This window comes from Amblyraja radiata, chromosome 2 (genome assembly GCF_010909765.2).
Source record: "Amblyraja radiata isolate CabotCenter1 chromosome 2, sAmbRad1.1.pri, whole genome shotgun sequence".
In the NCBI taxonomy this organism is placed as follows: Eukaryota; Metazoa; Chordata; class Chondrichthyes; order Rajiformes; family Rajidae; genus Amblyraja; species Amblyraja radiata.
This window is the reverse complement of record NC_045957.1, coordinates 67,499,650-67,571,738: the sequence shown is the minus strand read 5'-3', so window position 1 is coordinate 67,571,738 and position 72,089 is coordinate 67,499,650. Positions and strand designations below refer to the sequence as shown.

Below are 72,089 nucleotides of genomic sequence, written 5' to 3'. Positions count from 1 at the left end.
TTCCGACCCCAGTTTGTATCTTAAAGAGTGTAATGTAAAAATGAACAACTTTGGTGGGGGTTATAGATTTCTCAGTGTGGTTATAGATTACATAGTTGGCTGTTAAGTGGCATATTCATTTATCCGTGTTTTTGTCAACATAGTTACTCTTTCAGAGACATGACTTAAAACTTTTTGTTTAACCCGAGATTGCACGTAAAGTTCCCCAGATGCTATCTGCCGAATTCCATTTCCTTGTTTTTTTTGTTAAGAGATTCATTTCACTCGGCGGGTCTCATATATCCATATTACATTCGGCCGGACATGCGATTTCAATTACCACGTTAGTTGCAGCATTCACCACAAATTGCGTCGAGTTTTGATCATCAGTGATTCGATTATAGAGAGAAGAAAAAAAAGACACAAAGTGCTGGAGTAACTTCAGGCCGCATCGGGTTAAGCAGCATATCAGATTTGATTATCATTGCTTTGAGATTATGACTGCTTCAATTTGCAGTTATTTGGGGCGTGAAACTTTACTCCTACACAACTGTTTGCTGGCACGTTGAATCCCACTATTTGAAAACGGCCCAATTCAGCCGTGATTTACTCAACTAAAGAGGGCATATCGGATTAATACGATTGAATCCTGTATTAAAAAAATAATGCTGGATTATGAAACAATAGTTAAATGTTGACATTTTTGCCTTGCTCATAATCTCGAGTATAATTTCTGTTCCATTTGAGTAAACCTAAAAGCATTTAATTGTATAATAATATGATTAGTATGCGGTGATGCTGTCCTGAAAGTTTGTTAAGTAATATATCAAAGTGGGTTGTGTGATTGATTGTTGCACTAAGTGGCAAGGTTGCCCTGCGGGCGGGCAACAAATAGTTTACAGGTAAGTTGCAGCTAATCAACTTCGTACCGATGTCAAAGGCTATGGGTTACACGCGGACTTCAGAGCAGGACCGAAGTGAGATCCGGAAAGTCTGCACACCTCTTTACAATATCAACCTAAAGTCACAAGAGGCAAAATAAACGTTCAATTAACCCACGCCAGGGCTTTCCTTGTCATTTCTTGCGTATAACTCGATGGTATGGGCTATAAGATGTTAACAATAACATATTGCATTTCAATAAACGTCATAAACAATCTCTAGTTCAATATTGGGTTTTGATTAATCGCGTATTTAAATACATTGCGAGTTGGGCGTAGGTTTAGGTATGTAATGACGCATGGCTTCCTCTTTTTTAACAGCAGCTTGTTTTCATTCGTGAGCAGAATAATCCCTCCTCAGGAACAATACTCCGTTTTTTTCTGGGAGTCGTGCAGCAGAGTCAGGGCCCTCTGGAAGGCATCCAACATTTAACACGTCCAAACTGTGTCAAGTTACTGTGATCTTCAGGATTAAACTATTGTGAACTCTACAAAACTAGGCAATGTCTTGGCGCAAAGTACGCCGAGGAGTACGCCAGAAGTGCCAGCAGAAGCGGTTTACTTAGCTTTAATAATCGCAATTTAGTTAAATGCCACATAGCTGGTCAAAATGCAGGTGTAGTTTAGTGTCCTTTAAACAAGATGCACGTCCCTTGCCAACGTCCCAACGAGGTTACTGAAACACCTGACAACAGATAAATACGCGGAAAGAAGCTATTGCGCAAAAGTATTGCAATTCGTGCTTTCTAAAATCACTTTGCCAAAGTCTAATGTCTTCAAGAAACAATATTAATGGTAATCAGTGTTTATGGATGCATGCCAACAATGTTGTCCCTGCTGAGTGTGGAAACACAAATAACAGAAGACAATCGTGAGAAATGTTGCATTAAACCAAATACAGATTACACGACGAGAAAAGAAAAGGCTCGGCCCTGTTCCTGCTGGTAAACGGGGCCCGCTGCTGGTCTGCTCTGTTTAAAACTATATGAATAATTAATTTTCTGGTATTTGTTATTCCACTGGCTCTTTTCTCCGAGTAATTAATGCGACGTCGTTGTATTTACATTATTTTAAATGCTTAAATTTCGTGTCATTTGGGGTAATTGATGATTCTCTTTTTTGACTTTTTGTCGGTGTTTTATTCTGGGAAATCTGTGCAGTTCTAGATTTGTCTGTTGGTCTTGTTTATACAGCTACCTTAGGCATGTGTATAACATATTGCGCTTCGGAGCGAGTTGTTGGCACTTGTTTCATCGAGGGGAGGGGACGGAGAGAGAGAGAGAGAGAGAGAGAGAGAGAGAGAGAGAGAGAGAGAGAGAGAGAGAGAGAGAGCGGTGGGGAGAAATAACCCGAGAAGTTGTGCAAGAAAAAGGAACTCGGGAAGGTTTAAGAAGGGAACAAACAGTGTTGGACAACTGCAAAAACATGTAGACAGGTTGTCATACACCACTGGGTGCTTCACTGAATAGATCCGAATGCAAAACATTTAACACAACACAACACAACGTGGCCCAACCGTGCGAAACCACATGTTCTAAACTAGGAGGGGCTTGCCGCTAAAGTAACCCGTCAGTCAAAGCATCAACTTCAAATGATATCTACGGATCTGCCAGGACCTATGGGCAGACACATCAGTTGGAGTTGAATTGGCGATCAGATCGCTTACAGGAAGATTCTGCAGGCCAGGACAAAAAGAAACGGGATTTGGAGGCGATCGGAAGCGAGTTTTTATTGCTTGTCATTGTGTCATTTTCTGAGTTCGCGAAGATCTCTTCTCAGGAGATGGCCTTCCCTCAGCTCGGATACCCTCAGTATCTAAGTGCGAGCCAGGCTGTTTATGCTGCCGATCGGCAGGGAGTGCTGGCTTCTTCCCGAGGAGGAGCCGAGCTTGGGGCTAATCCCGCCGCTGCTGTAACCTCGGTGTTGGGAATGTATGCAAACCCTTACACAGCTCAGAACTACAGCGCCTTCCTTCCCTACACCACCGATCTCACCATGTTCTCCCAAATGGTAAGTGCAAGCAGTCTTTTGCAACACTTTGAACCGACCATTCTGAGCGAAACGCTAAAAAAAATATTTGAAAAAAAACCGTGTTGCTCAACTAGACGGAATCAAATCTTTGTCGGCGGATATTCACATATATGTAAAAAATGTACATGATCAGAAACAGTTGTTTATTGTTTTAATGAAAGCACTAAGCTTCTAAAGCACGGAGACACTTTTGACGTCTATCTGTGGCACCGGCGAACGTAGCTTCAGTATACGGCGAGCATTACGCTTTCCCTTATTAGTGGCACTAGACATTAAAAGTTTAATCACTACTGCCGACAACAGTCCAAATCTGAATAAAAGTCCCGTGGGTACAGAAGATTAGAATCCGGTTTTGGAAAGTTTAACACTCTTTTATCCGCCCATATTTTCAGTTCATTTTTTTTCATCAACACCGCGCACGGACACGTTTAAAACTCTTGTCATTGTATTCACCGACTTAAACGTGGTTCGGTTCATTCCGAAATGGTGACAGCCTTTGTGATTTTAATGTCGGCTCGGACAAAGTAGGCCAAAGTTGTGAGAGGTCCGCTTTAGCCTGTAGTTAATATATGCAATCCGCAATTAGAAATGGAGTGTTGCTTTATCCTAGTATCCATATGATATATTGAGTGAATGCATTCCACTCTTCCCTTTGCGCTGCTCATAATATTAGATAATTATTATCATATGCTTTGTTTAATCTCTCATAATTGCAATAATTGAACTGATATCATGAATGCTTAAAAGTTCTGAATTCAGGAAATCTACTGTTTTCGTATAAACTTGAAAATATATTACCAATCGTTGCAAACTTGGCTGTCAGATTTTAGATGTGTAAGGGCAAATAATACACGCGATCACAATAGCCTCTTTCCTTTAACCTTTCTTTCCTTTCTTCAAACAAATAAAATATTCAGTCAAAAATTCAGTGACCTGAGTAATAGACTCCCGCCTCTGGGAATAAAGATTCACTGCGGTGGAAATACAATAATCTCATTTTGAGACAGAATTAGATGCAAGGGGAAGTTTGAGATCAACCCTTAACAATTATTCGAAAAATATTTAGCGATGGCCACTATTTCTATAGTTATAAAAATTTCACGTAGTCTTGCCGCGAATCTGAACGCTGTGTGCAATCTTCTCTTGGAACACGGCGCACTGGCTGCTGTCGAATTTAAATTCACGCTGGTTTCCCAAAACAGTTGAGATCAGTTGTAATTATTTATGACCGAGTGGCTTGGACTGTAACATATAATATGGAAATATCAAAGTCCATTTAAAACAAGAGTATCCAATTCAGAATTTAAACAGGCCCATGGACGATTTACTACATTGTGTTAGTCAGGAGAAAAAGGAGGAATGAATATCGAGACTTACACGTTTAAAAAGAATGGGTGTTTATAAGAAACCTAATATGAATGTTTCTTGTTGTGTCTGCAGTGTGTTTCTTAAAAGCGCTGCACTTCAGAATAATAGAGATACATAAAATGACCTCAATCTTTTGCAATGTTTACATTGCGGCCATCTCAGTGGGAACTGAATGATGTCATATTTCCAATTTATTTTAATCCAGCATTACAAATCTTTCCAAAAAGAAAAGATGATGTTGGGGTGTATAACCAAACGCGCATTTGAGCAAAAAAAAACATATTATTTTCGAACGTGTTTATGTAACTTAAAACAAAAAAGAAACCGCTGGAGCACCTTCAAGTAAAAACGTACTATTTCTCATTTATTTCTCCGTACATCTTTACCAAAGATACGGAGATGAGATAAATGACGTGAATTAACGCCGTGGCCGAAACTTTCTCCATTGAAAATCGAGGGGTTTATAGAGGATCAGCTCAACTTTTCCAATATTTCAGCACGACGATGTGAATAAACTGTTTCATAGCAGAAGGGATGGTTGAGGGTCATTTCTAAACTCCACTGATATCTAAATTAGGATTAAAGTTTCTTAATTTGGAGTGATTATATAAGATTTACATGGAGTCCCTACGTTTTCTGACGACTTATTCTAATTTATTCACATTTGTATAATTTGGAACTTTTATTAAAGCTGCATAGATGCGACTTACGCGGCCGGTAGTTTTTTTGTGGAGTTAGTGAGCACCAGCTTTAAGATTCTAATTTAACTTCTATGGTATAAGACTCATATTTGGGTGAAGTACACTGTTTTGGCAAACCTATTTCTTTCCTGTTCGTAAATAACTCATTTAAAAATTACTTTAAAGCCTATCACGCATTCCCATAAAGACGAGTTTGAAAAAAATGACAATAGCTCGGTACCCTGATAACTTTGTATGATTTGTATATGTTCTCTTCCGGTGGAGATATCTGCGTTAAGTGACAATGAATGATAATGCTCGTTATCATTACCTCAGTCCTGATTTCTCTCTCTTTCTCTCTCTCCCTCACCCACACCCGTTATTTTATCTGCTTGTGTTGCAGGGATCGCAATACGAATTAAAGGATAATCCTGGGGTGCATCCGGCCACGTTCGCAGCCCATGCGGCTCCTGCTTATTATCCCTATGGACAGTTCCAGTACGGGGATCCAGCCAGACCCAAGAATGCAACCCGGGAGAGCACCAGCACGCTCAAGGCCTGGCTCAACGAGCACAGAAAGAACCCCTACCCCACCAAAGGGGAAAAAATCATGCTGGCCATCATCACCAAGATGACCCTGACCCAGGTTTCCACTTGGTTCGCCAACGCCAGGAGGAGACTCAAGAAGGAGAATAAAATGACCTGGGGCGCCCGGAATAAGGAAGACGACGGTACACTTTACGGCAGTGACACAGAAGGGGAGAACGAGAAAAAAGAAGAGGATGAAGAGATTGACCTAGAGAGTATCGACATCGACAAAATCGACGAAAACGACGAGGAGCAAAGTAATGGAGAGGAGGAGGAAAAACTTAACCCCAGTGACGAGAGGGAGAAAGTGGATTTGGAGAGTGGGCACAACCGGACTTTGCAAGGGTCTGTTGTTGACAGCAAAGCGAGGGAGACGGACAGAGATGATGGAAATGTTGCCGATAGTAATGGCACCAGGGGGATTTCATTAGGGCAGGGGAATTTACTAATCCCAAATCACAGCAAACCTAAAATCTGGTCGTTGGCAGAAACTGCGACCAGTCCAGACAGTGCCCAGAAATCCTCACCAACTAACCACACTCAGTCAACCATTCAGCACCCGGCTTTCCTCTCAAACCACGGACTCTACACATGTCAGATCAGCAAGTTTCATAATTGGACAAACGGTGCTTTCCTGGGCCAGAACTCTTTGCTAAATGTCAGGTCTTTTCTGGGTGCAAATCATCACCACCACCACCACCATCAGCAGCAACAGTCGGCTGTGCTAACGGCAGCACTGGGAGCAATGAGCAATGAAAAATCAACAGATATACACAGTCCAAAACACACAGGTATTTTACACTCATCACTCTCCAGTGAGCGTTATTTGTTTATTATATAGTCAACGCCCAGTTCATACCAGGTCTGGCAGCGTTCAGCAGTCATGAACCTTAAATTTGAAGTACTGCTGATGTTTTTCTCTCTCTCTTAATCTACTTTTTTTTTTATTAAACTTCAAAGCCAAACTCTTGCCGGATGACTGATCTGAAATGTGTTTTATCTTTGTTTTCCAGAAAGAGATTGTATTCCAGGTGAATCTCCATCACAGCAATTAAAAATATCATATCAACCCTTAAACGAAAGGTAAGTTTTAAGAGCTAACACAGCACAAACGGCGGATTCCCCGCCACTGCTTTGAAACGCAACACGGAGATTATTTAATTGTTATAAAGAAAACATGGCACGGGAGCATTTGTGAACAGTTATGCATTTTGCAATACCAAGCTTTCTTTACTGAGCCTGAAGTTTATACTGTGACTCGTTTGGAAGCACAAAGTGTTTACACTATATCTTATACGGCCGGCCATTCAGATGCTTGTGTGCTTTTGTTCTTTCAGCTCACGGCCTCAGCAGGAAGGGACGAGAGTTTTAGCAGGCATCTCTTCCGTCTGAGAAAGTTTTCCGGAAAACAATTCAAAGAAAGAAGAACACGGACAAGATTTTTTTTAAGAAAAAAAAAGCAAATTTACTTCATCTTTTTGTATCGCCAGTGTCAGGCAATGCAAAAACCCTTTCAGAATCTTGACCAATATATAACGATTTATTTGACATTGTAACATATCAGCACGTGTTATTCTAATTGTTTTGTTTTCTTGACGCGATAATTATTGGGTTGGTAATTATTTTTCCCCACGTCCAATATTTTATGTATATAGAGTGATTATAATTGTAAATATGCGTGTGAGCAGAACTTGTCAAAATCATATATTTTTGTCTAATAAACTAAAAGATATTAGAACGAGCTCCCAGTGACACTACATGGCAATGACATTACTTTTCAAAAAAGGTCTCATTTCAGTGTTTTGGAAGGATGTCACTGCACGTGTGTGTGCGTGTGTGTGTGTGTGTGCGTGTGCGTGTGCGTGTGCGTGTGTGCGTGTGCATGTGCGTGTGTGTGTGTGTTTGTGTGAGGGAGGTAGGATGAGGTGTCCGTAGTGGCAGTTTTGTTTTGTTAGTGTTATCAGGATAATTTTACTGAACACATACTGATGGCTAACAAAAAAAGGCTGGGAGGCAGAAAATGGTTCCAAACCAGGCTGAGAACTCAGCAAAGTAAATGTCTCAGTGTTTATTCTCCCGGTCCCCTATGAAACCAATCAGTGACCTTTAAGGTGCTACTAACTCGACAGATGGCTGCTCCTGGTGGAAAAGGGGGAGCTCTATGAAGCAAACAGCTGCTAAAGCAATTAAAAAATAATATGGGAAGGCTGTGTCCAAACAGGGAGGTGGGGGAGTTAAAAAGACAAGCTCATCACGTATCGGAAATAATAGCAACTGTGAAATAAAATATTAACAAAGCACCAGGGCTCCATGTATCGATTGTTTGGCTGATCTTACTTCAGTGGGAATAATGCTCTCTTCTGCGGTGCGACATGCACGCTCAAAACCAGTTCTTCCTTCTGAGCTACGTTATCATTGCTACTGAAGCACAGGCAACGCTGTATGTCATTCGGATTAGGTTGTGGAAACACATATTAAATCTGATTAGTCTTTTTGCCATCCATGCGTTTCCCTAAAATATTGTTTACCGGGATTGTATCTGAAAGGTTGTGATAGATTATAGAGAGGTTATTGCAAAAGTTTGCCGCTGTATCTTGAAAGCAGAATAATGAACCGGCATACTACAATTGTTATTATTTAAAATGTCGTTTAATTGATAATGCTTGGATCGCCAATTGCGATATCAGATCTGGGTAAAATAAACTTGGCAGCTCGTGAAGAATTGAGTCATTGGAGACGTTTTCAAACTAACCATAAAATAATAACTTATTTCAGTTATCAAACCTTAATTCGCTTCATTTCTCCAACAGTATATTATCAAATGTATTGTGCTTTATTAAGCGCCCCTCGCATTGTCTTTAAAGCTAACACGCATTCATTGTGGAGCCAGGACAGTGTGCGATTGTCTCAACTCCACGTTGTCACGGGTTGCCTGAGTTAGATAGAGTTTCACTTCAAACTGGAAGCAAATCCATCTCTTTCGGAGAAGACGTTACTGAATTTGACGTGGCGTGTTGGGTATGAGCGCAGGCTGCCGCGTTGAAGCAGCCGAGAATGGGATGCGATGGGAAATGTGAGGCTGCAGCTCCCTCTATGGACACCGGCATAAGCGGCGGCAATGGCTGCGCTGTCTGTCTAGTTACGTACGACAGCCAAAGGGATACATTGTGAAATACTCGGCGCATAGATGCGCCTGATGTGAGGCAGACTCACAATGCCTATCCAAAATAAAAACCGTACACAAAGGCTCGCAATGTGTGTACAGATTGGCAGAAAATGTCTTGCAGTTACTCCTGTGAGCTATTGTCAATCCTATATAACTTTGTGGTTAACCTGCCGTTTAATTCTCCATTGTCGCTGCCCGATCTAACGAGCTTTTTCAGTGTCATCTTTGTTTATTTCAGATTCGCAGTGTCCACAATTCTTTTTAACACGAAAGTAGCCCTTCAGAGAGGACAATCTATACCTCAGCAAGTTTACACAGAAGATAAAAAACGGGGCTCACTCAATTGTGTAGTCCCTCCGCAACTCCCTGGTTCAGTCATCCCTTCCCACACAAGCCACCCCTCCCCAGGAACTTTCCCCTGCAACCGCAGGACATGCAACACCTGTCCGTATACCTCCTCCCTCGACTCCATCCAGGGACCTCGAACGTCCGCTCAGGCAAGGCAGAGGTTCACTTGCACCTCCTCGAACCTCGTATAATGTATCCGTTGTTCTCTGTGTGGGCTCCTAAATATCGGCGAGACCAAGCGCAGATCCTTTCACTGAACACTCAGTCCGCCTTGGCCTACACGATCGATCTCCCATTTGCCGAACATTTAAACCCCCTTCCCATTCCCATACTAACCTTTCTGTCCCGGACCTCCTCCACTGTCAGAGCGAGGTCACACGCAAATTAGAGGAACAGCATCTCATATTTCGTTTGGGCAGCATACAACCCAGCGGTATGAACGTTGATTTCTAATTTCAAGTAACCACTGCATTCCTCTCCCCTCCCTTTCCCCCACCCTGGTCGTTCTACTAGTTCCACAGTTCGCAACCCTTCGTCATCACCTCTTCCCCGACCAACAATAGGCCAATTAGGCCGTGGTCTTCCGTTGCCGTCCCTGATATGTTCCCCCCCCCCCACCCCCACCCCCACCCCTCTCTCCCGTATGAAGGAAGTTTCCGACCCGAAACGTCACCAACTGAGTGACTGTGGCAATTTGTGTCCAACTCGACTTTGTAAATATAGACACTCACACACTTTGCAGTTTTACAGGGTTACACACTTCCCTAATAATTTGAGCTCAAGGTTTGGGAGTTGCAGCCATATCTCAAACTTGTCTGTAAACAGGAAAATTCGCAAGCAAGAGTACACAAACACGCACAGGACAATTGCATATATTACAAATTGACCGAGCATCCATCCTCAGTGGGATTCTGCAGGGACTTTTTTTGCACACTCGAGGTGACATCCAGAAGTCGATTGCATGCACACTGCGGGGTCTCATTATAGCCCACCGCTATATTACAGCACTCCCGCAATTCTGCCCCACCACGCTAGGGATCTTTTAATTCTCTCGTGTCTTTTGAACGGGGGTTTCTTACACTTAAACTGTTGGGATTTTGCACACTTCATTTGCAGTTTTAGAATGTTCACTCCAATGTTCAACCATTCGCCCGTACATTTAATTATTTTTTTGTCACTGAGATTTTAGAATTTCCAAAAAAATCCGCAATTTAAAAAAATTACCAGAATGACAAAGAATGAACAGAGAGGGTATCATCAACATCCGAATGTTCATTTTCAACAGGGACAGAATGGTCCCTACGGGTAGTTTTATTTTGTTCCTGCTGTTGTCTCCCGTCTAAGACGGTCATTAAAATACCAACAATAGACATATTTTTTGGCATGCGAAAGGAGACAAAACACTCTCTCTACCCAGGCTCACATAAAAATAGCGGGTCCATGGAGGATTTTATACATCTCACTTGCACTGTAGTCGATAGATACTTCTTGCACTTTTGAAAGGCGGATTTCTGTTTGATTTACTTTAAATCAGTCGAAGAAAAGACCCATTTGAAATCGGTCTCTTATCGAATCCAATCGTAAACTTTGTGGATATAATCACTTCCTCCACATTTTCCTAACTTTATAGCTGATTTGAAAACTTCGAATTCACGAAACACATCGAACTTAAACACAACTAATCATCACTATTTTCAAATAATTGCCTTGTTCAAAACAGGCTCGCTCCCGACCCATCCATGCGCGCTTCCCTCGGCCTTCCCCTATTATCTACCAACACACCCTGTTTCAGCCATTCAGACAGCGGGGAGAATACAAGACTGACAGATAGTCGCAACTGGCTGCTGTAAATGCTGCTCACCCAGCAATTTATCTGATGCATTGATAGATATACAGACAGAAATAGACAGAAATAGACCGACAGACAGACAGACAGACACATACACAGACAGACAGACAGATATAGAGATAGATAGATGATAGATAGATAGATAGATAGATAGATAGATAGATAGATAGATAGATAGATAGATAGATAGATAGATAGATAGATAGATAGATAGATAGATAGATAGATAGATAGATCCTTAACTTTGTAAAAAGAAACACCTCACCAACTGTAGCGCACATTTATACAATAAAAAAATATTTGTGCAAAATAAGTTACAGCTGTAAATTGACCGGAGATAAGTTTGAAGTCTTCATCAAAGTTGACTGCTCATAACAAGAACCACAGCTATATTTTTGTTTGTTTCGCTGATGAAAACGAACGCTTCTGGAGACTTCCGAAGTTTCGTACCACTTGTCCGTCTTTTACATATGATACGTTTTAATAGCTTTTATATTCATAAATACTCAATAAAATTACCATATTCTAAACAAACAACACGAGGAGACTTCGAAGTCATCGTGAAAGATTATAGGGAAAATTAAACATCAGCCTTAATTAGCGCTGCTTTAAATAAGATTCAAACTTTCCAATCATTCGTCAGATCAAGAAACTTAAAATAAAAAGCGATCACCGATATAAGAATCAAAGGTCTCCCAAGTGATACGAATGAATTTCTGAACGAGTTGGAGAGGAAAAACGGAGCGAAGAGTCCAGAGTCTCCGCGTGTATTTGTGGATGGGTTAACTTGTAAGTCAGTGATTCAAGGTGAAACTTGACAAAAATAATACTTGCTAAGAATGCCCCATCGCTTCCCTCCCCCGCAGAATCAGTTTTAATCCCACTATTTTAATGCGGATATCATTTGCCGGCATTACGAAGCTACTGTGGCCACGGCCGTTCTCATTTGGAATGTGGTAAGAGAATCGGACGAGTTTGGGGAACCAGGCAGTCAATGTATTTCTCACAATGTTCTAGCGCACAGATACGTCCAAGGCAGCTGCTTGAAAACGTGTGTGAGGTAAGTTGATTGGCCGTATTGATGGTTCATTCACAGCTCGCTCCGCAGTCTTTATTATCATTACATTATTTTGTTTTACCAATCGTGAACAATAATGCGCTAAGATCTTGCTGTGTGGTGGGATGCAATTGCCCCACAGAGTAAACAGGCCGATATACACATGGAAATTGCTACCAAGAGACGCGTTCTTTATCAGAAAAATAATCTGATTGATAATTGGAAGCAATTGCGATTGGCGACTAATGCAAAATAATCGTTCTCATCCTCAGAACTACCTAATAGATCAATGCGAAGTATATAGAAGTATTTTAGTGCTTCCATAGCAACACCATTGGACGTTGTACAGCCCCCGCTCACCACCCCATGCGCGCACTCACACATCCCGCCCACACACACCCCCTCCCACGACCTCTGCACACCGAGCGGAGTTATGCTTGGAGTTCAATCCTTGGAGGAGGAGAGTGCGCGAAGAGCACTCCAAGCGCGGCGGATCCATTGTGAAGCCCCAGCAAATTTCATCCACGCCTTTTTCTTTCGGGGGGTGGGAGGTTGGTTCTCTTCTTCTTTTGCCCTCTTTTTAAGCATTAATCAATTATTCACCAGCACATTTATCTCCTGTAGAAAGTGGTGAATTCATATTCATTTCTGTGTTTTACTACCCTGACACTGATTAATGTAACATGCGCCACAGCTCCGGTGTACTATAAGACTCTATGAATCATACGCTATAAAGTTCCAACCGTCCTTGTAAATGACTCGAGAGTCCCTGCAGTCATGCCCAACACTGAAATGTCAAACAGACTCTTACTTAAACAACTGATGAATGATTATTAATAAAACGAGGCCGATTAGTTCAATATTACAGCCCCAGCCATTAAGAATCTCCCACCGTAACACACATGCGCTTCAACAAATCAAATTTGCTATTTTTTCACATTTTATACACATAAGAGAACGTTTGCTAGACAGTGTCGTATAAAATAACCTCCTGGTGTCACATTTATTTGCATTGTTACAAGCCAGCTTGAGATTAGTGACTTATTTTGGCCCTGAGCTATACCACTATGGTTTTATATGGATATAATTATTCATTTAGTAATAAATGTACAGTGAAGTGTCTAATGAGCAATAATCACGGTTGAATCCCTCATTATTCTATTCCTTGCAGCAATATTTTATTGCATCCCACCAGGATGTGTCGAATGGCGAATGCTAGATAACAACCATTAATGGAATACTGTATTAGTCATTCCACGACTCCACAATAAACACATATAGACACATCATTATTAATAATCATAATAAATGGCCAATGAATGAATATCAATAGCATTATCCAAATAGTGGAACCAAGGATAATATACACACACAATAACTGCAGGTTGCCTCAGGGCGGGTGACTGTCTAATGTTTTAAATTATTAATCCTAACAATAATTAGAACTACAGTAACTGTTTTATGCATAAACGATATTGCCTTCAGAAACCAAATGGTGCCAATAAGAGGTTTGTGCCGGTGTTGGAAAACTACAGTATTGAGTAGTAATTCATTTTGTCAAGTAGTAGGCGAGAAAGGAGCTTTGCAAGTGGATATTCCAAGTGGGATTTGAAAACAAATATTTAAAAAGGACAGTGCCACACAGAAGAAAGCCACATGGTTAGAAGATGTGTGGTTTGATATTGATAACAGGATAGTGGTAGAAAGTGAAAAATCAAATCTCCAAGATGAAAGGAGGAATCGGTAAGCAAACGGAATCTACTGCCCCGCCTGCGAATATGGCCTTGCAATGGCGCCAAACATTTTTACGGAGCCTAAAGTTTAGTCAGTCCTCAGAAAAGGTGATAAAATAGTCAATGTACTTGAGGATAACAGGCGCCTGGTATAATCCTGGTCATTGAATTTTAGCGGCCAAGATCTTGATTTAATTAATAGCAACGGTGGCTGTTTCTCTGCAAGAAAACACGCTTTGATTGGGCACGAAGGGGGAGAGGCAAATCTGGCGAACCCCTCTCAGAACACGGATGCACATTTGCTTTGCCGTTGACTCGTCAACAAGTAGCGGGGTGGTACATAAAGTTAATTAAATCATAATTTGTTTACATGCCAAACTCCAGAAGACTTTACAAATATCTATTGTTTGTTCGTCGGCATAATTATAGACATTTTCAGGAAGGATATTCCTGACCACTTATATAGGTCATTGGTCAATTGCTCCATTAGATTCGATCTGCAGTTTTGTCCCGTCTTCAAGTGAAATAATTGGAACCGTTAAACAATATGCCTGAAAATTATTTGAATATATTTAAATTGATGTTCGGTAGAGCAAGTTGAGACTATCCATAAATCCTCGTTCAATACGGACATAACATTCCACGCTACTTTCTTTAGAAGGCGTTGAATTGTGAACTGATTTTTGTGTCCATTTATAAGCAGCTTATAGATCTTTAGCATTGAAGGTATTGTATTTGTTCTCATCTGAAAGAATGCATTAGATGACTGACATAACCCATATTTTACAATCCAAAGAGAAATCAAACAATAATTAAAAGATAAGTTATTTCCATATATGTGTGATTATACAAAATTGAACACTGAACATTGCCATTCATGGTGCATTTCATAGCAATGTGTGTAATTCCACCTTTAAAAGCTTATTATCTTGTAAAATTGAATACTGTGCTATTTTAAACCAGAATGCTACTTATGAACAATAAGTTACAGCAGGATTTCACATTTCAAAGCAAGTCCTGGCCCATGGAGACAAAGCATTATCTACAATTTATGAGCTCTTTAAATTTATTATTATTTACTACTGATGACTCCGTACAGATTTCAAATAATTCCTCAATGAGAAATCTTTCAAAAGCCTGGAGAAATAAGACAGATTAAGGTAGCTACTGTTAAAAGTTTATCTCTCGTCTTGTTCTTTTAGCAGAGGCAGAGTATTCACACACCCTCTGCCCTGATACACAAATGTCATCCCTTTTGTAAGCTGCTGCTTTCCTTTTCAAGATGCCGGCGGTGTCTCTGATCCCTTTAATCCATTTATCCAGTTTCACGAGTGCATTGGGTGAGTATCTGCACAATGGCATTGTCCAGCTGGGAACAGCAAGGCACAGAGTTCAACAGACACACCCATCGATGCTTGACACAACATTCAGCTGTATTTAGGTGCATCTTACTCTGAAGCACAATGTAACTGTAATCTTATGTGAAAGCAGCAAATAAAATAGGGAAAAAAAACGAAATCTCCAATGACCCCTGGCACGCTGTGGTGGTCTTTGCAAACCTTTTTTTGAGTTTATTTAGGGGAAAAAAAGGGGTGGGGAGATGAATAGGGTTACATTTCAAATCCTTACAATTCATGTGCAGCACCAAATCCTAGGATGGATGAACTCAACAAGTGGACTGATGGTGCCTTTAACAATGAAGCTGTTTTCATCAAAGTTATTCAGTCTTGTAAGCTGGCAGCCCCACTTAAAATAAAATTGTCAGATATTTTCCTTGGTCACAATAGATATATAAGCATCAATTTCAATGCTATCGTTGACAATCACATAATTCTACTGTTATCTGTGTAGGAAAGAACTGCAGATGCTGGTCTAAATCGAAGGTAGACACAAAATGCTGGAGTAGCTCAACGGGTCAGGCAGCTTCTCTGGAGACAAGGAATGGGCGACGTTTCAGGTCGAGACCCTTCCTCAGGACCCTCAGGAATGGTCACGACCCGAAACATTGCCCATTCCTTCTCTACAGAAATGCTGCCTGACCCACTGAGTTACTCCAGCATTTTGTATCTACTGTTATCTGCATGACAATTAATCAAAACACATTATTTTAAATAGATTATCAAATACAAATGCCTGGCTTATTTCCATCAATGAGCATACACATTAATTATGGTAGTAAGTCATTTGATTTATCCAGCCAGCTTTGCCACAAGAACACAACTTATCTCACTCCATTTCCCCACTTACCCTAATAACCTTTCACCCTCTGGCCAATCAGGAATCTATTTTTATACACCTTAATAAAAACTAAAAATGCTTCCATCACTGTTTTGAGAGTTCTAAAGACTTGCAACCCCTCAAGAGAGAAAATAAATCACCTCAGTTCCGTCTTAAATTTTTTACCACTTATTTTTGACTGTGATCCCTTCGTTTTAAATTTTTTCCTAAAGGGAAACACACTCTCCACTTCCACTCTTTCAAGATTCCTTAGAGTTTTATGTGGTTCAATCAAGACCCCCTCAGTCTTATATTGGCCTCTCTCTGGCAAGAGGGGAGGCTATAACCTTATTGGATATAAGGCTATAGATGCAACTTGCAAGCCCACTGCCTCACAGCGCCAGAAATACAGATTCAATCCTGACCTTGGGTGCTGTCCGTGAGGAGTTTACACATTCTCTGGATGCTCTGGTTTCTCCTCATATCCCAAAGACATGTGCTTAGGTAGTGGTCTTAACAATGCTGTGTACACAGGAACATAAGCTCCCTACATTTGTATTCTATTCCCCTTGCGATAAACAGTGATATTTTATTTTTCTAGAGGACCGAGGACTCAGGTTGACGGAGGAACTGAAGGAAATTCACATTAGTCAGGAAATGGTGTCGGGTAGAATGATGGGACAGAAGGCTGATAAATCCCCGGGGCCTGATGTTCTGCATCCCAGGATACTAAAGGAGATGTCTCGAGAAATCGTGGACGCATTTGTAATCATTTTCCAATGTTCTACTGATTCTGGATCAGTTCCTGTGGATTGCAGGGTAGCTAATGTTATCCCACTTTTTAAGAAAGGTGAAAGAGAGAAAGCAGGGAATTATAGAAACATAGAAACATAGAAAATAGGTGCAGGAGTAGGCCATTCGGCCCTTCGAGCCTGCACCGCCATTCAATATGATCATGGCTGATCATCCAACTCAGTATCCTGTACCTGCTTTCTCTCCATACCCCCTGATCCCTTTAGCCACAAGGGCCACATCTAACTCCCTCTTAAATATAGCCAATGAACTGGCCTCAGCTACATTCTGTGGCAGAGAATTCCAGAGATTCACCACTCTCTGTGTAAAAAATGTTTTTCTCATCTCAGTCCTAAATGATTTCCCCTTTATCCTTAAACTGACCCCTTGTTCTGGTTTCTATAAGAACTTCCCTCAATCTTCTAAATTCTAGCGAGTACAAGTCAAGTCTATCCAGTCTTTCTTCATATGAAAGTCCTGACATCCCAGGAATCAGTCTGGTGAACCTTCTCTGTACTCCCTCTATGGCAAGAATGTACTTCCTCAGATTAGGAGCCCAAAACAGTACGCAATACTCCAGGTGTGTCTCACCAAGACCCTGTACAACTGCAGTAGAACCTCCCTGCTCCTATATTTAATATAGACCAGTTAGCTTGACATCGGTGGTGGAGAAGATGCTGAAATCGATTATTAAAGATGTAATGGTGGCACATTTGGATAGCAGTAACAGGATCGGTCCAAGTCAGCATGGATTTACGAAGTGGAAATCATGCTTGACTAATCTGGAATTTTTTGAGGATGTAACAAGTGTGTGGTAGATGCCCTCCAAGGCTGGTAGCTGTGTCAAGGGAGAAGGGAGAGCCAGTCGATGAAGAGTACCTGGAATTTCAGAAAGCCTTTGATAAGGTCCCACACACGAGATTAGTGGGCAAAATTAGAGCACAAGTTATTGGGGGTAGGGTATTGACATGGATAGAAAATTGGTTGGCAGACAGTAAATAAAGAATAGGGATTAATGGGTCCCTTTCAGAATGGCAGACAGTGACTAGTGGGGTGCTGCAAGGCTCAGTGCTGGGACCACAGCTATTTACAATATACATTAATGATTTAGATGGAGAATACGGCCCAATCTCCATTTACGGGGAAAGTGTGGAGAGAGTGTCCAGCTTTAAGTTTCTGGGCACTCACATTTCAGAGGACCTCACATGGTCCACCAACACCGCTGCGCTGGTCAAGAAGGCACAGCAACGACTGTTCTTCTTGAGGAAATTAAAAAAGACTGGTCTGCCCCAACAGCTGCTGACAACGTTCTACCGCTGCACCACAGAGAGCATATTAACGTATGGCATCTCTGTGTGGTATCTCAGCTGCACGGAGGCGGAGAGGAGAGCTCTTCAACGCGTCGCCCACAGAGCGCAGAGAATCATCGGGACACAGCTACCAGCCTTGGAGGGCATCTACCACACACGGTGCCTCAGGAAGGCCCTCAGCATCCATAAAGACTCATCACACCCCTGTAACGGACTGTTTGAACTACTTCCCTCCGGCAGACGTTACAAGGCCTTCTACGCCCGAACCTCCAGACTCAGAAACATCTTTATTCCAAGAGCTATAGTGGCTCTGAACCGGCCCTGCTGAGTGCCCCCCCACCCCACCCCCCCCTGGACTGTCTCCCTCGGATGGTCACGATACACAGCTTATTTATTTATTTTACTTTTCTTTTTCATCGGTTGGAGCTGCATACTAAATCTCGTTGCACTGACGTGCAATGACAATAAAAGATATTATTATTATTATTATTATTATTATTAGATGGAGGAATTAAAAGTAACATTAGAAAATTGGAAATGGCACAAAGCTGGGTGGCGGTGGGAACTGTGAAGAGGATGCTATGAGGATGCAGGGTGACTTGGACAGGTTGGGTGAGTGGGCAGATGCATGGCAGATGCAGTATAATGTGGATAAATGTGAGGTGATCCACTTTGGTGGCGAGAACAGGAAGGCAGATTATTATTTGAATGGTGCCAGGTTAGGAAAAGGGGAAGTACAACGAGACCTGGGTGACCTTGTACATCAGTCACTGAAAGTAAGCATGCAGGTTCAGCAGGCAGTGAAGAAAGCTAATGGCATGTTGGCCTTCATAATACAAGGAGTTGGGTATAGGAGCAAAGAGGTCCCTCTGCAGTTGTACAGGGCCCTCATGAGACCACACCTGGAGTATTATGTATAGTTTTGATCTTTTAATTTGAGGAAGGACTTCCTTGCTTTTGAGTGAGTGCAGCGTAGGTTCACTAGGTCAATTTCCGGGATGGCGGGACTATCATATGATGAAAGAATGGAGTGACTGGGCTTGTGGTTCACTGGAATTTAGAAAGATGAGAGGAGGTCTGATAGAAACATATAAAATTATTAAGGGATTCGACATGCTAGATGCAGGAAACATGTTTCCGATGTTGAGTGAATCCAGAACTAGGGGCCACTTGAACTGAGAACATTTAGAACTGAGATGAGGAAAAACACTTGAACTGAGAACATTTAGAACTGAGATGCAGGGAGAAGAAAGGAAAAAGGAAGAGGAGGAGCACGAGGGCTGAGGGAGAGCTGAGAAGGGGAGGAGACAGCAAGGGCTACCGGAAATTGGAGAATTCAATGTTTATGCCGCTAGGGTGCAACTGCTCAAGCGGAATATGAGGTGCTGCTCCTCCAATTTCCGGTGGTGCTTACTCTGGCCATGGAGGAGGCCCAGGACAGAGAGGTCAGATTCAGAATGGGAGGGGGAGTTGAAGTGCTGAGCCACCGGGAGGTCAGGTGTTCGGTGTCAGGCGGACCGAGCGGAGGTGTTCGGCGAAACGATCGTCAAGCTTACGCTTGGTCTCACCGATGTAGATCAGCTGACATCTAGAGCAGCGGATGCAATAGATGAGGTTGGAGGAGATGCAGGTGAACCTCTGTTGCACCTGGAACGACTGCTTGGGTCCTTGAATGGAGTCGAGGGGGGAGGTAAAGTGATAAGTGTAGCATCTCTTGCGGTTGCAAGGGAAAGTACCCGGGGAGGCGGGAGGGATGGGAAGAATTGACAAGTGAGTTACGGAGGGAGTGGTCTTTGCGGTAAGCAGACAGGGGGGGGGGGGGAGATGGGAGAGTGGTGGGGTCACGTTGGAAGTGGCGAAAATGATGGAGGATTATTTGTTGTATGTGACGGCTAGTGGGGTGAAAGGTGAGGACTAGGGGGACTCTGCCCTTGTTATGAGTGGGGGGATGGGGAGAGAGAGCAGTGTTACGGGGTATGGAAGAGACCCTGGTGCGAGCCTCATCTATAGTAGGGGAGGGGAGCCCCCGTTCCCTGAAGAATTAGGACATTTCCAATGCCCTGGTGTGGAACACCTCATCCTGGGACCAGAAGCGGCGTAGACAAAGGAGGAATTGGGAGTAGGGGATGGAGTCCTTACAGGAAGCAGGGTGGGAAGAAGAGTAGTCTAGATAGTCTTGGGAGTCAGTGGGTTCATAGTGGATGTCGGTCAGAAGTCTATCACCTGCAATGGAGATAGTGAGATCAAGAAATAGTAGGGAAGTGTCGGAAATGGTCCAGGTGTATTTGAGTGCCGGATGGAAGTTAGTGGTGAAGCGGATGAAGTCAGTCAGTTGTGTGTGGGTGCAGGAGGTAGCACCAAAGCTACCTCCTGCACCAAAGTTATATAGGGCTCTTAGGGCTAGCAGAATCAAGGGATATGGGGAGAAGGCAGGAACGGGGTACTGATTGAATGGCGGTGCTGGCTCAAAGGGCAAAATGGCCTACTCCTGCATCTATTGTCTATGTATCTATGTATTTATGTACGTTAGCCAACTTGATTACTTGCTGTGCCTAACTCGTGCATTTTGTGAACAATGTTCTCAGATGCCAAGATTCAGTTTCATCTTAGAGCTCTGCAATATTTCACATGGAGATATTTTTTGATTCAGCTGCCCAATTAAACAAATTTATATATTTCTATTTCATTTTCCAATTGCTAGATCTTCACCAAATGATTTCATCTATTTATATTATTTCGTAGCCGTAGAATCCTTTCCACAACTTGCTTTCCAACTTATAGAAAAGATAGACCCAAAGTGCTGGAGTAACTCAGTGGGTCAGGCAGCATCACTGGAAAAAAAACGATAGGTGGTGTTTCGGGATGGGACCCTTCTTCAGACTCAAAGTAGGGGGTGGGAAGGGAGGGTGAAGAGCTGGAGTCGAGAACGGACCAGGACCAATCAGGGTCACCAATAAATGACCTCAGACAGGGTGGACCCATGGTTAGCCTATTGTTAGCTAGGGAAGGTTTGATCTTAAGGGGGATACGACATGGTGAACTGTGGAACTGGTTAAACGACTAAGGTGGAGGTAGGGGACAAGGGGGGAGATTAGGGGAGTGTTAGTGGAAGTTACTTAAAATCAGAACATTCAACGTTCAAACTGCTGGTTTGTAAGCTACCCAAGGGAAATATGAGGCGCTGTTCTTCCAATTTGCTTATGGCCTCACTCCGGCAATGGAGTGTACAGGAGCCCACATCGGAATACCAGATGCAATAGATGAGGTTAGAGAACGTACATGTGAACCTGAAAGGATTGTCAGGGTCCCTGAATGGAGTCAAGAGAGGAGGTTTAAGAACAGGCATACTAGATTTTGACTTTTCAACTTGGCTTTGTGACATCAGCAAATTAGCAACCATATCTCTTGTGCCTTCATCCAAATTATTCATGACATTTTATTGCACTCATTACATCTTGATGACTGGAAATCACCCCATTTATACCTGTTTTCCTTTTTGCTGATCAATCTTCCATCCACATGTTACCTGCTACACCATGAACTTTTATGTTCCTCAATAAAGTCTCATTCAGCTCCTCATCATATGCCCTCTCGCAATTTACTAACTGTTGTATAGTACTGTATATCCAACAGTTCCCCTTTATTCACAGTACATGCTACTGCTTCAAAGAACGGCAATAAATAGATCAAACATGATCTCCCTTTCACATGTTGACATTGCCTGTTACCTTGAATGTTTTTAAGTGACCTGCAATAACATCTCTGATGGTAGCTTTCAATATTTCTCCTAAGACAAATATTAAACTAACTGGCCTCTAGTTTCCATACATACAATACACCATGTTATTCTCAAAAATAAAATAAATTCCAAATAAAGTTACTGAAGGGAATCAATCGGCCATAAAGAGAAGAACTAATTTCATTTCTATATCAGGTCTGATGCTGTGTGTGTGAGATGGCATTAGACAGCGTCTGTTCACTTGCAATTATTGACTGTTACTTGGTATTACATTTTTCTTCAAGACGCAGATTGCCTTTCCACATACTTTACACTGAACTATTCAAACTTTTGAAGGGTACCTTGAACTTGCAATTCATTTGATCCAAATATTAGTAGTGAAATGGTCCTTTCCAACTCAGGAGTTTTCAACATGCACTGGTAAGGAAAATAAATTGAACTAATTCGTATTCTCATTCATATCATGTTGGGTTTCAAATGTTAAGCAACAGTCAAAACAACTTGGAGCCAAAGTCTTTTTTTTTGTTACTTAGAGTTTACAAATTCAAATGAAATAGGATACCATAATGTTATGTCATCACAGCTATGTCAAGGGAAACCCTCTACCATGCCGGTAATGTATCAGAAACAGCTTCAGGTTTCAGGAATAGTTTCTTTCCCTCAGTTAATAAACCGCTGTACTGAATGGTCCTTCCCTAAGCTGGGGTGTAGTCCACATCTTCCGACCTGCTTCATTGTGGACTGTGGACTTTTTCTTTCGAAATGTAATGCTACAATGCTGTAAATCTATGTTCTGCACTCCGGTATTTTTTCTCTTTGCACTACATGTTGTACTTGTTTTGGGCTTGATTGTACTGATGTATAATATAATTTGATTTGACTGGATAGCACACAGACACAATGTTTTTCACTGTATCTTGATACACGTAGGAATAATAAACCAATACCTATACCAGAAGCATAATTCTTATAAATCTACTACTTTTAATCAAAATACAGGTATTTTGCAATCTGCATGAATAGAATGGTAGCATCAACTATTGGATAAAAATGCATCTAAAAATGTGTGCAACACCTATCAATTTAAAATTTTGTTTGAATAAACTTGAGCTGTTTATTGGTAAATACCTTCCCACGATTGAAAATATAAAACTAACTTTAAAATATAACCGCATTAGAATGGACTCTAGAATGCACTAATAAATCATAATCATAATCATACTTTATTAACTAAGTATGTTTTGCAACATACGAGGAGTTTGATTTGTCATACAGTCATACCAATAAAAAGCAACAGAACACACAAAATACATTTTAACATATACATCCACCACAGTGACTGATCCACATTCATCACTGTGATGGAAGGCGAATACAAATTAACTCTCTCCCTTCTTTGTCCTCCAGTGATCGGGGGCCTCTCACCTTCCGTTGATGGGACGATCTTACTCCCGTAGCCGGCGGCGGGTCTCCTTGTCGGGGCGATCAAGCTTCTGCATCGGGGGGAATCTCAGCTCCCCCGCGCCGGACAATCTACTCCGGGTCGGGGGCCAGTCAAACGTCGTGTGGCTCTTGTAGCTTCCCGATGTCTGCGAGCCCTTGATGTTAAAGTCCGCAGGCTGCGGTTGGAGCGTCGATCTCAGGCAAGGAATCGGCTCCGTTGGTAATTCCATGCAATCGCATCTCCGGTAAGGTGAGAGATTGAAAAACGTTTCCCCTGACCCCCCCCCCCACCCCACCCCCCACATAAAACAAACCAGAGAACATTAATACATACTTTTTAAACACACTAAAAGTAACAAAAAAAAGATGAAAAGGACAGACAAACTATAGGCGAGGCTGCCATTGAAGCGCCACCCAAAACGCCAATAAACAAACATATTTGTGAAAATTAAAACGGATGGATTTGATTTATATTGTATGCCCACTAATTAGAATGTGATGTTTTTATACATACAATAACTTATCAGTATATAGTTTGCAATGCTTTCCAACTTATTATTTTATTTCGAAGTCACGTGAGTGACTACATGAAGAGCCCGCCAGCCCGCATGCGCTTCAATTCGTCGACGCATGGCGCGAGAGTCCATTCTAATGCGGTTCGAAACTGCTCCGACAGATAAGGGGAAAGTTTCTTTCAGGAACGGGCCGCTGCTCCGAAAATAGGGGCAGCGGGCCCAGAGAAGCTGGCGGAATAAAAATAACAGCAGCTGGCGCTGCCGGTATAACGAACGCTATAACGACCGTTTAAAAAAAAATAACAGCGACCGACTAAAGCCAGGTCAGCGTACGCTGTGGAGTTTTCGCAGCAGCTGGCATTATAAAAATAGCAGCTGCCGGCTGAGGTTGGTTCAGCAAACACTGTAGAGCAGCAACCACTGTGGAAGGAGAAGCTGACGGCTATAAATAGCGGCTACCGCGGAGGCTCAGCAGGAGCTGGTGGTTTATAATAGCGGCTGCCTCTCGGCCAGGTCTGTGAGTATCGTGGCAGAATGGGGCTCCACTGGAGCAGGCGGCTGTTCGGAGCATGTGACGGGCAATGCCTGTACAGATTGATGCTCTGAAAGGGAGTCAGCCAGAGGCCTGAGGAGGCAACACCTGGTTCAGGGTTGCATTCTATTTCCTCCTTAAGAAACTCCATTGTGGCTCCAGAAGGGAGTAAGGAGCTCCTAGCTCAGGAGGCATTTACAGGCTGTGTCTGTCAGACACCTGTGGGAGCAACACCTGGTTCAGGGTTGCATCATGATATTTCCCGCTCAGAAGTGGGTAGTGTTGGAGATCCGTACATAGGTGGCTTCAACTATGTGGATATCGATAAGGAAATTGAATCCCTGAACTAATGGGGGATATGCTTCATTTTAATCATATGAACAAAATATGCTCCGTGCATCGGAGGCATCAACAGGCAGCTCTAGCCAAATGCCTGTGGCATCACCTGGCTCAGGGTTGCTGTATTCCTCCCACTCTGATGAGGGGAGTATTGGAGAATATTACAGAGGTGACTCCGATTATGGGAATATTAACAGGATATCTGAATCCCATGATTTATCGATGATATGCGGTCACATATTTGCCATCCCTTTGGGGATAGGAGATTCACTGGAGGAAGATCTGGCTAAATGTATCCGGGACATATGCCAGTCCACATAAACTGTCAGACTTTTTGGATGTTCCATACGTCAATTCTATCAGTTGAGATATCCCAGTGATGATATGTAGGCAAATAATTCTGGAGTCATTACGGACTTTTGCAAGTCAGAAGATGGGTCTCATCTCTCGGAAGTGCAGAAATCTGTATTAACACGTCTCTGTAATACATAGTTGGGGGTGTTGCCTTCGCAAAATGCTATGGCATGAGATAATTCCCAAAATGGCTCATTTTTTACAGGGCCAGTAATGTGCAGCCTGCCTAGTATCTCTTTCAGATAGGATTTATGTAGCAAGTAAAGACCTGCAGGGGTTAGGCGGCTGCTGGGGGGTGGAGTACTATTCCATGTGGGTAAAGCTCCAGTATTCCGCTGGGTTTTCTCCCTGTATTCATGGAGCAGGAAGCACCGTTGAAGCCCTGGAAAGGAGCAGTCGGGAGTCACTAGCTGGCCTCGCAAGAACAGCCTGTTGAACCAAGCTTGCAGTATGGCAGGCGTGACCTGTCCAGTGAGCCCCGCTGAGGCTCCAAAGGAGCAGCTGGTTAAAGGCACAGCCTGTTGATCCAGGCTGGGAGAATGAGGCAGCACGATCTGCACAGTCAGCTCCAGCAAAGGCTCCAATAAAGGCAGAAGGCCGCAGGAGTAGCCTATCGAGGCAGGCTCGGTTATGGCAGGCATGGCCTGTTCAGTGAGCTCCGCTAAGGCTCCAATGGAGCGGAAGGGGTCGAAGGAGCGGCGTGTCAAACCAGGCTGGGAATAACTGGTAGCGTGACCTGCACTGTAAAGCTCCAGCCAGGCTCTAAAGAGGCTGTAGGCCGAAGAAGTATTCTGTCCCATTGGGCTCCGGAATGCTGGCAGGTGTGCCTTGCACAGCAATATCGCCCTTGATCTCCGGAAATGAGCTGATTGGCAAACGTTGGGCTGATGATGTGGTCAGACAGGGTCTGCAATGGAACTTCGCTGAAGCTCCAACAAGCAGGTCGACCTGGGCTCAGAAATGCTGGCAGGTAAGTTCTCTTTATTAACCGCCGTAAACTCCGAAATGAAGCAGTCTGTCACCCCAGGTTTGGATTCACTGGCAGCATGGGCTGTCTAGTACTTTTCACTGTCTCTGGAGAGATCAGGTTGATGCAGAGACATTGGTAGGGTGCCTTGCATGGCAACCTCTGTAAGCTCTAAGTTGGAACTGGCTGGTCATATGGATCATATTGACCAGGGAAGCTCTGCCTCAACATCTGTGATTGAGGTCATCAAGCTGCTCAGTAGAGTGAGGTAATTTGAGGTTTCCCTCAACACATGTTTAACTCTTTCAGCTCAGTTAGTAGAGTCGCCAGTTCGCTGGAAACTTCATTGCCATCCTCTCTGGGATAGGTGGCTACCAGCAGAATGCCTGTTGCATTTTTTATCTGACCTGCAGGTTCATGTTGTGAATAAAAAATATATATACAATAATCTGTATGCTCTCAATACTAGTATTCCGGATTGAGTGGCTGGTCGAAGACAGAGTGTTGCGCACACTGGTGACTGAGACAGGTGGTTTCAGTCAGAGGACTGTGGAGCAACTCCTGGTTCAGGGTTGCATTATGCTATTTTCCATTCTGAGGAAGAAGGCTGAGGTTTCGTGGTGACTCTGACAGTCAAGAGTTGACAGGGAACGTGTATTCCCACATCAACTGGATGTTGTGTTTCAGCTCTAGCCATCAAGATCTGATTATATGTTATGAGCGAAATAAATAAATAAATAAATAAATAGAGAAATGCATCTATGAAGATGCATCTATAAATAAGTAGATAAATGCCAGAGAAGCCAAAAGTTTCCTCCATAAGGCCAATAAAGGAAATGATGGTTATCCAAGTGGAAACAGAGATGTCTCACAAAGGATGAGGAGTTTGCCCAAGAACAAGAGGGGTATATTTCTGATATTTCTCAAGGTTGTAGCAAAGTGGAGCATGCCAAATCAGGTTAGGATTTGGCTAGTCTGATCATGTGCCTCGTAATCCACTTTAGGATGGATAATTGTTTTTCAGCAATTTAGCTGATTCAGAGGAAGAGGGCCTCAATCGACCTTGAAGATGCATACTTTGCCATATATCTTTACGAGGGGCACAGATATATCTGGTGTTTTGATGACAAAGCCAGTGGTGCGAAGTTTAGGCTCTATCTAGGGGTTGTCTTCAGGCCAAGGCTATTTACAAAGATTCTAAAGCTAATTCTGCCCTACTCAGATCAAAAGGGCATTGGGTCATGAAGTTTATAGACGACACACACATTTTGGAGCTGATAACTCAGGGGTTAATAATAGATGCCTTTTAAGATATTAAGGATGAGGCAACATGACATTTAATAGTGCCAATTTTGCCTATTCATTCAGAGTGTCCACGGTAAAGGCGGCTGAAAGAAGCTCCTATTTACTCGAAGTCACGAGTGATGGCTAGCTCAGCCTATTTCTCGTGCAGCTAGCTCTGCACGATTGTATGGGAATTTGTGGAGAAGACATGTGAGCTACTTTTAAATAGAAGTAGCAGAGCTGTGTGTTTCTTTCAGTTTGCGCTCGGAGAAGCGATTATGTTATAGTACAATTGACACTGTATGTGCTGCTTGGTCATTCTCTATAGTACCATAAGTGGGACAATAAATGATTGGTTATTCACCCGTTGTTGACCAACATTATGCAAGGTGTCTTTTATATGACCGCTCTAAAGCCTAGACTCATAGTAGTGTGGAATGTAGATCAGTAAATTATTATGCAGATATTCATCTACTGTTTTCCAAATGGGAGCCGAATCTTTTAAGTTGATTATGCTTAAGCAGCTGATTCAGCACAAAGAACACACCCTTTACTCAATCTCTGGCTCGGTCTCTGGGTCATAACTGACATGAGGGTAGCTTGTTATGGGAATGATCTCATAAAGCTAAACGGGTGGGTACAGGTTGGAGTTGACAGCATACCCACCAGATCGGAGATTGGGGGTGTTATTATGTATATAGGTACACCGAGCTTGCTGGTACCTATGCAATGAAGGATACTTTCTTCATTGTTAATTAATAGTTTTTCAAGAGATTGTTGGTGGCTCATTAGCAGCCAATAGAATGGATATTCCCATTTGTCTATCTTCTTGCAACAGCAGGAGGTTTACATAGTGCACTTTCAGAAGTTATAATATGCCTGGATGATTGCAGATAGAATTCTGTTCAGTGTTGCATGAGTTATTGTCTAACTCAAAGCCAATTGGGACTATAGTCCGATTAAGAGCAATGGCCATGGATGCAAGTTAGCATCATGTTGTTAATAACCCATGTCTTTCTACCGTTTATGGTCTTATCTGTTTAAGTGTTTCGCACACAGATTGGGTTATTGCACAAAACCGCATAGCTTTGAAGGCTTCACGTAATCACTCACGTGACTTCGAAATAAAATAGAAAGATTAAACGAAAACTTACCGTTTTTACCGTCTTACCATCTTTATTTTATGAGAAGTTGAAGTGAGGGATTACGTGCCCTCCACTCCCAACCCTGATTCTCATAAATATCATCCGGTAAGTCTAGGGTCGTTAATCTTTCTGTAGTTTAAGTTCTGCAACTGGTCTGTGGTTTCATACAGTTGCTCTGAAGATTGACGTGCATGCGGGCTGGTGGACTCTTCACGTAATCCCTCACTTCAACTTCTCATAAAATAAAGATCACACTTCAAAAGGTAAGTTTTCGTTTAATCTTCCTATTAATTAGCATTATGCCTACATTTCATGTGTGTGTCACATAACACATAACATCATGTGGTCATATCTTTTTTGCACTATTTGTTTAATCTTTCCGCTATAAATCCTTTTACACAACTCCAAATTAAGAATTTCATTCAAAGTATTCAACAGTTAATCGGCACAATTAAAGTAATATTCATTGCATTTCTTTTATGCCTTCATCGCAGTTTTTATTTTAAGACCTTATTCTCGAGTAAAAATCTAGGACTAAACCCAGAGATGTTATGTAATTACAGAACAATCTGAATTTGGAATCTGGAATCTGAATATTATAGCATGCAAAATTTTCCTGAAAGCATCATAGTATCCACGTGGTGTCACGGTAGTGCAGCTGGTAGAGCTGCTGCCTCTCAGCGCCAGAGACCAGGTTCGATCCTAATCTCAGGTGCATATTCTGTGGAGTTTGCTCATTCTCCCTGTGACCACGTGAGTTTCTTCCAAGTGCTCTGGTTTCCTCCCACATCACAAATATATGTGGGTGCAGCAGCATCTATGAAGCAAAGGAAATAAGCAACCTTTCGGGCCGAAACCCTTCTTCAGACTGATGGCGGGTGGGTGGAGGGGGGGGGGCGGGGAGAAGAAAGGAAAAATGAGGAGGAGGAGCCCGAGGGCTGAGGGATGGCAGGAGACAACCCGAGGGCTGAGGAAGGGGAGGAGACAGCAAGGGCTAACAAAATTGTGAGAATTCAATGTTCATGCCCGCAGGATGCCGACTCACCAAGGTGCTGTTCCTCCAATTTCCGGTTTTGCCCACTCTGGCCATGGAGGAGACCCAGGAGCGGTCGGATGTGGAAGAGAGGCGGAGGAGAGTGTCAGTGGCCGGGTATAGGTTGCTTCTCTGGTCAGCACCTCATATTCCGCTTGGGGAGTCTGCATCCTACGGGCATGAACATTGAATTCTCCCAATTTTGATAGCCCTTGCTGTCTCCTCCCCTTCCTCAGCCCTCGGGCTGTCTCCTCCCATCCCTCAGCCCTCGGGCTCCTCCTCCTCGTTTTTCCATTCCTCTCCTCTCCCCCCCCCCCCCCCCCCCCTCCACCCACCCGCCTTCAGGGAGAGGGAGAGGGAGAGGGAGAGGGAGAGGGAGGGGGAGGGGGAGAGGGAGGGGGAGGGGAGGGGGGGAGGGGGGAGGGGGAGGGAAGGGGAGGGGGGGGAGGGGGAGGGAGGGGGGGGGGGGGGGGGAGGGGGGGAGGGAGTGGGGGGGGGGAGGAGGGGGAGAGGGAGAGGGAGAGGGAGAGGGAGAGGGAGAGGGAGAGGGAGAGAGAGAGGTGGTGTCTCCCTCTGCTCTGACAGCTGAGAAGTTTTGAAGCAACCTTTTAAAGGTTTTCATCAATGGAAGAGGGACAGAGGCAGTGTGAGTTCGAAGTTTGACTTAACGTCGGAATGCGGAAACTTTCCTTTTTTAAAGGATTTCTCCATTCAGTGAGGAATTCCACCGCTTTTCTGGAATGCCGTGGGAACGGCAGTGGCTGGCGGATTGCCAATCGTACCTGGAGACCGGGAGTCGGAAAGAGGCGGTGTTTACGTGGGTTCTAGCATCGTAACCCTGCTCCCATACCGTTTTGCCCAGACCAGGTCACCTGGGCATAAATAAAGAGAGGCTCTTTTTGAATCAGGCAGTTTTTGGAGGCTCAGAAGACCTGGGAAAAGCCTTCCAAAAGCTCCTCTCAGCAGAGAAGTTAAGCGTGGGTGTAGCATGGCAGTAGCAGGGGAGGAGGAAGTCCAGGAGGAAGAATAAACACATCCAAGCGAGTCACCCGAATGCAAATGAGCCCACTCACGCACCTGAGCCCACCCACCCGAAGAGGTCCAAGAGGCACCTGGCAGGGTTCAGCAAGGAGCTGAGGAGGTTCAGAAGGGGGCAGGGGAAGTTCAGAAGGGAACTGGGGAGGCTGAACAAGGGGATGGAAAAGAGGAAGCTGGTAGTGTGGAGGCGGAGGACTCTTCCCTTATGGAGGTCACCGTGCCACCACATATCAGTGGGCCCTTTGAGAGAGAGCACGGCCCTGGGCCCAAAGTCAGGGGTAGCCCACCTCGCGACCTTCCACCCCTGTCGAGGCTGGTGGCCCAGGACTTATGTCCTCTGGCCCGGAGGTTGTTCCTTCGTTTCAGGGGCCTTCCTGAAATCTGTTATCGCACCCTGGAAATGTGTCCCGTGGGATGGAGGATGAGCAGAGACAACCCGAAGGGGGAGTCTCGAGTGTAGGGGTGGTTTCCCAACCTGTGCTCCTCAATAGAGCTACAAGAGTAGCTGAGGGATGTGCTGCCCCACCGGCTGATGAAGTAGGGGAGCCTCCAGAAACACCGGCTCCTTTTGTGGGCCTTAGTGAGGTTACACCTTGGTGGTGTCGGCTGGAGACGCTCTGTTGGAGTGGGTACCCAGGGAGCGGAGGGGGCGGGGCCACTTTGGGTCATGTCCCTCAATCGGATTCCGGGGGTGCCTGTGCACTGCAGGCCCTGGGGACGCCTCTTAGTTTTTTTTTCCCAAACCCAGTTGTAGAGGGCGGTGGGACAGTGCAGGAGCCTGGCCATTCACTGGCTGGCTCACAGCTAACAGAGGTTTCGGGACCCTCCCTCAACACTGATCCCGGGGGTGGGATCATGTCGGAGTAGTGGGAACGTGATGTAGCCAGTTTGCGCAGTGGGGCGAGCGAGCTGGCAGCCAGCTGCAGCCCTCCGAACTCAGATGAAGACCTTGAATGTGATGAGGGGGAAGATGTTGCTTCAGGTGTCAGTGGGTTGGCAGAATGCCCGGATTCCAGTGCTGTGTCTCGAAGGGCCGGTATCTGGGAGATTCGGGAGTTTCTGAAATAATCCAAGGGCAGTAGGATTAAAGTCCAGTTAGCTGTCAAATGGTGGCCAGATGTGTCGGGACTTATCCGGACACTTGAAGCTATCCTTTGCAGTAAGGATGGTGGTCTTCTCGAGTTTGAGAAGCATCAGTTCGGGGACTTTTTGAAGCTCCTAAGAGAGAGGGGCCCCACTCCCGCGAGGAGTGTGAGGAAAATACCCCAGTGCCACTTCAACATGAAGATCACAGTAGCTAACCGAAACATAAATGGCAGAAGGGGGGGGACCTTTGTAGATTTCACCATCTATCAGAGGGGAAGTATGCAGCGAGCTTTCTGCAAGAAATGCATACTGTTGTCAGAGATGAAATCGCCTGGCTACTGGAGTGGGAATGGGGGGGTCTACATGAGCCACCTCAGCAGAGATTCGAGTGGGGTGGTCTTCCTGTTGGCCCCGACTTTCCAGCCAGAGATCCTGGAGGTGCAGTAAGTTTGCTCTATCTGGCCATGAGCCTGGATGGCGTGTCGTTACATTTAATTAACGTGTACACCCCCAGCATCGGCTCAATGCAGACATGTCTACTTCACCGGAATTGTTCATCAGGCCCAGTGAGATCGCTCTGGTACTCAGTGTGCCCATGCAGTAGTGAAGAAGTTGAGAGGTTTGATTGATTCCTTTGAGTTTGTTGATGCGTGGCGGAATCTCCACCTTAATCCCAATGCTTTTTCGCGGAGGTCTGAGGGTGGTGGTTCCCGTATTGATCACATGTACATCTCCGGAGCGTATGTCTCTCGTGTCTCGGCGGCCTCTAGGTGGCCGATGCTGTGCTTGGACCACTGCCTGGTGCGAGTGGACTTTATCCCAGCGTGTACATGGGCAGGGTCCGCGTACTGACACTTTAATAACCGGCTGCTGGAGGATCGCCAATTCCAGGATTCATTCAGTCTGTTTTGGGTGAAGTGGAGAGAGAGGCAGAGGGGTTTCCCTCCCCTGGGATGTGGGAAAGACTTACATCTGTCTCTTTTGTCAGGAGTATTCGTGTCGGTCGACCAGAAGGCGGGACACGGCAGTCGAACAACTCGAGAGGGAGTTACTCGATGCAGAGTCTTGCTTGGGTCGGATCGGTGAGGACTCTTGTGAGTGGGAAGAGTATCAGGAGAGGAAGGAAGCGCTGATGGACCTGCATCTTGAGTTGTCCCGAGGTGCTTACATGTGGTCGCGGGTCCAGATTCTGCACGATCTGGACCGAGCTTCCCCTTTCATTTTCTGTTCTCTGCAGATGGTTTCAGCGGGGAGGCTCAGCGGGTCCTGTGAGGGGGTCTACCACCTGTAGATAGAGCGGTGTTTGAACTCCTTGATGACCCCTTATCATTGAAGGAGTTGGAGGAGTTGACTCGTGCCCTGCACCAGCTCAGGAGGGGCAAGTCCCCAGGGCTGGATGGGATGACAGTAGAGTTTGTTAGAGCCTTCTGGGATGTCCTGGGGGGTGACTATATGAAGGTCCTGGAGGAGAGCCTGGCGACCGGGGAGATGCCCCTCTCATGGTGCAGAGCAGTCGTTGTCCTGCTGCCCAAGAAGGGCGAACTCCGCCTGTTGAAGAACTGGCGCCTGGTCTCTCCTCTGTACAAAGCCTTTGCACGGGCAATGGTAAATTGCCTGGGCTCCGTGCTGGCCAAACTGATCCACCCGGACCAGTCCTATACAGTCCCTGGCCAGTCTATTCAAGATAGCATCCACCTGGTTAGGGACCAGATTCATCTATCCCAGGGAACTGGTCAGTCAGCTGCTTTTCTGTCCCTCGATCAGGAGAAGGCTTTTGACAGGGTAGATCATGATCACCTGCTCGGGATGCTGCAAGTGTTCGGATTTGGACCGCATTTTGCGGCCCGGGTCCGGTTTTTGTACGCCGCAGCGGAGTGTCTCGTGAAGGTCAACGGTGCGTTGTTGGCCCCCATTCACTTTGGGAGGGGGTGCGCCAGGGATGTCCCATGTGTGGTCAGTTGTACTTGGTCTGTGTGGAGTCATTCCTTTGTCTTCTTCGCGGGCGGTTGACAGGCCTGGCTCTCCCAGGACCGGGGGTGGAGGTGGTTCTTGGCTTGCCGATGATGTGCTCCTTATGTTCACTGACCCTGTTGACCTGCGGAGGATGTGTGAATGCCAGCAGGTATTCTTGGCTGCATCGTCCGCCAGAATTAACTGGAGTAAGTGTTCTGGACTTTTAGTGGGCCAGTGGCAGGTAGACTCCCTGCCGAAGGAGATGACATCGTATGCGTGGAGCACCACGCACCTCCTCTACCTGGGGGTGTACCTGGGTCCCACTGAGGTTGCTTGGCCAGCGAACTGGCTGGAGCTGGAGATGCTGGTCAGGCTTGCTTAGAGTTCTTATTTTCCAGGGTAGGGTGCTGGTCATAACCCAGCTGATGGCCTCCATGTTAAGGTACTGGCTGGCCACTCTTGTCCCAACCTCTATCTTTGCAACCACGATACAGAAGAGGCTAGGGTTTCTTTTGGGAGATAGGAAGCACTGGGTTTCCGCAGCGGTCCTGAGTCTCCCATTAGAGGAGGGCAGCCAGTGGTCCTGTGTCTCCCGTCAGAGGTGGTATGCGTGCGTACCCAGGTGCGGGCTCTCCATCTCAGGACTCTGTGGAGGTACATGTACGCGGAGCGCCCTCCCAGATGGCACACTCTGGCCATATATTTTACCGCCGAGGCCGTTGCGTTAGGGGGGTTTCGTGGCTCCCGGTGGTGGGCATCAGTCAATTTGCCACACGGTGTCTGCTTAGTTTCTACCGCGATGTGTTAAGAGTGAGGAATTTGGTCATCTTCAGCCAGCAAGTTGCTCCTCAGGGGGAGGGGGTGTGTGGTGGCTGTGAGGTGGGCTGGTCCTCAACCTGTCACAGTAGGTGTCAAGGAGAGGCGTGTGCTCAGAGTGATTCTGACCAAGCTTATCCCACTCCGCCGGAATTGCTCATCAGGCCCAGTCTCCGGAATATTTCCCGGGACAACATGAGCTGCCTTTCCGAGATGCCCAGAGTGCCGTTATGTTACGCGGAGAGACGTGTACTGTACAGGATGCTCCTGCACACTCTACGCCTTCGTCTTCCCTCTGGACAAGCCCTGGCGGTCCGTGTTACCAACTGATGGCGGGTGTGGTCCCCAGTGGACGTCTCTCTACAAGGGTGTTTATTACACACCACGGCTCTGTGCAACACTCTCTGGGATGGAGAGTGTTGCACAGAACTGTGGCATGTAATAATTATTTTGAGCCAGTTCATGGACTCGCCAGCCACCTGTAACTTCTGCAGTGAGGAAGAGACCGTGTTCCACGTGTATATAGAGTGTGTGAGGTTGCTGCCCCTGTATGAATATCTGAAGGGGCTGCTCCTCAAGTTTTGGTTTCATTTTAGTCCCACGATCCTGGTGTTTGGACACATGGCAGGGAGTGGGGAGGGCCGATCGGGAAGGTGGGATCTCCCTGTCGGTTTGCTCCTGGGCCTGGCCAAGATGGCCATTCCTGGGTCCAGGCAGCGGGCGGTTAATGGTCACACCAGAGTCGGCTGCCTGCCCCTCTTCCGGGCCTACATCCGTGCTCGCATGTCCCTGGAGAGGGAACACGCGGTGTCCACTGGGACTCTGTAGGCCTTGCATGAACACTGGTTGCCACGGGGGGTCGAGAGCATGTAGATAAAGATTGCACCATTGTACTATAATGACTGCTTGATGTATTGTGACCATTGAATGTTTATGTACTTTTGGTACACTGTAATATGCAATTGTTGAATAAAGTCTTTGGAATGGAAAAAAAAAAGGGAGGGAGAGGGAGAGAGAATCATGTCAATGGATTAACTCCAAACACTAATTCACAAATTTTTAACCAATTAATTTTCATCTCTGATTACATTAATATGAGACATAGATACAGAAGGAGACAATATGGAAATACTAAAGAATGAGAGGCAAATATATTTTTCTTCATTAGATTTATTTTTGTTTTAGATATATTTTTGAGAATGATAATGAAGATCTGTGGATAGAAAAGAGGCTTGCAATACATTTGAGAAGTCCAATGGAATTAGTGGTACGGGATGCTTGGAGCATATAGCTAGAAAATTAAAGTGGGTGATACAGTGGAATACTGTGAGAGAAATGATACAATGGTTGGCTAGTGATTCACAGAGGTGAGGTCAGAGGTGAGAAATAGAAGGAGTGATTATAGAATGTGATGTTAGGGAATGCCTTGGGAAAAATAAAGCAGGAAACATGATTGCATAAGGAATTGAATGGAGAAAAAGTCCAAACAACTTATCTCAATATCTAGTGCGGACAATATTCACTCAATATTCTGCCCCAGATTCTCTGTGCCATAACTGATCCATTATCCCAGCTTCCCTGATTTCCTATGTACTATGCTCTGAGAGGTAAACAAATAACTAATCTTCAGAAGTTACCTCCTGTACGTACGATTCACAAAGCAGAATTCCAGATTGATTTTAACTGATAACATCTATAATTAAACTTAAGCAAAAAACTAGAGATGTTGGAAATATGAAAGAAGAACAGAAAATAATGTAAACATTCAACAGGCCAGACAACATCTGCAGAAAGGTGAACATCTTATGTTTCAGGTCAGGATCCTTCATCAGAACTGAATCTATACTGAAATGTTAGCTGTTTCTCTTTCCACAGATGCTCTCTGACCTGCTGAGTTTCTCCAGATTTTCAGATTTATGTCAACTCTCTTTTATGATTATGCTAAATTTCTAACTTTTACAAACTTGTGTTATCAACATATTTTATACAAAAGCAAGAAATGTTTTCAGGGAAGTTTAATATTGTAACGCTGGTTACATTGTAGGACTGGTCCTTCCGTCAAAGTGTATTCAAAGAGTCTGTCCCACTTAGTCTATTTTTTACGTGACTACAGGCACTAGGCTGTCGCCTGTATGGTCGTGAGTAGTCTCCTCAGTAGCCCAAAGAGTTGTAGTGTCTTTCTGGTCGCTGCTGGATTTTCAACATTTTCAAAAAAATTTGGCAACAGTCAGTAGGCGACTACCTACGTCAACCTACGTCAACCTACGTCAACCTACGTCAACCTACGTCAACCTACGTCAACCTACCTCAACCTACGTCAACCTACATCAACCTACATCAACCTACGTCAACCTACGTCAACCTACGTCAACCTACGTCAACCTACATCAACCTACATCAACCGGCGACAGGTACCGGCGACTGAATTGTCTTCAGTTGTCACTGACAGGGTCGTAGCTTGTTGTAACTTGTCGCGGGTGGATGTAGGTTGACCGGTTGCCGTAGGTTGTCACCTGTGTGGTCGTAGGTTGTCGTAGGTGTCACTTGTTGTTGTAGGTGTGGTCGTAGGCGGACGTCCTAAATCGCGACGTTATCGGTTGCTTGCCATAACTTGATGTCGACTAGGTGGTAGGTTGTCGTAGACATTGTCATTGGGGCATCCAGTCACCGCTTTTTTTGGCGACCTGCTTTGACTATGACAGTCGCCCTCAGTAGCCTAAAAAATCGCCTAAGTGAGACAAGCCCTGAAGAATAATTTTATGTTCTGTGAAATATGGTAATACATTAGTTTTAGTTTATCCCAAATAGAAAAAAAGGTCTCATAAATAGGGGATCTGTGGTTTACTGGTCACAAGGTGGCCTCTTTTTTCAATTTATCATGCTTCAGTAATGTTAACTGTAAAGGGCCTGTTCCACTTATATGATTTTTTCGGCGACTGCCGGCTCCCGTCATAGTCGCTGCAGATAGCCTCCGACAATGTCTACGATAACCTACCAGCTAGTCGACATCAAGCTATGGCAAGCTACCGATAACCGACGACCCAACAGTCGCAACTTAGGACGTCCATCTACGACCACACCGACAACCTACGACCACACCTGACACCTATGACAACCTACGATCACACAGGCGACAACCTACGACAACCGAAGTCAACCTACGTCCACCAGCGACAAGCTAAGACAAGCTACGACCCGTCATAGTCGCGGCAGGTCGCCGAAACTTTCATCATGTTGAAAATCCTCAGAGGAAATGTCCTCCCGACATGTCGCGGGGTGACGCCTATATGGTCGTGAGTAGTTGCCCAGTACCTTTTTCTTGTCGCCGCTGGATTTTCAACATGTTGAAAATTTTCGGCGATCTGCTGTGACTATGATGGGTGTCGGCAAGTCGCCAAAAAAATTACGTAAGTGGGACAGGCCCTTAACTATCAACAAGTATCTCCGAGATATGAGCCATGCCCTCCTTTCACTGCTACCATCGGGCAGGGGGTACAGAATCCCGAAGTCCCCCACTAACAGGTTGAGGAACAGCTACTTTCCTGCAACTATTGATTGTTGAAATAACCTACACAACCCTGGTCTTACCTTGAGAATGGAACACTATCGCCCATCTCATGCTGTCTTGCAATTTAATACATATGAACTTGTTTTTTTTCTAATGATGCTTTTACACTAATGCCTTGTGTTTTTTGTAGTCTTAATTTTAGATATTTTGTGAAATCTGTGTAGAATTTATATATGATTTGTTCTTATGTGTTTGGCTGTTTGTTTACATGCCTGTAATGCTGCTGCAAGCAAGATTTTCCATTGTACGTATACCTCACTGTATTTGTGCATAGGACAATAAACTTGACTTCAATTGATTTGAGTATGTGACATAATTCTTCTGTAATGTGAAACTGCATTTATAAATTACTAGACTAAGTGGGACCCGTTGGGTCCCAGCATCACAGGAGGGCTGGTCATCCAACGCAATATTCCACCTCTCCACCAATTCTAATATTGGTGGCCAGTTGGGGGGGGGGGCTTTCTGGAGCGCTAGTATGGGTGTTATGGGCTGAAGGGACTGGTTTCCAGAGGGCTAGTATGCAAATTGTGCGCCAAATGGATTATTGGGCTGGCGTCTCAGTCAATCAAGCCTGTTGTGCTGGCAACTCACTCACTCACGGCTGGTGTGCTGGTAGTTGACTCATGGCTAATCCTTAATTCTATTTCAAGCAGGTTATAAGGCCACCAAATTCAAGTGCAGTTTCTTACCACTTCTAGCAGGGTGCAAGGCCACCAAATTCAAGTGCAGTTTCATACCATTTGAAGTAGGGTGCAAAGCCACTAAAGACAGCGAGTTGTGACCTCTCCCTCCTCCATCTTGCAGAGACTGAGCCACACTCGCATTTCCCGGTTTTATAACCCCTCCCCTCCCCCCCCACCTGAAAAGGTGTGGCTTTCATGGAGTGATTGACAGGAGAGAGATTCTCAACTTTAAAAAAAAAACTAATAACACTTTTATTTTTCATTGATGGGAAGAATTCTCTGCACCTGCTCAGCGGAGGGGGACTGAGTAATGGGGCTTTTTCACAGGGCGAGTTGACGCAAGATGTCACCAGAGTGAAGTGGTCGTGGTCCAGCACGAGTCTCGCACGATATAACAGGGGTAGATAAAGAGTTCCCACGGTACTCGGTATTTCTGTTATTTGTGCGAGTGACTTGTCCGTCTCCCGAGCTTTCACGTTAAATCTTGAATGAACATCGTGAACTACACGTGACACAAATGATGTAACTTTTTTTTCACACACTATAAATATCCTCCCTTGGTTGAATTGGCTCATTTGGAGACATGTTTTACTGTGTATGTGGGAGACACAGATGGACTGAGCACAGTACCTCGGTCTTACTGTGTGTGGGAGAGGGGGAGAAAGAGACGTACACTCACAGAGGCAGAGTCTCTCAGCCTGTGTAAGAGGGAGGGAGAGAGAGAGAGGCACACACAAGGTGGATGTGAAATCTCACCTGCCTGTTTCAGTGACAGACACCCGCCTCCAGTAAATGAAGACACCCCCATCTGTCTCCCCCTCCTCTCCCTCGACTATAATCTTTAAAAGAGACTTTAAAGGGACTTTACTGAAAGGTTACGCATTTATCGACCACAGGCAGCATATCAGAAGGGTCTCGATATCTCTGGAGAAAAAGAATAGGTGGCGATTCGAATCGGAACCCTTCTTCAGACATCCTAATCGGAATTGAGTCTGAAGATGTGTCTCGTCCCGAAACATCAGCTATTTTTCTCCAGAGATGCTGCTTGACTCGCTGAGTTACTCTAGCGTTTTGTGTCTGTCTTCGGTTTAAACCAGCATGTGCAGTTCACTCCTTACACGGGTCTCTGGAGAACATTGATTGGTAGCGTTCCGGACCCTGCTTCGGAAAGGCATCGATCGCTAGTCGGCGAGTACGCCGAGCTGTATCTCTCAAAGAAGTACATGTGAAAAATTTCTCACGGACCATAAAAATGCGTAACCTTTCAGTAAAGTCCCTTTTAAAGTCCCTTTTAAAGATTAGTTATTTTCTTGAATCTCATTAACATAACTCATGAATAAGTTGATGTCCATATGCGGATGCAAATCTTCATTTTTATTTATTTTTTAAATTCAATCCCACAGAAGACAATTTTTACTCACCTTCTGTCCCCACTGTCCAGCTTCCGGGTTCACCGTTCGCAGGAGTTCCCACGGTACCCGCAAGAGTTATTACGGATATCCCACTGGCCACTACGTTCATATAATGTTGCAATGCTCAACCACAAGTGTACAAGTCACTCTTGGAGAAATTCAAACTTGCTTGAATTTTCTCCCGAGTGACCAAGTTACACGATTACCTGCCGTTAGCGCTACGGTGGTCCACGGTGGTCCACGAATGCCGTACTGTTATCGCACGAGGTTCCCACGATGTTAAACTCTGGTTAACTCTTGCGTCAAGTCGCCCCGTGAAAAAGCCGCTTAAGATGGCCAAAAATCACAGCCGTATGTGGTAGCGTTTTATCTAAAATCAATATACAGTGCAAACAGGAAGTAAGTGCATTTACAGTAGTGCCTTTTAACTTCAAGCCAAAGCATCCAAGCCACCATTTGCAGTAAGTAGTGCCTTTCAACTTCATGCCACCATTTGCAGTAAGTGGTGTCTTTCAACTTCAAGCCACACCCAAGCCATCATTTGCAGGTAGTGCCTTTCAACTTCAAAGCTCCCAAGCCACCATTTGCAGTAAGTGGTGTCTTTTATCTTCAAGCCACACGTAAGCCACCATTTGCAGTAAGTAGTGCCTTTCAACTTCAAGCCAAAGCAACCAAGCCACCATTTGCAGTAATAGTGCCTTTCAACTTCAAGCCAAAGCAACCAAGCCACCATTTGCAGTAATAGTGCCTTTCAACTTCAAGTCAAAGCTCCCAAGCCACCATTTGCAGTAAGTAGTGCCTTTCAACTTCATGCCATCATTTGCAGTAAGTAATGCCTTTCAACTTCAAAGCTCCCAAGCCACCATTTGCATTAAGTGGTGTATTTTAACTTCAAGCCACACCCAAGCCACCATTTGCAGTAAGTAGTGCCTTTCAACTTCAAGCCAAAGCAACCAAGCCACCATTTGCAGTTATAGTGCCTTTCAACTTCAAGCCAAAGCAACCAAGCCACCATTTGCAGTAATAGTGCCTTTCAACTTCAAACCAAAGCTCCCACGCCACCATTTGCAGTAAGTAGTGCTTTCAACTTCAAGCCAAAGCACCCAAGCCACCATTTGCAGTAAGTAGTGCCTTTCAACTTCATGCCACCATTTGCAGTAAGTGCTGTCTTTTAACTTCAAGCCACACCCAAGCCACCATTTGCAGGAAGTAGTGCCTTTCAACTTCAAAGCTCCCAAGCCACCATTTGCAGTAAGTAGTGCCTTTCATCTTCAAGTCAAAGCTCCCAAGCCACCATTTGCAGTAAGTAGTGCCTTTCAACTTCATGCCACCATTTGCAGTAAGTGGTGTCTTTCAACCAAACCAAACCCAAGCCATCATTTGCAGTAAGTGGTGTCTTTCAACTTCAAGCCACACCCAAGCCACACCCGCCATAATTTGCAGTTAGTGCCTTTCAACTTCAAAGCTCCCAAGCCACCATTTGCAGTAAGTGGTGTCTTTCAACTTCAAGCCACACCCAAGCCACCATTTGAAGTAAGTAGTGCCTTTCAACTTCAAGCCAAAGCAACCAAGCCACCATTTGCAGTAATAGTGCCTTTCAACTTCATGCCACCATTTGCAGTAAGTAGTGCCTTTCAACTTCAAGCCAAAGCAACCAAGCCACCATTTGCAGTCATTTTTTTGCAAGCTTTAGAATCAATAGTCATTTTTTTGCAAGCTTTAGAACCAATAGACATATTTTTGCAAGCTTTAGAACCAATAGACATATTTTTGCAAGCTTAGAACATATAGACATATTTTTGCAAGCTTAGAACAAATAGAGACATATTTTTGCAAGCTTTAGAACCAATAGAGACACATTTTGCATGCTTTAGAACCAATAGACATTTTTTTGCAAGCTTTAGAACCAATGGACATTGTTTTGCAAGTTTTAGAACCAATGGACATTGTTTTGCAAGCTTTAGAACCAATGGACATTGTTTTGCAAGCTTTAGAACCAATAGACATTGTTTTGCAAGCTTTAGAACCAATAGACATTGTTTTGCAAGCTTTAGAACCAATAGACATATTTTTGCAAGCTTAGAACCAATAGAGACATATTTTTGCAAGCTTAGAACCAATAGAGACATATTTTTGCAAGCTTTAGAACCAATAGAGACACTTTTTGCACGCTTTAGAACCAATAGACATTTTTTTGCAAGCTTTAGAACCAATGGACATTGTTTTGCAAGCTCTAGAACCAATGGACATTGTTTTGCAAGCTTTAGAACCAATGGACATTGTTTTGCAAGCTTTAGAACCAATAGACATTGTTTTGCAAGCTTTAGAACCAATGGACATTGTTTTGCAAGCTTTAGAACCAATGGACACTTTTTTTTGCAAGCTTTAGAACCAATGGACACTTTTTTTTGCAAGCTTTATAACCAATAGACATTTTTTGCTAGCTTTAGAACCAATAGAGACACATTTTGCAAGCTTTAGAACCAATAGACATTTTTTGCAAGCTTTAGAACCAATAGACATTTTTTGCAAGCTTTAGAACCAATAGACATTTTTTTGCAAGCTTTAGAACCAATAGATATTTTTTTGCAAGCTTTAGAACCAATAGACATTTTTTTGCAAGCTTTAGAACCAATAGACATTTTTTTGCAAGTTTTAGAACCAATAGACACTTTTTGCAAGCTTTAGAACCAATAGACATTTTTTTTGCAAGCTTTAGAACCAATAGACATTTTTTTGCAAGCTTTAGAACCAATAGAGACACTTTTTGCAAGCTTTGGAACCAATAGACATTTTTTTGCAAGCTTTAAAACCAATAGACACTTTTTTTGCACGCTTTAGAACCAATAGACACATTCTGCAAACATTTTAGAACCACTAAGGGCATTTACATTTGAGTAGAAATGTGTTCAGTGTTATTCACAGCTCAGAGAAACGTGACCCTCTGCCTTCCTCCATCTTGAAGAGTGAGTGATGCACACCACTTCCTGGTTTTATAGTCCCTCCCCCCTGCCGCCAGCGGGGGCAGCAGAGAGAATGGGGAATTTTGTTAAAACATTAATATCTCTGTCATTTTTAATCGACGGGAAAAATCCTCGGCACATATGTGGCGGAGGGGGGCTCTGAGCAAGGTGGCAAAAAATCACGGCCATAGCTGGCGGCGTTCTCTCGGAAATCACAGCACAGATGGCCAAAACCGGTCAAGAACAGACTTTTAGTGATATAGATTAGGGGAGACGATATTATGTATTATGTTTATTTTCAGACAGCATGGCTTGAACTGTTTATAACTATTGGGTGAGATTATACCTCACCTCATGTAAGTTTTATCTCCCTGAACAATCAGAAGTCAAAAGGTGAACATACCTGCACCTATACATTGATGGCTAATTCTGCTCCTTTGTAACATTTTGTAAGAATCCATGTGCCTTGAGGCCCTTACAAATACTTAGAGGTTGGTTTCTCTTAACATCATTCCATGAAGCTTAGTTGAGTAAGGTAAAACATGAAAACAGTGTGATGTAAAACAGAATATGTCTAGAAATTGATATAATTTCCATTGTCCCGTACAGTGCTCCCTAATGAAAATGCAGTTACAGTGGCAATATTATAAAATTGGCTGAGGTTCAAGTAAAATCAGAAAACATTTATTTGCTACTCATTATTTATTACATCAACATCTGAATATATAAACCACATTTGTTACTCTAAATGAATATTGGTTGTAAATATAAAACATGAACTTTTATTATTGGACTTGATTAACAGAAATATAAATTATATTGCAAATAAACAGCAATGAATTTTCTCAGTAAAAAAATAAATGAATTTGGTAGCACAGCAGCGAAGCTTATTAAATCAGTGTTCCTTCAGTTCAATAAAATGAGATTTGGACAACTATTTACTATTTCATGGTATCCTAAACTTGCAAGACAGTGTTAATTGAGCAAAATATTTGCACTTAAATTTCCTGCAATTGAACAGTATAAAATCTAAGTGTGGATATAGCTGGTAGAATGCTGCCTCACTGATCTCTATAGGTTCAAGCCTGACCTCGGGTTCTGTCTGCATGGAGTTTGCACATTCTCTGTGAGACCACGTGGGTTTTCCCTGGGTGCTCCAGTTTCCTCCCATGTTCAAAAAATGGCAAGCTTTTTGGTACATTGACACTGTAAATTGCAACCAGGGTGCCAATTAGTTTTTTTTTAGATCTGGGAGGAGTCATAGAGTCATAGAGCCATACAGCATGGAAACCGGCCCTTCAGCCCAACCTTTCCATGCCAACCAACATGCCCCATCTAAACTGGTCCCATCTGCCTGTATTTGGCCCATATCCCTCTAAACATATTCTATCAATATACCTGTTCAAATGTTTCTTAAACCATGTGATAGTACCTGCCTCAACTACCTCCTCCGACAGTTTGTTCCATATAGCTACCAACCTTTATGTTAAAAAAGTTGCCCCTCAGGTTCCTATTAAATCTTTTCCCTCTCACCTTGAACCTATGTCCTCTGGTTCTTGATTCCCCCACTCCGGGTAAAAGACTCTGTGCATTAACCCTAGTTATTCCTCTCATGATCTTATACAGTTTCCATCTGATCTTATACATGTCCTCTCATGATCTTAGACAGTTCATAAGTTTATGTGATAAGGGCTGAATTAGGCCATTCGGCCCATTGTTTACTCTGCCATTCAATCATGGCTGATCTATCTCTCCCTCCTAACCACATTCTCCTGCCTTCTCGCCATAACCCCCAGTTGATGGAAATGGAGGAAAAATATGTTACAGGGGAAAATAGGGGGGGAATGGGTTTACTTTGTGAGCCATCATAGACTCCATGAGCTGAAATGTCCTCCTTTTGTGGTGGAAGGAAATATGAAAATAGGTACTCCCATTGTTTCCAACTCAATCACTTCTGGTCATAACACGGGCAGGTCAAGATGGGATTAGAGAGTGGAAGGTGCTGATGTTGGGACATGGAGACATAATCTGATATCTGGATAATGTTTTAAGGAGGTTTCACTGTAACTAATACAGTTGCATCATCAATTTTCTGGCAACTGAATGTCCTGTACCTCTTCTAATCCAGACAGAATTACGAGGACGCACTCGAAGTCCTCCACCGCCCCCCCTCTCCCCCCCCCCCCCCCCCCCCCCCCCCCCCCCTCTGACCCCAAGAATGTGGTGCCTAGGCTGCATGAGGTGGTTGATCTCAACCTTAATGGGACTTCCACATCGATTGTTGAGTTGGAGTTGCCCCCTGTGTCCGGGCCTCTGGAACTCCAGCCTGGCTGGAGCCGGCAGATGCGTTCCCATAGCTGGCTTCTGAGGCCGAATTTGCAGGCCGGTATCTCAGCCCATGGGTGGCTTAGGCACACCGTTCCAGTACCCTTCGGCTGTGACCTCTGTTGGTTCAGAAAAATGGATAATCCAGAAAGGCTCTGGAACCAAGGGTACCCAAAAATCGGCGGTGGACATGTACTTTAATTAAAACTGTGAATAAGAAATTGTAAAAAAAGATCATAAGAACCAGTTCCACCATTCACCAACATTGTGGTTACTATCGACACCAGTTTCAAGTTCCTGCATTATCCACATTTCCCTTGGTTCAAATAATGTCCTGAAATCCGTTGAATTCTGTTTTGCCTGAATTTAGTGATCGAGCCTCAAGCGTAGGGATTTCACAGGTTCATTACAGTGACAATAATTCTCCATTTCCTTTTCTCAGAGACAGTGCTTCTCAGTTCTAGACTCCTCAGCCAGAGGAAATGTCCTCCTTTCATTTGACTTGTCGAGCCCTGTAATAATTCTACTGGTTTCAATCATATCTCCGCTTTTATTCCTATAAACTGTGGAGAAAACATAATAATAATAATAATAATAATAATAATAATAATAATAATAATAATAATAATAATAATAATAATAATAAATTTTATTTTCGGGAGCCTTTCAAATCTCAAGGTCACCTTACAAAGATTAAACAGAAGAGAAAAAAAACATATAGTTGGAGAAAAAATAAATAATAAGGACATCATCAATACACAAATTAAAGATAGAAATCGCTCCAAAGACACAAAATCAAAAAAAAAATCAAAGAAAACACAATGTGAAGAGAGAGCAGCGGCAGCTAAAGCGCGCCAGCGTCCACTCTCTCTTCCAACATGTCCAGTTGGGTCAATTTCCCTTTCCATTTCAAACCTGCCTGCGCAAAACTATACTCTCACCGGAGGAGGACCCACCACATTCTAAACTGGCTGCACAATTCAGTAAAAGACGAATCTGTCCAGTCTGGTCACTATTTCCCTTGATTTCCTCACTATTGATTTCAGTCTTGAACGTATTAAATGATGGAGAATGCAAAGGTATTTCTCATAAATGACAGATTACTTATCCTGAGATTATATCCCTTGGTTTTCGACTGTTCAGCCAGAGGAGGAAGCCTTTTAAAATTACCCTAGCAATCCTTTTCAGAATCTCAAATGCCTCAAGGAAATCACGTCTCATTTAAAAAAAATTCCAATGAATGTAGGTCAAGGGTACTCATTCCACCTGTCTGGATGAGCACAGTTCCACAAATATTAGGAACCTTGAGAGTATCCAGATCCATACTAAACATTCCTTCCCGCTATGAGTCCTGCATTATGGCTGCAGTGTGAATTTCTAAATAAGTGTACTATGGTTGCTTGCCAAATCTACTTCAATAACACCTTCCAAACGCATGACTTCTACTGAGAAGGAAAAGGCAATACGAATCTGGGAACGCTACATCTCACCATTCTAAGCCAAAGGTAGTGAAAAATGCTGGAGAAACTCAGCGGGTGAGGCAGCATCTATGGAGCGAAGGAATGGGTGACGTTTCAGGTCGAGACCCTTCTTCAGACTGATGTAGACTCAATGGAAGGGTCTTGACCTGAAACGTCACCTATTCCTTCGCTCCATAGATGCTGCGTCACCCGCTGAGTTTCTCCAGCATTTTTGTCTACCTTCGATTTTTCCAGCATCTGCAGTTCCTTCTTAACCATTCTAAGTCACACAATTCTAAGTTATGGATAGGGACGGCGAGGGTCCACGTGCTAAAATGCTCAACTGGAGTAAGGCCAACTTTGACGGTATGAGAGAAGGTCTTGCTCAAGTCGACTGGAGCAGGTTATTTGAGGGGAAAGTAACATCGGCCAAGTGGGATGTTTTTAAAAGTGTACAAAAGTGTAAAGTTGGGTGGGCGGCGCGACTCATGTTGCAGCGGCCTCTGCTGTCCGTCTGTCTTTTTTTTTGTCTCGTTTGAGTGTAGTTTATAGTGTTCTTTTTAACTGGGTATGTGTGGGGGGCGGGGGGGGGGGAACTTTTAAAATATTTTCCCTGTACGGAGGACCCGACCTCCGTTGTCGTTAGGGCCTAGCGCCGTGGAGCAGTCTCCAACCGGAACGACCTGGGGCTCCAGTCGTGGAGCCTGCGGACTACTTACCATCACGGAGCTGGCTGAGTTCAGAGCGGGAGGAGCTGTGGTGGCGCACTGCTGTGGCCCGACCCCGGAGATTCGGAGGCTCCAGCCGCCAGCCCGGTGGACGGTGACATCAGGAGCTCACGGATCCCTGGTGGGAGACCGCTTTTCGGGGCTTCCGCAACGGCGACTTCTCCCGCCCAAGTTGCGGGGTTGAGGATGACCTGGAGCGGGGCCTTACATCGCCCGGCGTGGCTTTAAATGGCCACGGGACTTGCTAGCGCCCGCCGGGGGCTCCAACACCAAGACCCGGAGCATGGCCTTGCATCGCCCCGCGCGGCTTTAATGGCCGCGAGACTTATTTACCATCGCCCGCCGGGGGCTTTGACTGTGACATCGGGAGGAGAATGGGGAGTGCAGGGGAGAGATAAGACTTTGCCTTCCATTACAGTGAGGAGGTGATTCACTGTGATAGATGTTTGTGTAAATTGTGTTGTGTCTTGGTTCTTCTACTTGTTTGTATGACTGCAGAAACCAAATTTCGATTGAACCTCAATGAGGTTCAAATGACAACAAATAAATTGTATCATTGTATAATTGAAGAAAGCTCAGGATGTGTACGTCCCCGTTAGAGTGAAGGGCACAGGCAAACGTAAGGAAGCTTGGCTGACGAGGGAAATTAAGACATTAATCAAAAACAAGAAAGATGCATGGGACAGCTATAGGCAGCTGGGATCAAGTGTATCCCTGGAGGAGTTTGGGGAACGAAGGAGTAAACTGAAAAAGGAAATCAGAAGAGCAAAAAGGGGCTAGGAGATAGCTCTGGCGGGTAGCATTAAGGACAATCCCAAAAGATTTTATAAAGGGCACCATGTTATAGGAAAGATATTGTCAAGCTAGAAAGGATTCAGAAAAGATTGACGATGATGTTGCCAGGACTAGAGGGTGTGAGCTATAGGGAGAGGTTGAGTAGGCTGGGTCTCTATTCCATGGAGCGTAGGAGGATGAGGGGAGATTGTGTAGAGGTATACAAAATGATGAGAGAATAGATCAGGTAGATGCACACTTTAGCCCAAATTAGGGGAATCAGGGACCAGAGGACACAGGTTCAAGGTGAAGGGGAAAAGATTTAATATGAATCCGAAGGGTAACTTTTTCACACAAACGGTGGTGGGTGTATGGAACAAGTTGCCAGAGGAGAGAGTTGAGGCTGGGACTATCCCATCATTTAAGAAACAGTTAGCGAGGTACATGGACAGGACAGGTTTGGAGGAATATGGACCAAGTGCAGGCAAGTGGGACTAGTGTAGCTGGGACATTGTTGGCAGGTGTGGGCGAGTTGGGCCAAAGGGCCTGTTTCCACACTGTATCACTCTATGACTCTATGACAGCCACGCGTTTGTAAATATGCTTAGTTTCTTTCTTTGTTATTTTGTCTCAAGCCTGGAAATCTCTATCAGTAGCACTATAGGAGTTAAAAGAATCCAACAAAAAAATATTGTGGATAGACACAAAATGTTGGAGTAACTCAGTGAGACAGGCAACATCTTTGGAGAGAAGGAATGGGTGACATTTTGGCTCGAGATCCTCCTTGAGGTTCTCGACCCGAAGTGTCACCTATAGCTTCTCTCCAGACATGCTGCCGGTCCGGCTGAGTTACTCCAGCATTTTGTGTCTATCTTCAGTGTAAATCAACACAACATACACAAATAAATATTGTACCAGTTCATGAAAGAGGCATACTACCTTTCCATGATGGGCAGTAAATGCTTGCCTTGTCCGTGTTATTTACCTTCCATAAAAATATTTTTAAAAATCCCTAAGGTTCTATCCCTTGTCCCAATTTAATGAATTTAGGCTGCAGTGGCCTCTAAATCAGAATATTCTTCCCTAAGCATTAGAGATTAAAACCATGCACCAGATGTGATCATAAAAGAGCCCTGTTAAATTGTAGCAGGACCTCTTTACTTATATACTGTACGCCTCTTGCAATAAATGCCTGCGTTACAATTAGTTTTCTAATTGCCTGCTGCACACATATGTTGCTTCTGCACTTTGATGAGACAGAATACCAAGATCCATAAATATGCCAACATTTGTACATTTTTTCATCATTTAAAAATGAACTGCTCTCTGACTTTTTTCCGACCCATCACAGACTCTTTATGTCATCACAACGTGATTTTTATACCCATTTTTATATTGTTCATTAAAGTCTTTGATGAACAATATAAGATTGTACATTGCAAAGGCCCAGTGCTAACGCACATGATATCTTATTTTTAATTCTGATAATTTCATAAAATCCTTCATCTCTGTTTTCTGTCCTTCAACCAAATCACTGCTAATGCTATTATGTTACCTCCAACCCCATAAGCATTTACTTTGTCCTGAATCGTTTGTGTAGCACTTTTTTCACAGGCTTTTTGAAATTCCAAATATTTTATGTCTGCGGGTTATTTTGAGAGAGTGCAGCACCTTTACTGCAGCTTCAAACAAAATCACAAGATATAAAAGCAAGGGAGGTTGTTTAAAAAGGTTTTACAGTTGATATTCAATATTAGGACTATGTTATATATGGATGGAACTAAAAGTATAAAACATGCATGTTAAGAGTCCAAAATATTTTCATTTATTAAAAGTAGTGGAGGAATAACTAAGAAGTTCCTTTACAGGCTCTCTGTTTGTGCAACTCATTTGGAAAACCACTGAAAGTCCAAGTGCCAATGTTTTGTTATGTTACTACATTACAAAGAATGTACTTCAATTATACAGGGCACAGAACAGAGTGTCAAGACTGAGGAAAGGTTGGAGACGATCAAGTTCAGAAATCAGAGTGAAATTAATTCTGGGAGAATTTCAAGTTAGCATTTAGAATATTTGAAGTATCTGGATAAGGTTAAGCAAAACTTGCATCAAACTTCACAAAGTTGGTTTTAAATGTAAATGAGTGGAAAATGAACTTAAAACTGGTATTATAGAGAATTATGTGTTTGTATGTTTGAAGATAAGTTTAAAAAAAACTGAAAATATGGGAAAAGCCATATCTTGCATGAATCATGCACAAGCATTTTTAGTACAACTTGAAAATACAATACAATACAATAATACAATATTTTATTCCATGTCGTTTGAACCTCAGTGAGGCTCAAACGAAACTCCGTTTCCACAGCCATACAAACAAAGACAATTCCTACAAGACATACAAACAATTCAATTTACACAAACATCCATCACAGTGAATCTCCTCCTCACTGTGATGGAAGGCAAAGTATTTTCTCTCCCCTGCACCATTTCTCTCCCGATGTCGAAGCCCCAGGCGGGCGATGGTAAGTTCCACGGCCATTTAAGGCCCCACCGGGCGATGTACGGCCCCGCTCCAGGCCCAAAAGTCACAAAGTTGGAGCCCCCGGCGGGCGCTGGAATGTCCCGCGGCCATTGAAGCCGCGCCGGGCGATGTACGGCCCCGCTCCGGGTCATTCCAACCCTGCGACACAGGCGGGAGCTCCGAAAAGCGGTCTCCTGCCGGACCTGCGAGCTCCCGACGTCATAGTCCACGGGTCTGCAGCTGGAGCCTCCGAGCTCCGGAGTCGGGCCGCAGCAGCGAGCCACCACCGCTCCCCACGCTCCGAGGCTGGCCAGCCCCACAATGGTAAGTCCACAGCGCCGCAGGCTCCGCGACTGGAGCCCCCCAGGTCGTTCCGGTAGGAGGCCGCTCCACGGTGCTAGGCCCCAACGACAACGGAGACCCGACAAGAAAAAGGTCGGGTCTCCCGTGCAGGGAAGAGATTTTTTAAAGTTTCCCCCTCCCTCCCCCCCCGCCCCCCACATGTACACAGTTAAAACAATATTTAAAAAAAACACGAACAACTACATTTAACTAGACAAAAAATTAAAAAAAAAGACAGACAGGCTGTAGTGAGTCGCGCCGCTGCACAAACTATGCCTATTTGATTAGCACGATTATTTGGATAATACTGGAAGTGTTTTGAGAGAGTTTAGCACCTGAAAACAAACCTTTGAACACACCCGTTGCTTAGTAAATGGCTATTGGGCCTGTCCCACTTAGGCGACTTTTTAGGCGACTGCAGGAGACCATGCGGTCACCACATTGTTGCCTCATGTTCGCGGGTGGTTGCCGGGTAGTCGCCTTCATGGTCGTGAGGAGTTCCCGCATTCTCAGAACTAATCGCGGCATCATTATGAAGCCTCATGGAGAGTAGCGAGAATTCTCGTGCCGTAGGTGCAGCGTTAGTAGGTTGCCAGGAGGTCGAAGGTTGTCGTAGGTTCTTGTAGGTTGTAGCCGGTGATGACCGGTGAATTGCATTGGCTCATTGGGAAAGAAAACTTAAGCAGTAGTTTTCAGAACCAAGGATATCCGACCGGTAATGTTAATGTCCGCCGAGCTTCACAGCCGTGTATCTCTGGCTTCTTAATAGTTGTCTCCCCTCCTTCTCCCCTTTCTTCCCCCTCTCCCACCCTCTCACCCCCCCCCTTTTAAAGGACTTACATGACCCTTCCCGTACACTGTGCTTTCACAGTCTTAATTACAGTGCCAACTTTCCTGTGTGTGTCTGTATCACATTGGCTTTTCACCGTGTGAATTTCACTCAGACAGCGCTCCCGCTGCTTGCCCTGTCCCCTTGACAGTCGCTGGCAGTCGCCTGAAAAATCGCCAAAGTGGGACAGGCCCAAAATGAACCTCCAGACTTTTGATGGGGCAAGAGAAGGAGGTTGGCTCGGGACCGACTTCCCTTGGTTTGGGACCGACTCGGAAGGTCCAGGCTGCAGGAGCTTCGACCGCCCTGATCACGGGAGCTTCGACCACCCCGACGTTGGGGCTTCGATCGCCGGCCGTGGGGGCTTCAATTGCCCCGACTGCAGATGGTTCGACTGCCCCGACCGCGGGAGAATAAAGGTGAAAGAAAATAGTAAGATTAAATGAGAACTTACCAGTTTGAAGTTTGATCTGTATTTTATGAGGAGTTACGATGAGGGATTACGTGAAGAGCCTGCTCAGCACGCATGCGCGGCATACTTCCAAGCAGCGGTGTGGAATCACAGATAGACACAGTCATTGAAGTAAACATAGTAAAGAAAAGGAGACATCAGTTTATCAGTTTGACCCATATTATTGAGGGTGGGAGCGGAGGGCACGTAATCCCTCATCGTAACTCCTCATAAAATACAGATCAAACTTCAAACTGGTAAGTTCTCGTTTAATCTTACTATTTTACTTTGGAGTCACGTGAGTGACGACGTGAAGATTTCAAAGCTCTGATTTCAAACCGTGTAACAGTTATTACTTCATTCACTGCCGAAGTCCTTGAGGGAGGAAGTGTGTTATTGTAATCAACCAATGAATCTGTTTGTAGAAAAACACAATGGTATTTTTTAACAATAACAACAAAGAAATTAAATTGCTCCCCTGGACATAAATTAAATATTTGCAGTCTGTAAAAAAAATTTTTGCAAATAAAGCAGGTTTTGCCAACGGCTTATTATAAAATTTCTGAAAGGTCTTTCCCCCCGACCATCCTGCTGTAGCCAGGATGTGGTCTATAGGCACGTCCATTATTTTAGCCGTTGACGTGGATGCTGCCCTGGTGGAGTGAGATTTGTACATGTTAGTGTTTATCCCAGCAGCTTTTAGCACCTGCTTGAGCCATCTCGAAATGGTTTGGCTCGTCCCCCGACCATAAGGTTTTTTATGACTGACCCACAAGGCTTTTCATCTCCCTCGAATATTTTTGGTTGTGTCTATGTAGGATAGTAGGTGGGTCATGGCACATAACCGTGGTTCTGGCGGGTAAGCCCGGAATTCCACGACTGGATTAGGCGTTCCTGGTCTGCTCTGTTTGATCATTCCCTGGATAACGACAGAGATCTGGTCTGGAGCTGTGAGCATGCTGTCCAGTCGCAATAGGTGTAGTGACTGGACCCTCTGTGCAGATACAAGTGCCATCAACATGAGTGTTTTGAGCATAGATTGTTCCAGGTTGAGGGATCTGGCTGGTGGCCATCCCCTGAGGTATGTCAGGACCACACTGACATCCCATGTATGGGTGTACCTTGGTCTAGGGGGTTAGAGTTGTAAATACCCTTCATTAGTTTGACCACCAGCGGGTGGGACCCCATGGCCTGTTGTCCTGGAGCTGGTTTTAAATAGACAGACATGGCACTTCTAGCCGTGTTGATGGCTCTGTAGCTGAGTCCTTCATCGTGGTGAAGGTTCGCCAGGAATTCCAGTACATTGGTAACTGTAGCGGTTGAGTAGGTGGTCCCTGTATCCAAGCAGTACTTCTCCCATTTCTTGATGCTGGACAAGTGCTGTTTTTTAGTGGATGTTCGGAGGGATGCTGACATGGTGTCGACGGTTTGTTCTGATAATCCCAGTCCCAGAAGTGGCTTGTGCAGAATCTGCAACCCAGGAGTTTGATTTTTTCATGGCACGGGTGGCTTGTGCCCGACACTGGGTGTTAATAACTCTGGGTCACTGGGGAATACCATCGGAGTTTCAACAACCATGTCATGGAGTATTGGGAACCATGGCTGCGTAGGCCAGTCGGGTACTATCAAAATATCTGAAGCAGAGTCCATTTGTATTGTGCGTAGTCCCCGACTGATGAGGCAGAAGGGAGGTATGCATAGAAGAAGAATTTCCCCAATCCAGCGCAAACGCATCTACCGCTGCTGCCTCAGGGTCTGGTTCCCAAGCGACATACATAGGTACCTGGTGATTTAGCCTTGATGCAAATAAATCGATATCTGGTGTACCATATTGCTTGATAACTTTTGCAAATTTTTTGGGGTTTAACATCCATTCGATGTTGTCATTAAATTTACGTGACCTGGTGTCTGCCACTGTATTTAGCGTACCTGGCAGGTAAGTTGCTGATAGCCAAATATGTCTTTCGACACACCATTGCCAAATTGTGTTGACCAACTTGTCGCATGATACCGATTTTATGCCGCCCATATGGTTAATGTAGGCCATCACCGTAGTATTATGTAACCGTACATGCAAGTGATGCATATTTGTGCATATGCATTTAAACCATAAAAGTCACCCAACATCTCTAGATAATTAATGCCCAGTGTAAGTGGTAATGATGACTCTGGGTTAGTCCATCTACTTCCTGTGCTGGATATAGAGTTAGTTGCTCCCCAGCCTTGAGCACTGGCATCTGTTTAGATAACTAACGTAGGGTTAGTGATGATAATAGGGCTGAAAACTATGCCAAATGTTTTTTTGCCCACCACTGTAGTTCTGATATTGCTTCAGTGGGTAACTTCATGACACGATCATAATGACCTGTATGTCGTTTTGGTGCCTGTACCTTTACTCTTTGTAAGTTTTGACAGTGCAAAGGTCCGAATTGTGTAGCCGGAAATGCTGCTACCATTTTCCCAATTACTCTGTTACTTGTCGAATAGTTGGTAGTTCGTTGACCATTAAATTGTTGCATGATTGTGCCAATTCAACTGTTTTGTCTCTTGGCAATGTTACAGTCACGTAGACTGAATTAATTGTGAAGCCCAAGTAGTCCATGTTTGTGGATGGCTTCAACTTAGATTTATCTGGATGTAAGACAATCCCAGGGTTTCGAATAACTCTTTGGTAGCTGATACAGCTAACATAGTCAATTCCATGGTCTTGCCTACTATTTAAGATATCATCAAGATTTGCCATGACAATATGTTTTTGTCTTCTGAATATTGCCTGAGCTGGTTTTAGTATCTTGGTGAATAATCTTGGGCTGATGTGAACCCATTGGGTAACGCTTTAAACTGCATAGCTGCCCCATCCAGGTAAATTTCAGGTATCTGCGATGATCCTTGTGAATGGTACTAAATAGTAAACATCTTTAAGATGAATGCTTGCCATGAAGAATCCTTTGGAAATTAGTTGTTTGGCAGTAACAACCGTTTCCATTTTGAAATGCATATACTTAACAAACATATTTAGTGAAGCTAAGTCAATGATGATGCGACATCCACCATCTTTTTTGGGTTTAGTGAATATATTTGATACGAATTCCAAGGGTTCATGTTTCCCCATGATACCCTTTGTAATTAGTCTCACCAGTTCAGCTTGTCCCTCTCGTTTCTTTAACGGAGAGGGGAAAATACCCTCTGGGGTGAATGTTGAACTGGTGGCAATTTTTCTAGTATGAATTGTATTTGTATCCACTAATGCCATTGAGTATATACTGATCCCTCGTGATAGACTCCCGTGCTTCTTTAAACAGGTGTAATCTCCCCCCTGTTAGTATTAAGCCCCTATTCTCTATACGCTGGTAGGAACCAGACCCACCTACCTCCATGGTTATGGGTATTCTTCTGTTTCCTGCCGGTCCAACGAGTCTTGGACGTTGTCTGACGTGGTGGTGACATTGGGGGGTGGCGCATTTTCCATGGGGTCCGCTTTGGGCCCTGGTCTAAAGAAGACTTCCGGGATAGAATGCGGACCCCGAGCTTTCATCAGTCCCATATGGTAGACGTCGACTGACGGAAGCGATGGGGTGCTGCTGCTTAGGAATTATTGTTTTTGGTTTGCTCGTCCCGGGGCCTGCGCTCATGAGACCGAAAGTTTTTTAAAGCCTCTTCCATATCCTTCATATGCTTTGTGAGGTTTTTGCCAAAGAGCAGTGGGTCTGGCTCAGTGGCTGGATTATGCACAACCCCGCTAATTTAGAATTTTATGGCAGGTCTTATGATTTGTTTACGAAGGTTGTGGTCATCTCGGTATTTGTCCACGGAACGAGCAAACGATGTGATGGCTGACGTCAGGAGCCTGAGGATCCGCTGCAGTTTTAGCTCCTGGTTCCGAATATTTGCCCCAACATGCCCCCACTTTTGGCTGTTTACAGCCGGCACTTTAAGGGACTCACAGTTCTCTGGAGCTGTATACGTTTCTAAGGCCTCATTGACCACCTCTCCTGTAGGGGCCTGTTGGAGAGGTGGTTAATGCTGGCCGCTAGTTTGGCCTTTAACGGCCTCCTGCACGTGGGGTTGCCACGTAGCGGTCCACCACACCTAGCAGCTCTTCCTGTTCCTGCACCCCTTGCCTACTCCCGACATCTTCAGCCAGCGTCCCCTCTTCTTGACCAGCCCAGTCCTGGTCACCAAAGCTACCCTCAGGTAAGGAGGAAGCAATGGACAGTGCATAAGACACTGTGGAGGGAGTGCCTGAACTCCCCCTGCGAGAGCGCCCCTCACGAAGCGCGTCTCGCTGGAGCTCCTGCTCCAGGAGCCGCTCCAAGCGGCTCAAGCGGCTGTCTCCCCTCCCCGCGCGGGTGGAGAGACGTCCCCGTCCGACAAGTCGGAAGCCACCAGCCGGACGCCTCTTCCGTGGCTTTACTTCCAGCCCGCTGCTCAGGCGCTAGCGGGCTGGGCTCGGCACGGTGTCGGGGAATAGCAGAGCGCCGGGTAAGCGGTCCTACCGCCTTGTTGCTGCCCCCCCCCAGATGGAACGCTCTTCCGTGGAGTCGAGCGGGGGACAGGTTTGTCCAAGAGCCTTTCTTCTCTGCCTGAAATGCAGAAGGCTCCCTGTGAAAGAAAACCCGACCTCAGAGCTTACCTGGCGGTCCGTTCTTTCACCCTGTAGCGGGAACGCTTGACTCCCGATGCGGCCGCTGTTGCACTGCTGAACGCAATGCCGCGCGTGCGTGCTGAGCGAGCTCTTCACGTAGTCACTCACGTGACTCCGAAGTAAAATTAGACGTTATTGCCTTCCATCACAGTGAGGAATGTGGGGAATCTGTTGTGGTGGATGTTTATGTTAACTTTTATATAGTAGTGTGTCTTGTTGCTTTTTTTTTGTATGACTGTATGGTAAATCGAGTTTCACTGCACCTTAATGGTACACATGACAATAAAATACCTTTGAACCTTTTTGAACCTTTGAAGGAGAGAGGGGGCATTCAGCAGAGGTCAAGATGCTGTATGAGAGGCGTAGAGGAGGAGTAGATTGTGAGGTCTCAGCAGAAAGCTGATCTCTGTGAGGATTTTACAGAGCAATACCTCCTCTTCTCCAAGGAGTTTCTCAAAGGGATCATTGTGTCACATAGCACAGAACAAGACCTTTCAGTCCACAAAATCCAGGCTGACATTTACGAACCCATTTACGCTTATGATTCATTAATCCTATGCCATTCTCTGCACGTTCTCATGAACTCCACTCTCCCTCTCTCTACCCACCCGAGATTCTACCATTCAACTACACACTAGGGACAATTTACAGTGTCCAATAAACCTACCAACTTACACTTCTTTGTGATGTGGGAGGAAAGGGAGCTCTCGAAGGAAACCCACGTGGTAGCATGCAAAGTCTGCACAACTAGCACCAGTGGTCAAGATTGAATCCTGGTCGCAGGAGCTGTGAGACAGCAGCACCACTAGCTGTGCCACTATGCCATCCCTCTGCTAGCAGCCTCCGAACCTACAAATAGAGAACCTTGACTGTGGTAATTAAAGTCACTGTCGTGCTGAATTTCCACACGATTTGGACAGCAGTCATTAGTAATGTCCCACATTTTATCCATCACCTTTGATATGTAGCAGCAGACAGAGTGAGCCCAGGGATTTTCAAGGACTGCAGGCATCCCTGTCACGCAAGAAGACTACATATTGATGGCACCACCAAAATCAGTAACTGCGGAGGACGACCAGTCTGACACTGCCCAGCCACGACCACAGGGTAACAGTCCAGGCTTTGCTCATCAGCTGCCCTTGCATTTGAAATGCTTCAACGTGGCACACATGTGCTTAGCTCACTTGTGCTCCGAGAGGTAATCTTGATCATATAAAATGATGAGAGACATAGACTGGGTAGACATTCAGAACCTTTTACACAGGGTGGAAAATTCAAATACTAGAGGGCATAGCTTTAAGGTTAGAGGAGCAAAGTTTGAAGGAGATGTGCGGGGCAAGTCTGGATTACACTGCCAGGGATGATGATCAGGGCAAATACAATTGCAGTATTTAAGGGACTTTAGGATAGGCATATGAATATGCAGGGAAAGGAGGGATATGGATTATGTGCAGGGATATAAGAGATGGCATTGGCATCATGTTTGTACAGACATTGTGGACCAAAGAGCCTGTTCTTGTGCGGTACTGTTTTAAATTCTATGTTCTATGGTGGCCAAGGCAATCTTGGAACCAAAATACAAGCCCCTGAGATCAACAAGAAATTGTATAATGACGTTGGGGCAAGTGGGGATGTCAAAACATACTCCTCCAAAGCAACACCTTGAAAAACATTGAAGACAACTCCCCATTCCCAACCAACATCTGTTGAAGCTATCTAGATTCTTCTTGGAGTACAGTCCCTTGTTTTTATTTAAAGAGGGATATATATGGTCAGAGAATGCTCCCTATACTGAGTCCATGAGCAGGCTTTGGCTTATACTCATCGCCGGTTGGAAGTGTAGGACACTCTGTCTTCAGAATCTGATAGAAATAAAGTATTCTACTGGCAATCAGCAGGACAAATGGTAAAAGGATGTTCATTCTGATGGGACCGTCCTGAAGTTTGGGCATAATTTCAGAATAAGCAGATACTAATTTTGGACATAGAGGGGAGGAATTTCTCTTATCAGAAGTTTGGGTATTTTTAGAATTCCCATCCCAGAGAGTTATGGAGATTGCTAACATTTAAAGCTAAAGTAGATAGTCATATTGATAAAAGACGAGAAAAAGGGTTAGTCAGGAACGTGGAATTACAGCCAAAATAAGATCAGCCATGATCATATTGAATGGCAGATCACACTTGAGCCAACTTGTTCCTGCTATTTTTTCACGTTCTTCAGAATAGAAAGGATAAAATAACATTGTATCTTTAAAAGCCTCTGTGATGGCTGCACCATTAATGGGGTGCGCCATCACACCTAAGCTGCATTGTCACTGCTGATCCTGGTTAGCTGGTTGCTTGGCGGTTATCAACAGCCTTTAAGAGGCTTATATTTAGGCACGTTGATATGCAGGGAATGGAGAGATATGGTTGCATCACAGCTTGGTTTGGGCATAGCTCTGCCCAAGACTGCAAGAAACTGCAGAAACATAGAAACATAGAAACATAGAAATTAGGTGCAGGAGTAGGCCATTCGGCCCTTCGAGCCTGCACCGCCATTCAATATGATCATGGCTGATCATCCAACTCAGTATCCCGTACCTGCCTTCTCTCCATACCCTCTGATCCCCTTAGCCACAAGGGCCACATCTAACTCCCTCTTAAATATACCCAATGAACTGGCCTCGACTACCCTCTGTGGCAGAGAGTTCCAGAGATTCACCCCTCTCTGTGTGAAAAAAGTTCTTCACATCTCGGTTTTAAAGGATTTCCCCCTTATCCTTAAGCTGTGACCCCTTGTCCTGGACTTCCCCAACATCGGGAGCAATCTTCCTGCAAGTTGTGGATGTTGCCGAGTCCATCACGCAGAAAGACGTCCCACCATTGATTCCACACTACCTCGGAAAAGCAGCCAGAATAATTAAAGGCTTTTCCCTCCTTGGTTATTCCTGCTCCCATCCGCAAAAAGTAGAGAAGCAGGAAAGCGTGCACCACCAGACCCAGGAACACCTTATACAATCATGAGAAACCTGTCTAAAATCATGAGAGGAATAGATTGGGTAGATGTGCAGAATTTCTTTTCCAGAGTAGGTGAATTGAGGACCAGAGCACAGGTTCAAAGTGAAGGGGAAAAGTTTTAATAGGAATCTGAGGGGTAACTTTTTTGCATCAAGAGTGGTGGGTGTATGGAACAAGCTGCCTGAAGGGGTAGTTGAGGCTAGGATTATCCCAACATTTAAGAATAGTTAGACAGGTACATGGATGGGACAGGTTTGGAGGGGTATGGACCAAACACAGGCAGGTGGGACTAGTGTAGCTGGGACATGTTGATCGGTATGGGCAAGTTGGGCCGATGGCCTGTTTCTACTCTGTATCACTCTATGACTATGAATCTATGACCTTTTTCCCCTCCATTGTCAGTCTTTGGAATGGTTCTATCAAAAGTTAAGCTACTTTTCTATCCACTTCTACCCCATTGAGGACAATGGAATTTGTCTACTGAACTGATGCACTCAATGCATTGCAATGCTGAGAACTATATTCTGCACTTAAAATTTCCCCTTTATATTTGTATTTGATATGAACTGATTGGTACATCTAATCTGCATGAACACAATGATAAACAAAGATTTTCCCTATACCTCAGTACATGTGACAATAATAAACCTAAACTTAAACTTAATTTTGACCATGCATGCATGGTCCATAAAATTCTCACAGATTTATGGCTTAATTTTTTTTTTCATTGATCTCATTTGCTACCATCTAACAAACGGTTTCCTGGCACCTTTTATAAGAAGGTATCTATGTTTATTTCCCACTTACCAATTAATGGAACCAGAACAACATCAGAAAATAAGAGATAGACACAAAATGCTGGAGTACCTCAGTTGGACAGGCAACATCTCTGGAGAGAAGAATGGGTGAGTTTCGGGTTGAGACTCTTCTTCGCACTAGTCAGTGGAAAGGGAAACGATAGATATAGACAGTGATGTAGAGAGATATAGAACAAATGAACGAAAGATCCACCTCTTTCCGCTTCCACAGAGACTGTTCTGCAACTTCTGGTCAACTCATCCCTTCCCACCCAAACCACCCCCTCCTCAGATACCTACCCCTGCAACTGCAGGAGATGCAATACCTGTCGCTATACCTCCTCCCTCGACTGTCCATGGACCTCAACAGTCCTTTCAGGTTAGGCAGAGGTTCACTTGCACCTCCTCCAACCTCATCTACTGTATCCGTTGTTCAAGATGTGGACTTATACATCGGAGAGACCAAACGTAGACTGGGCGATCGTTTCGCTGAACACCTTCTCTCGATCTGCCTGGACCTACCTGATCTCCCGGTTGCCAAACACTTTAAATCCCCTTCCAATTCCGACACTGACCTTTTTGTCCTAGACCTCCTCGATCGTCAGAGTGAGGCCAAACACAAATTGCAGGAACAGCATCTTATATTTTGTTTGGGCAGCTTACAGCCCAGTGGAATTAATAATGATTTATTTAACTTGAAGTAACCCCTGCATTCCCTCTCTCGCCATCCCTCCCCCACCCAACTCGCACCAGTTTCTCATTCTCACTTAGCAAACAGCTAACAATGGCCTGTTTCCTTTATCATCGTTAGTTTTTTGCATATCTTTCATTCATTTGTTCTACATCTCTCTACATCACTGTCTGTATCTCTCGTTTTCCGTTCACCTGACTAGTCTGAAGAAGGAGCTCGACCCAAACGTCACCAATTCCTTCTCTTCAGAGTAGCTGCCTGTCCCACTGAGTTACTCCAGCATTTTGTGTCTATCTTTGGTTTAAGCCAGCAAATGCAGTTCCTTCCTACACATACTCTGAAAATAAGAGTGGCTGCTCTAACCGATTGATCAGTCATGGTTTCCGGTATGCTTCCTTGTCCTCGAGGATGACTTTGGTTAAAGGTTATGGAGAGGTTTTAATTAGCAGTGACTAGCTTGTACTGATGTTACTGCTCATAAATTTGTAGTAACATAGAAGGCAGCTAAGCCCAACAGCAATGCAGTTGCAGAAAAGTTTTTGCTCGGTACAAGTTTTGTGTCAGCTCTCCACCGTCAGACTGGTGAGGTTTAATTGTGCATCATATTCCCCACACATGTTTTCCAGCAAAAAAATGCACTCTAATGTCTCTTTTGTGCTGGAGACATCCTTCATTAATTTGATATCCCAAAAAGGCTCCAAAATAACGGCAGCACTTTGGATGAACCAGTTAAAATGTTTCTATTGTAATGAAAGTTAAGTCGACCTTGTCCCTCTCTCCAACTTCACTATCTGATACTGGCAATAGAAATTTCCAAGAACCTGCTTGATTTTCCTTCAGTGAGCTCCCTTGGTTTTCCTATGTTTAAACCTCAGCCAACAAAAATGGTTAATCTTGAATCCTCATTATTCAGAAGAAACTAGATCTATCCCTGAGCATTTGAAGATTGCTATTAAAGAATATTTCATGTAAAATTCTGAATGATGCTATCTCAAGGAATAGAGAGCTTCAATATTGTTGATACTACAATGCACAACATGTATCTGCAGACAAGGTATGGTAGTGTGGATGTGTTTAAAAAAAGAATCCATTGGAAGCATTATCCTATCCCATCGTTAGCTTGACCTTTGACCTAGTACTAAAGTTTAATGGAAAAACTGAACATTCCAAAATCAAATGACATTTATTCATTTTAGTGAAACATTTCAATTTCCACAATCTCACAGCTTTGGGGAAACTAACTCAAATTGTAGGTTGTGAAATGAGATTCAACTGACAGAGTCAACCTTCAAATTAATTGTGAGGAAGTTGTTTAAGCCTCTCAGTCTTCAGTCATTTCTACTAAAATCAAGCATTATCTTCACCTGTTATTTAACACTGCCTGAATTCTTTATTTTATTCTTGACCTTTGGTTACCTTTCTCGATCTTTGAACTTTTCAATCAAAGTATTTTCCTTTGACACAGTGCCCAACAGCATTCCTCTTTCTTGCAATGTGTAATTGGAGTGAAGTTGTGGAAATCCTTGTCCATCCAGTTCACATGATGGAAATTCAGACTGAAACAGGAAGGATTAAGCCAAAAAATGAATGTGCCATGAGGTGATTGACTGTGGGAGAATCATATATCTTTTGCCTCCTGACTCAGTAGTGTGCTTTCATTTGAACAATCTGTTTCACATTTCAGTGACAGACAGATAAAATGTTCCTCCTTCCTGAAAATGAGGATAAAAACAGTATTCAATAAAATTAGAAGCAATGAAAGCTTTTAGATCTGTAATTGATTCTGATGTAGCATCAACTTTGCCTCGCATGCAGTTTTGCTACAAACAAAAGTACAAAGAAAGCAAGTAATTGCTTTTATAGAGTAGGTGTAAGAGAATTAAATATTTAAGGGGCTAAAGTTGAACATCCTAGAAAATACGGTTAAAAAAGAAGATACCTGATTAAGCTTTGCCAGTTGATTCAACATAGAGCATACTCAAAATTAAAAAAAAACGGAAAAGCGGGAAATTAGAAAGAAAAACAGATAAATCTGGATCATCAGATTGGGCAGCCTCCGCATAAAGAGAAAATGTTAACATTCCAGGTCAAAGACCCTTTGGAAGTTTATATTTCCACAGATGCTGTCTGTCCAGTGAGCGTTTATAGAATTCTGTGTATTTATATCCAAAATGCATGTTGCGATGCTGTGTTATCCTGAGTTCAGCCACCTGCAGTACAGTGTGGTGTTTGTTAGTTTGATGTCGTTACATGGGGTCCAATCTCATAATTAGTTATCATACAATGATACCAGTGTGTACTGATCAACACCATGGGTGCACCTCTTAAAGGCAAGATTGTTCATGGCAATGTTCAGTTGCAGGGTTAATTCAAAAGTTAGCTGGTTGAATAGGATGGAATAATACGGACGAGAATGAGCACTCAATTTCCTAGTGATCATGGAGGTTTAGGAAAGGAGAGACATTCTCTCCACTCACCAAGAGTATTTCTCATGCAGTTATTTAAAAACCAATGGATCAAACTAGGAATCGAGGTCAAAACAAGAAGCTAAGCCCCAAAGACATTGATGTAGTCAAGTCAAGTCAAGTCAAGTCAAGAGAGTTTATTGTCATGTGTCCCTGATAGGACAATGAAATTCTTGCTTTGCTTCAGCACAACAGAACATAGTAGGCATTGACTACAAACAGATCAGTGTGTCCATATACCATTATATGCGTAAATACATGAATAAATAAACTGATAAAGTGCAAATAACAGATAATGGGCTATTAATATTCTGAGTTTTGTCCGAGCCAAGTTTAATAGCCTGATGGCTGTGGGGAAGTAGCTATTCCTGAACCTGGTCGTTGCAGTCTTCAGGCTCCCGTACCTTCTACCTGAAGGTAGCAGGGAGATGAGTGTGTGGCCAAGATGGTGTGGGTCCTTGATGATACTGCCATCCTTTTTGAGGCAGCGACTGCGATAGATCCCCTCGATGGAAGGGAGGTCAGAACCGATGATGGACTGGGCAGTGTTTACTACTTTTTGTAGTCTTTTTCTCTCCAGGGCGCTCAAGTTGCCGAACCAAGCCACGATGCAACGGTCAGTTTGCTCTCTCTGGTGCACATGTAGAGGTTAGAGAGAGTCCTCCTTGACAAACCGACTCTCCGTAATCTTCTCAGGAACTAGAGGAGCTGATGTGCTTTTTTAATAATTGCATCAGTGTTATCGGACCAGGAAAGATCTTCAGAGATGTGCACGCCCAGGAATTTGAAGCTCTTGACCCTTTCAACCATTGACCCGTTGATAAAAACGGGACTGTGGGTCCCCATCCTACTCCTTCCAAAGTTCACAATCAGTTCCATGGTTTTGCTGGTGTTGAGGGCCAGGTTATTGTGCTGGCACCATATGGACAGTTGCTCGATCTCTCTTCGATACTCTGACTCATCCCCATTAGTGATATGTCCCACAACAGTGGTGTCGTCAGCGAACCTGATGATGGAGTTCGCACTATGACCATCTACGCAGTCATGAGTATAGAATGAGTACAGCAGGGGGCTGAGCACGCAACCTTGAGGTGCTCCCGTGCTGATTGTTATCGAGTCTGACACATTTCCACCAATACGAACAGACTGTGGTCTGTGAATGTGGAAGTCGAGGATCCAAGTGCAGAGGGATGCGCAGAGACCCAGTTCTGCGAGTTTGGTTACCAGCTTGCAGGGGATGATTGTAATCAATGAATAACAGCCTGACATATGAGTTTTTGTTGTCCAAGTGGTCCAGTGCGGAGTGGAGGGCCAGCGAGATCGCATCCACCGTTGATCTGTTGTGGCGGTAAGCGAACTGCAGTGGGTCCAGGTTTTTGTCGAGGTAGAAGTTGATTTGCGCCATGATCAACCTCTCGAAGCACTTCATCACCACAGGCATTAGTGCCACTGGTCGATAGTCATAGAGGCACATCACCTTACTCTTCTTGGGCACTGGTATAATTGATGCCCTTTTGAAGCAGGTGGGAACCTCGGACCTCAGAAGTGAGGGGTTGAAAATGTCCGTAAAAACTCCAACCAGTTGGTCCGCACAGGTTTTTAGAACACGACCAGGTATACCATCAGGCCCAGGCTCTTTTCGAGGGTTCACCCCTCTGAAAGATTTCCTGACGTCGGCCTCTGTGACTGAGACTGAAATACCATCACAGCAAATGGGGGCTCGGTGTTCTCCCTATCTAAGCGTGCGTAAAACGCATTGAGCTCAGCAGGGAGTGATGTTTTGCCGACATTCGAGCTGCCTCCTGGTTTTGCCTTGTAGGAGGTGATTGCATTCAGGTCCCGCCACAGCTGCCGAACATCTGTCTCATCCTCCAGTTTGGAGCAGAAGTCCCTTTATACCTTTTTGATGGCCATACCAAGGTCGTATCTGGACTTCTTGTAGACCACTGCATCATCAGACATGAATGCCCGGTGTCTGGTCATCAGAAGAGTGTGGATCTCAAAGTTCATCCAAGGTTTCTGATTGGGAAACACTCGGAAGGTTTTGGTGGGGATGCAGTCCTCCACACATTATTTAATGAAGTCTGTAACGACTGTGGCGTATTCGTTCAAGTCCCCCCCCCCCCCCCCCCCACGACCAGCTCTGTGCTGTCCTCACTTCTGGGGGTGCGCTCTTTAATTGCTGTCTGTAGGCAGGAAGAAGCAGCACCGCGGTATGGTCGGATTTACCTAAGTGAGGGCGAGGGATAGAACGATAGGCATTCTTGATGGAGGTCTAGCAGTGGTCGAGGCTGTTTGGTCCTCTGGTGCAGCAGGAGACATGTTGGTTGAAGTTAGGGAGTGATTTATTTAGGTTTGCCTTATTGAAGTCCCCAGCAATGGTGGTAAATGCCTCGGGGTAAGACGTCTGGTGTTTGTTGACCACGGCGTGCAGCTCCTCCAGTGCCAGACGGACGTCTGCCTGGGGTGGGATGTAGACAACGGTCAGGATGATGGAGGTGAATTCCCTCGGAAGGTAGAAGGGACGGCACTTCACCGCCAGATGTTCGAGGTGTGGAGAGCAGGAGTTGGACAGGACTGCCACGTCTGAGCACGACGCAGAGTACACCATGAGGCAGACGCCCCCTCCTCTCCTTTTCCCAGATGCCAGTGTACGGTCCATACGGTGGATGGAGAACCTTTCAGGCTGGACCGCTGAGTCTGGGGAGCTGGGGGTGAGCCATGTCTCTGTGAAACAGAATGTAGAGCATTCCCTCAGCTCCCTTTGATAAAGCAGCCTTGCCATTAAGTCCTCCACTTTCTTTTCAAGGGACTGTACATTTGCCAGTAGGATAGTAGGGAGAGGGGGCCGAAGTCCCCTGCACTTCAGTCTGACCTGAACTCCTGCCCACCGGCCACGTTTCCGGACACAATGGAGACTTCCCCTTTGTTTCCAGGTACTGTACTTACTGTACCTGCTGTTTCTGTGGACCTGCGCTGGCGGCAGCTCCAGCTCCGTGATGAACGGGGGTTCCCTCAAAGTCGGCAGCAGCAGCTCCAGCTCCGTTGTTCCTGGAGGATCCAGCCCCTCGGCTCTGGAGGTCATCCTCGGGTTTCCAGGTACAGTGTCTGCGTTCCTCCGTCGGGTCGGGTGATTTCCAGCCACGGTGGGAAATATTAAAGTCCGGGGTTCCCGCAGCTGCGGGAGATCGCGAAATTTCGAGAGCCTTGAGGTGCTCAAGCAGCTTGTCCAAAACGGCACCGATTTCTGCCATTTACCTGACCCAGGTGAGTTGTTCGAAGTGGTAATTGAGCCTTTTATGTTCCGGTGCTCCGCAAAAGTCGCCGCAGGCAGGCGCCACCTTGTTCGGGAGTTACTTCAAGCAGTTTACTGCAAGCATATTTTGGCAAGGTTAGAGATTACATTATGGAATTTCCCACCATTAGTTTCACCCCAGCTGTTCATGCCTTGCACATAATGTACACATCTACCGGCAACCTCAAGCTGGGATCTGATTGTCCATCAAACATCCACATAATGCTGCACCAGGTCTCAGACTCTCATATCACAGCTTGAGCACATGGGCAGCTATTCAACCAAGGCAGTCACATCACTGAAACATGCAACATGATCTTTACCAACAATCCTCTTTCTCTCTTGCAGGAGAAGATCATGCATAGTTATTGCCAGTAGCAGCAGGCTAGCGAGAGACATGTAGGGCTCAAGCAGTCACAACAATCCTTGGAGTGTCCAAAGTGAATTATGGGTAGCAATGGTACAGAGAACACACTAAAGGTGATGAAATGCTTATCTCCAATTCTTCTTAGAACATAGAACAGAACAGTAGAGCACAGGAAGAGGCTTTTGGCCATGCTGAGCATGGTGATAGGTTAGACAAATAGTCTCTGCCTGTACATGATCCAGAACCCTCCGTTCCCTGCATATCCCTGAGCCTATCCCAAAGCCTCTATCTTACCTTCCTCCGCTATCACCCTTTCATTCTTTCATCTCACTTCCATTCATCCATAAATCCTTCTGATTATCAAGTTGCTCATAAAATTACCATGTAATTCCTATTCCGTCCCCATTTCACTACTCTTTGTAAAATTGTTCCTATATCTTCCTCCTTTTACACAGCTGAGAACCTCACCCTTGCCAGACTGAGATGCTTTGTGCGGAACAAGAAAGCAATGATGCTGACACTCTATTACTCAATCTTAAAATTGGCCATTTGGACGGAGGTGAAAGGAATCTTCTTTGCTCAGAAGGCATCGTATCTCTGACATTCTGTATCCCAGTAGCTGTAATGCCAGGAGTTGTTCCAGCCTGAAATCAATAGATTTTAAATACCAAGATCAACAGTGATTATGGGGATAAAGTACAAGGGTGGTGAATCTGTGGAATCCATTGCCATGGAAGGCTGTGGAGGCCAAATTAATGGACATTTTTAAAGCAGAGATAGATAGATTCTTGATTAGTACGCATGTCAGGGGTTTTGGGGAGAAGGCAGGAGAATGGGGTTAGGAGGGGGAGATAGATCAGCCATGATTGAATGGCAGAGTAGATTTGATGAGCTAAATGGCTTAATTCTATTCTTATCACATGAACTTATGAACATGAATATGGACAAGGCCTAGAGTCAGTTATGATATTACTACTTTGCAGATGGGTTAGACCTAGTTTCTATTTATTAACTTCTTCTGGGTTTAATGTACTCCTTTCACAATGTCACCTAGTTCTTCAGAAGTAATGGATAAATGTGGCTATAAAAGTGAGGTTTCCGTTGTCTGTTAAAACCTCATGTCTGGCAGCACCAGGCAAAGGCTAAAACCTCCCACTACATCATGTTTCCAGATCTTCTGAATGGCAATATTGTTCAAATTTTGATTACCACCTAACTCCCAGACCCATTCTCCTTCCAACTAATCACCAATATATCTGTCCATAATTGTGATGTGGTTTAAATAGCTGAGGTTTGAGTTCCTTGGCTTCTCTCTATATGATTATCACAGTGCCAGCTGGATCACCAACATCCAATTTGGCCGCATTGGTTTTGAATCAATTTGCCTGCTCAGCACACTTCTGGTGTCTGCTTTATAGCAAGACAACTGGCATTCCATATGTGGCAGACAGCTCAAGTTGCACTAAAAATGTGCACGTACTTATTGTGCGTTAACCTTGAGCTATGTCGCACTCATAGTACCCAACAATGAATGCCACAGAACCAAATTGTACAGTGCACACTTTTTTACAGCAGCTGGAGTTAGTTGTTTTAATATGAGGATGCTGTTCCTTGAACCTTCACTAGCACAAATGTAACCATCCTATTTTACCCCTACAATAATTAATTTTCATTACAAATTCCTCATTACAAATTCCTCAGACTGTTATTTTGATTGGGGTTCAACTTACCTAGGTATAAAATACCTACAGATGAAAACAGTGCTTTCCTATTAGTTTTTTTCTGTAATTAAAATAGTTTGAAATAATTATTTTACTTCGGAGTCACGTGAGTGACTACGTGAAGAAGCTCGCCAGGGCGCATGCGTGCTATTGCGCTACACGCATTGCAACTCGTCATTGTCGGGAGGAAGGACGTTCCTCCCAAATGGCAGGATTTTTGAACCTGCAACAGTAGGTAAGGGAACGTCGTTTTCTTTACTTACCTTTTTCTACAGGAAGGCTGTTGAAAGCTGGCGGGGGAGGAGTCTGCAAGCAGCAGGAAGCCAGCAACGGCCGGTGGCACGACAGTCTCCCTTAGCGGGAGTTCGTGCGACTTTAGCTCCGGGAAGAAAACACCGACAAGGGAGTACTCCGGAGCCGTCAGTCCGACAAACTCGGACAACAGCCCCAAGGACCGACGCTACAGGGGTCTGTGGGGCTGCGGAAATCACAGCGGGAGGAAGGGCGTTCCTCCCGAACGGCAGGTTGAGAACCAGCAACAACAGGTAAGAGAAATTTTCCTTACCTTTTTTCTTGATTGCAGAAAGGCTGCCGAGCTGCTGCTGAACAGCAGCAGGCAGCCAGCAACGGACGTCGGCACCACTATCTCCCATAACGTGAGCGAGTGCCAAACTTCACCCCAAACGGGTGGAGGAAATCGGAGCCAACAACCCACAAAGACAGTGGGTTGTATTTGTGTTCTGTCCCCTTTTTAAGATTAGGGGACAAAAGGAGAAAAGCTGCTGCAAGAACCAACGGACATGATATAAACCGCGGATTCGCGGGCAGCCGGCAGCACCAACCAAAGGCACGCTATCTCCCGTAATGGGAATAGCTGTGCCTGACTTTCTCTGCCGACTCGCTCCCGCACCGGGCCGGGCGGGAGAGGGAGCAAAACTAATGTTTCCCCGCGCTGGGTCTGTACAGGAGGGGAAGCTGGACAAAGGAGTGTCCACAAGTGCTGCTAGTGAAGCTGGCTGGGGAAGACAGCGGAGTCGCAGGCAGCCGGCAGCAGCTGAAGGCACGTTTATCTCCCGTAATAGGAAGAGCAGTGCCGACCTTTGGTCCCGCGCCGGCCAGAACACCACGGCCGGGCAGGAGACCATTCAAATGGGGCCGTTGACTTTGAACAGTCAATAACGGCAGCAGACGGGCTGGAACGACGCTCACCCGTAGCAATGATTTTAACTTGGACCTGCAGGTAAGAGCTGCGGTCTTTTTTGTATTTCCATGCTGATTGCAGGTGCAGAAACAACGGGCTGCGACAAAGCTGGTGGGCTAGATGGGATCAGCTGTGCCAGATGTCCTCCACACCGGCCAGATCCACTCCACGGAAGGACAGTAAGGACAAAGCTGGAGAAGGAGGACCGTGGAGCAGCGGGCAGCCAGCAGCAGCCAGCGGCACTTGGATCACCCGCAGTGGGATCAGCTGTGCCCGATGTCGCCTCCGCACCGGCCAGATCCACGCGGCCGGGCGGAAAGGCTAGACACAAAACAAACAAAGTCATGGACTCAGAGGAGTCCGACTTTGAATAACCACCGGCGGCCAGCGCCCGAGAGCGCTGGAGCGGGAAGAAGCGGTGTATGGAGCTTTGCTCCAACGTGACAGACTCCGGGACATGGAGTCGGGTCACTGTGGGCCCTATGATAAACCCACAGCAGTACCTCTTTGAGGGCTGCACAGTGTTTCTACCTCATCAGACGGGAGCACTGCGGGTCAGTTCTGGGCTGACCTGGAAGAGGGGTCCGCAGAAGAAAAGACAAGTGTGCAGGGGGTGCAGGAACAAGAGAACCTACTGGAACCCACTACGGCCAAAGACAGCACCCCCACGCACCCACCAGCAGAACTTGTGAAAGCTCGAAGGACCGGTACCCAAAAACATGAGTCTTTTAGGCCATGGCCCAGGCCGGCCTTCTTGGAAGATGCGGGACCTCCAACGCCAACCAAACCGAAAATCCAGACCCCAGCGCTACAACAACAGTGAAGAACCTACAAAAAGTAAACCTGCCACTGGTAACTATAGAGGTAGGTGGGTCTGGTTCCCTACAGTATACAGTGGGCACGGAGATTGGGTGGAGATTACACTCTTTTCTGAATGCATGAAGCATGATTAAGCAGTATCCAGGGATATACAACAGAGTTTCTACACAAGTACAGCCCTCCAGTTCAACATATACTGAACCGAATGTTCGTGCTTTCTGATAAAGGGAAATCAAAAGCGCAAGCTGAACTGAAGCGGCTTCACATAAAAGGTGTAATTGAGAAAACTCAACACGAACCATTAGAATTCGTGCCCAATATATTTATCAAAAACAAAAAAGATGATGGTCATCGCATCATCATAGATCTGACAAAATAGATACCTTTGTTACTGCTTAACAATTAATTCCCTAAGGTTACTTCAATGGCCAGCACCGATTTAAAAGATGCTTACCATTCAGTGCCTATACGAGGTGACCACAGATGTTACTCAAAATTTAACTGGATGGGACAACTCTGACAGTATAAAGTACTGCCAAATGGGTTATCATCAGCCCAGGCTGTTCACAAAAAAATTGAAACCAGCCCAAGCGTTTCTACGGAAACGTATACACATGGTCATGGCATATTTAGATGACATACTCATTATGGGCAAAACTTTGGAATTGGCCAAACAAACTGTAACAGCCACAAAAAAGTTGTTTGGAAAACTGGGATTCATTTTTC

At 44.7% G+C, this 72,089-nt stretch overlaps 1 protein-coding gene and 1 long non-coding RNA gene across 3 annotated transcripts; both read left to right on the top strand.

Annotated features, from left to right (window-relative positions):
• The first annotated feature begins 2,443 nt into the window (after positions 1 to 2,443).
• irx1 (iroquois homeobox 1) lies at positions 2,444 to 7,887 on the top strand. Of its 2 annotated transcripts, XR_004416558.1 has the most exons (5): positions 2,444 to 2,930; positions 5,403 to 6,378; positions 6,601 to 6,670; positions 6,925 to 7,032; positions 7,078 to 7,887. XR_004416558.1 is itself a non-coding variant. In XM_033048207.1 (4 exons), exons 1-4 carry the CDS (start codon positions 2,703 to 2,705, stop codon positions 6,977 to 6,979), a joined length of 1,329 nt encoding a protein of 442 aa, XP_032904098.1. In that variant the 5' UTR covers positions 2,444 to 2,702; the 3' UTR covers positions 6,980 to 7,887. The 2 variants fall into 2 exon arrangements, 1 of the variants encoding a protein (XP_032904098.1); XM_033048207.1 differs by having other exon boundaries at positions 6,925 to 7,887.
• Positions 7,888 to 12,455: 4,568 nt separating this feature from the next.
• On the top strand, positions 12,456 to 68,390 carry LOC116990476. The gene is made up of 3 exons (XR_004416556.1): positions 12,456 to 12,558; positions 67,604 to 67,735; positions 68,078 to 68,390. It is a non-coding gene; the product is annotated as an uncharacterized LOC116990476 (long non-coding RNA).
• The last annotated feature ends 3,699 nt before the right edge of the window (positions 68,391 to 72,089 follow it).

Excerpts from the sequence above, each read along its gene's own strand:
- irx1 (XM_033048207.1), top strand. The coding sequence starts at position 2,703 with ATGGCCTTCCCTCAGCTCGGATACCCTCAGTATCTAAGTGCGAGCCAG. Across the intron at positions 2,931-5,402 it reads TCACCATGTTCTCCCAAATG|GGATCGCAATACGAATTAAA; the intron begins GTAAGTGCAAGC and ends CTTGTGTTGCAG. Across the intron at positions 6,671-6,924 it reads TATCAACCCTTAAACGAAAG|CTCACGGCCTCAGCAGGAAG; the intron begins GTAAGTTTTAAG and ends TTGTTCTTTCAG.